Source organism: Rhinoderma darwinii, chromosome 3, assembly GCF_050947455.1.
Source record: "Rhinoderma darwinii isolate aRhiDar2 chromosome 3, aRhiDar2.hap1, whole genome shotgun sequence".
Classification (NCBI taxonomy): domain Eukaryota; kingdom Metazoa; phylum Chordata; class Amphibia; order Anura; family Rhinodermatidae; genus Rhinoderma; species Rhinoderma darwinii.
Window position 1 is genome coordinate 400,187,573 of NC_134689.1, and position 72,089 is coordinate 400,259,661.

At 46.5% G+C, this 72,089-nt stretch overlaps 1 protein-coding gene and 2 non-coding genes across 4 annotated transcripts; all 3 read left to right on the top strand.

The window, feature by feature from the left end:
• The first annotated feature begins 2,508 nt into the window (after positions 1 to 2,508).
• Positions 2,509 to 27,050, top strand: TNPO2 (transportin 2). Of its 2 annotated transcripts, none has more exons than XM_075859105.1 (25): positions 2,509 to 2,587; positions 5,772 to 5,885; positions 6,292 to 6,367; positions 7,958 to 8,107; positions 8,335 to 8,441; positions 15,336 to 15,469; positions 15,552 to 15,633; positions 15,809 to 15,931; positions 16,006 to 16,124; positions 17,112 to 17,172; positions 17,608 to 17,776; positions 17,968 to 18,120; positions 18,199 to 18,424; positions 19,501 to 19,672; positions 19,986 to 20,072; positions 20,248 to 20,355; positions 20,625 to 20,783; positions 20,866 to 20,953; positions 21,813 to 21,911; positions 22,026 to 22,121; positions 23,055 to 23,130; positions 23,217 to 23,316; positions 23,403 to 23,477; positions 24,058 to 24,204; positions 24,289 to 27,050. In XM_075859105.1, the coding sequence occupies exons 1-24, from the start codon at positions 2,516 to 2,518 to the stop codon at positions 24,163 to 24,165; spliced, it is 2,754 nt and encodes a 917-aa protein (XP_075715220.1). In that variant the 5' UTR covers positions 2,509 to 2,515; the 3' UTR covers positions 24,166 to 24,204; positions 24,289 to 27,050. The 2 variants fall into 2 exon arrangements, with proteins under 2 accessions (XP_075715220.1, XP_075715221.1); XM_075859106.1 differs by lacking the exon at positions 2,509 to 2,587 and adding an exon at positions 2,601 to 2,664.
• On the top strand, positions 8,157 to 8,226 carry LOC142751368 (small nucleolar RNA SNORD41). The gene has a single exon (XR_012882914.1). It is a non-coding gene; the product is annotated as a small nucleolar RNA SNORD41 (small nucleolar RNA).
• LOC142751370 (small nucleolar RNA SNORD41) lies at positions 19,810 to 19,881 on the top strand. The gene has a single exon (XR_012882916.1). It is a non-coding gene; the product is annotated as a small nucleolar RNA SNORD41 (small nucleolar RNA).
• Positions 27,051 to 72,089: the final 45,039 nt, after the last annotated feature.

A 72,089-nucleotide genomic window follows, 5' to 3' on the forward strand; every position in this document is an offset into this window, starting at 1 on the left:
CGCCTGAAGTCGTCTACGGCGGACCGGAGCTGAATAATTTTCCACCCTGGAGTTACGCCGTGGCGGGCGCTGTGGTAATGGCGGGAAGAGCGGCCAATCAGAAATAACAATAGCAGGCAAGTCCAGAGCTGCTGTGAACTCGGGGATGTCATCTGGGGAGTACACCGAGTAGGTAGCCGAACCTCGTCGACCTTGCAATTGAAACGGGTATCCCCACGAATACGGAATATCTTTCTCCCGAAGTACCATTAGTAGCGGCCTCAATGCTCTCCGTTTAGCCAGCGTAGAGCGGGAAAGATCTGCCAGCAATTGCACCGGAGCACCGTCAAAGTCCAAAACACCTTTGTTACGCGCTTGACGCATAATGGACTCTTTAATTTGGAAGAAATGTATCCTGCACACTACATCACGTGGTCTCGCCAGATCTGTGCTTTTCGGACCCAGGGTACGATGCGCTCTATCTATTTCCAACCGGGAGTCAACCGGTTTTTCCAATAGCGTGTTAAAAATCCCAATCAGTGTAGGAATGAGATCTTGGGGTCCTGTAGCTTCAGGGATACCTCTAACTCTGATGTTATTCCTTCTATTGCGGTTTTCAGCGTCATCAGCCATATCAAATAATAATTGAATGTGGGCAGAATGCTGATCTAATAAACTTTGTTGGGAAACCTGTTGCTGTTGGAGTGTCTGCGTGGTTACTTCAATGGCCGCCACAGCAGTATTAATATGGTGAATGTCCTCTTTCAGAGAACGTATCTCTGTTTTACACACCGCTTCAAGGCGGGAAATATATCCCTCCATGTCTGTTTTAGTGGGAATGGCCACCATCTGTGATGTGAGTGCCTGCATATCGGGACCCCGCTCAGTGCCCTGTGATTGGACCATGGAAGACTCACCCCGGACCAGAAGAGCTGGAAAGTCCTGTGTCAGCTCCGAGGACGACCTCGCTCCTGAAGGCGCTGCAGATGCGGCCGCACCCCGACCCGCCATGTTGGTTTGCTGAGGCGAGGAAGCAGGCGACCCAGGGTCTGTAAAGTAGTGAGGAATGCCGCTTCTCGTTCTCCCTTGATCTCTTCTTGCCGGTGTGGTAGCTTTACCGCGTGTTCCCCTTCGCAGTAGTGCGATGTAAAGTGCTGTCAGACGCTATTAATCGGGCTGGAAGTCAGTCGGGACGCCGGAGCTCTCACACCACACGTCTCACCAGCGCCATGTCCAGGCCACGCCCCCCGTATAATCCTCACACACCCGCCTCACCTCACACCGGGTCTGTATTTTTTTGGGGGGTCTGTATTAGTTTAGGGAGCTGGTCTGGGGTCTGTATTAGTTTAGGGGGTCTGGGGTCTGTATTTTTTTTGAGTGTCTGCATTTGTTTAGGGGGCTGGTCTGGGGTCTGCATTCTTTTAGGGGGTCTGTATTAGTTTTCGGGGGCTGGTCTTGGGTCTGTAATTTTTTAGAGGGTTTGTATTAGTTTACCGGGCTGGTGTGGGGTCTGTATTAGTTTAGGGGGTCTGTAATTTTTTTAGGGGGTCTGTATTAGTTTAGGGAGCTGGTCTGGGGTCTGTATTAGTTTATGGGGTCTGGTCTGGGGGCTGGGTCTATATTTTGTTAGGGGGTCTGTATTAGTTTAGGGGGCTGGTCTGGGGTCTGTATTAGTTTAGGGGGCTGGTCTTTGGTCTGTATTTTTTTAGGGGGTCTGTATTAGTTTAGGGGGCTGGTCTGGGGTCTGTATTAGGGGGTCTGTATTAGTTCAGGGGGTCTGAAATTAGTGTGTATTGTGGTGTGTGATAAAGGGGTCACATTGCACTACTTGTGATTCAAATGTCTTTGGTTGTGTCCTATATAACAGGGCGTCTTCGCTTAATACAATATTTCTTAGAATTTCCCTAATGTGATGTCACTTTTCAAAAGTTGGAAAGTATGTAAAAAATCAGCACCTGATGTGTGACATTTTGAGCAAGATGTTGAGGTAAGACCCATCGGAACCTGTCGTTTTGAGATTAATACATTGTTGCAAAATAAAATAAATAGCTTTATCACAGCCAAAACAAGTATTTTTCATGTTAATTTGTTTATAAATAATGTTTTCACTGGTGTAAACCGTATATCATGTTTCAAGGACTGGTAAGGCTCCATGAAGGCATAGGAAAAACTGTACACAGGTAGTCTATGGAAAATATGTCTAAAAAAAATAGTGCAAAGGAAAAAGTGTTGTAGTTGCCCATAGCAACCAATCACATTCCAGCTCTCATTAATCTAAGGTGCTTCGTAAAATGAAAGCAGCGTCTATATTGGTTGCTGATAAATCTTTCCTATGTATCCAGATATCAGAATATTTGCAGTTGCCCCAAACAAAGATGGCGCATTTGGTTGCTCAATCTCAAACGATCACGTGGTGTGGCGGAATGAACATGACGGAATTTGAAAATCCCAGGCTAAGACGGCGGTCGGAAGGGGTCATGCAGGAACTGACTCCTCCCACTAAGAGTCGCCTTATTGGTTGGTTGGAGGGGTGCGAATGACGTCATCAGCCCGCGCTCTCTCTCTTTCTGTGTCTCCGCCGCCTGCGAGTCTCCTCCATCCCTGCGAGGTGAGCGGCACCGGACCCCGGAGGAGATAGAGGGGAGGGAACGAGGCGGGGGTGTGGTGGTGAAGAAGGGGGAACAGGTTGGTGACTGGTCCGGGATGAGTGGGAGTCCATGCGCTATCTACAGGTGGGAGCCGGCCGGGCCGGTAGTGGGATATATGGGGAATGTAGCGCCGCATTACTGCTGGGGGCTCAAGAGACGGGAGGGTGACGGAAACCGCGGACTCAATCTCCGGTCTACGCAACACATGAACGGGTCCGCCATCTTCACAGTTTATATGGGGGTCATGTAGGAATCTTCCATTGGAGGAGAGTGGTCTGTGAGGGGAGATCTACTGAGCAAGGAGGGGGTGTGATCACGCGATCTGGCCTGGTTGGTTTGGAGGGCAGGATCTAGTAACCTACCGTGGTCAGTCTGGAGGGTGGGATCTGGGACCTGGTATGAAGGGGGGCAGGATCTGGGATCTCCTGGTCGGCGTGAAGGAGGGCAGGATCTGGGATCTCCTGGTCGGCGTGAAGGGGGGCAGGATCTTGGATCTCCTGGTCGGCGTGAAGGAGGGCAGGATCTGGGCTCTCCTGGTCGGCGTGAAGGGGGGCGGGATCTGGGATCTCCTGGTCGGCGTGAAGGGGGGCGGGATCTGGGATCTCCTGGTCGGCGCGGAGGGGGGTGGGATCCGGGATCTCTCCTGGTCGGCGCGAAGGGGGGCGGGATCCGGGATCTCTCCTGGTCGGCGCGAAGGGGGCGGGATCCGGGATCTCTCCTGGTCGGCGCGAAGGGGGGCGGGATCCGGGATCTCTCCTGGTCGGCGCGAAGGGGGGCAGGATCCGGGATCTCTCCTGGTCGGCGCGAAGGGGGCAGGATCCGGGATCTCTCCTGGTCGGCGCGAAGGGGGCAGGATCCGGGATCTCTCCTGGTCGGCGCGAAGGCGGGCAGGATCCGGGATCTCTCCTGGTCGGCGCGAAGAGGGGCAGGATCTGGGATCTCTCCTGGTCGGTGCGAAGGGGGGCAGGATCTGGGATCTCCTGGTGGGCGCGAAGGGGGATAGGATCTTGGATCTCTCCTGGTCGGCGTGAATGTGGGCAAGATCCGGAATCTCTCCTGGTCGGTGTGAATGTGGGCAGGATCCGGGATATCTCCTGGTCGGCGTGAATGTGGGCAGGATCCGGGATCTCTCCTGGTCGGCGTGAAGGGGGGCAGGATCCGGGATCTCTCCTGGTAGGCGTGAAGGGGGGCAGGATCTGGGATCTCTCCTGGTAGGCGTGAAGGGGGGCAGGATCTGGGATCTCTCCTGGTAGGCGTGAAGGGGGGCAGGATCTGGGATCTCTCCTGGTAGGCGTGAAGGGGGGCAGGATCTGGGATCTCTCCTGGTAGGCGTGAAGGGGGGCAGGATCTGGGATCTCTCCTGGTAGGCGTGAAGGGGGGCAGGATCTGGGATCTCTCCTGGTCGGCGTATAGGGGGGCAGGATCTGGGATCTCTCCTGGTCGGCGTGAAGGAGGCAGGATCTCCCCTGGTCGGCGTAAAGGGGGGCAGGATCTGGGATCTCACCTGGTCGGCGTGAAGGGGGGCAGGATCTGGGATCTCTCATGGTCGGTGTGAAGGGGGGCAGGATCTGGGATCTTCCCCGAATTAGGAAAGGTGGTGTCATGGGATTTCTCTGTGATGGGGGGGGGGGGGGATGATATGAATTTAGATCTTTAAGATGCAAATCGAAACTTCCCAGACAAATTGCAGGAACTGGGATCTTCTCTGTGGGTGCTAGATTTTGGAGACATGATCTGGGATCTTCCTGGTGCGGGAATCTGGGAATATATGAGATGATTGAGGGAGACTGGAATTACGTTCTTCTCAGATAGATAAGATCAGGGATCTTCTCAGACGGATAGTGGAAGGGATAGGGTCCAGGTTCTTCCCAGAGTATGTGGGATATGCAATCCAACCAAATCCACGTGGAGGGATATGATCTAGGATCTAATGTGGTGGGGGGTTGATCAAGATCTACGTGACTAGATAAGATCTTTGATCTGCCCATTCGCCAGGGATAAGATATTATCACATAAGGGGTGGTGGGGTTCTGACATCTACTTGGGTTAATTTGTATGATGGTAGAGTTGATCTACTGGAGGCAGGGCAGTAACTGGGGAGCACGTGGTCTGGGATCTACTGATGTTTGAGGAGCCAGGAATAATGTGATTCGTACACGTGCTGCTGAGGAGCAGGATGTAGTGTCTGCACTCTGTATGGAAGGATCTGGGATCTACATTGGTTATTTGGGGTGACTTCTCAGAATGACTGACACACAGATGTGATCTAGAAAGACAGGACTGCATTACTGACCGGAAAAGATTGTGATCTGGAATCTACACTCCGAGCGACAAGATCAGAGGTGGTGCAGACATGATCTGGGGGCAGCTGTTCTTGGATTGAGGACTAGTTGAGATAAATATCTTCAGTTCGCGTAACATCCAATCAAAGTTCAGCGTTTATTGTCTAAGCTAGAAAGTAAACTGTCATTGGTTGATGCTCTGTTGTATTTTTGTCATATAACAAACAGCTGAGACATGGCGCCATATTTATGTTGGCGGATGTGGAACAGGTGCCATATTAATGCAGAGGACTGTCACGTTCACTGGTCAGCTACAATATACAGAAATAGTGACCGCAAACGCTAATGCCACCTAAACACTATGAATAGATATGCATTGCTGCTGAATCTACTTACAATAGTGAGCCCATTTAGCGCACATTTTGATCAAATTGTGTGAGCCCATCTACTTTCACTGGCCGCTGTGTCACAGGCATATATTTGAAAGCGCAGGGTTTTAAAGCAGCACAGAATATTTAAGCAGAGGTGTAGCAATCTTCCGGAAGTAGTGATTCACTTGAGTGGTTTTGTTAGCAAGTAGTGGGCAACACGTGTCAGGGGCAATGTAATTTGGTGAGGAGGGCAATAAGTAGAGAATTGGTTGACCCTGTTGTCAGTCTGTTCTAGCAGCACAGAGTATTTCAGGAGATTAGAGCAGATGAGCTGTGATAGATATAAAGCTGGCATACATATTTGTATACTTTAGATGAAACAGTACAACAGTGACCTCCGCTGGCAGAAATCAAGTACTGCTGTTCACAAAAGATCCCATTGAAATTGAACATCGTTGTGTGTTTTTTTTTTTTTGCACCTGCGCTTGCAGCTAGCGGTTGTGAACATGGACTGGCGCCCGGATGAGGAAGGATTACAGCAAGTCCTACAGCTCTTAAAGGACTCTCAGTCACCGGACACAGCCACACAGAGAGTTGTCCAGGATGTATCCTTTCCATCTTATGCTGTGGATCTTATAATGGTTGCTCTATTAATAATAAATTATAAAAAATAATGTATTACTTGTGCTACATAGCAGATATTTAGGGGTTTGGGTTCATATTCTCCTCTGACCAGTACTCTAGACAGGATCTGGATTCTCTATGGTTAGTTTTTATATGACCCTCCAGTCCTAGTTTTCTTACATTTGAGAATTGTTCACTTCCAATAGGACACCTTTTTCTGTGTAATGTTGTAGGGTTGAAATGTAGGTGTGAGAACTGTGCTGTTATGTGAACAGTCAGGAAGTAGCAGAATGTAGGTGGAGGGGGCTGTATTGCAGCGCTCAAGTCCTGTGTCGCAGCAGGTGATCAGTCGCTTCTTTCAGTTTTGTCCTGAACTCTCTCTCTCAGAAACTGAAGCAGCTGAACCAATATCCTGACTTCAACAATTATCTTATCTTTGTGCTTACACGGCTCAAGTCTGAAGGTATGCCCGGTATACTGTATACTGTGTATATTCTGTGGGAGCGTGGTGTGCGTCCTGGGTATATTCTGTGGGTGCGTGGTGTGCGTCCTGGGTATATTCTGTGGGTGCGTGGTGTGCGTCCTGGGTATATTCTGTGGGTGCGTGGTGTCCCGTCCTGGGTATATTCTGTGGGTGCGTGGTGTGCGTCCTGGGTATATTCTGCGGGAGCGTGGTGTGCGTCCTGGGTATATTCTGTGGGAGCGTGGTGTGCGTCCTGGGTATATTCTGTGGGTGCGTGGTGTGCGTCCTGGGTATATTCTGTGGGTGCGTGGTGTGCGTCCTGGGTATATTCTGTGGGAGCGTGGTGTGCCGTCCTGGGTATATTCTGTGGGTGCGTGGTGTGCCGTCCTGGGTATATTCTGTGGGTGCGTGGTGTGCTGTCCTGGGTATATTCTGTGGGTGCGTGGTGTGCGTTCTGGGTATATTCTGTGGGTGCGTGGTGTGCGTCCTGGGTATATTCTGTGGGTGCGTGGTGTGCGTCCTGGGTATATTCTGTGGGTGCGTGGTGTGCGTCCTGGGTATATTATGTGGGTGCGTGGTGTGCGTCCTGGGTATATTCTGTGGGAGCGTGGTGTGCCGTCCTGGGTATATTCTGGGGGTGCGTGGTGTGCTGTCCTGGGTATATTCTGTGGGTGCGTGGTGTGCGTTCTGGGTATATTCTGTGGGAGCGTGGTGTGCCGTCCTGGGTATATTCTGTGGGAGCGTGGTGTGCCGTCCTGGGTATATTCTGTGGGTGCGTGGTGTGCTGTCCTGGGTATATTCTGTGGGTGCGTGGTGTGCGTTCTGGGTATATTCTGTGGGAGCGTGGTGTGCTGTCCTGGGTATATTCTGTGGGAGCGTGGTGTGCTGTCCTGGGTATATTCTGTGGGAGCGTGGTGTGCCGTCCTGGGTATATTCTGTGGGAGCGTGGTGTGCCGTCCTGGGTATATTCTGTGGGAGCGTGGTGTGCCGTCCTGGATATATTCTGTGGGAGCGTGGTGTGCGTCCTGGATATATTCTGTGGGAGCGTGGTGTGCGTCCTGGGTATATTCTGTGGGTGCGTGGTGTCCCGTCCTGGGTATATTCTGTGGGTGCGTGGTGTCCCGTCCTGGGTATATTCTGTGGGAGCGTGGTGTGCCGTCCTGGATATATTCTGTGGGAGCGTGGTGTGCGTCCTGGGTATATTCTGTGGGTGCGTGGTGTCCCGTCCTGGGTATATTCTGTGGGTGCGTGGTGTCCCGTCCTGGGTATATTCTGTGGGAGCGTGGTGTGCCGTCCTGGGTATATTCTGTGGGAGCGTGGTGTACCGTCCTGGATATATTCTGTGGGAGCGTGGTGTGCGTCCTGGGTATATTCTGTGGGAGCGTGGTGTGCGTCCTGGGTATATTCTGTGGGTGCGTGGTGTCCCGTCCTGGGAGTATTCTGTGGGTGCGTGGGTTCCCGTCCTGGGTGTATTCTGTGGGCACACGGTATTGGTGGAGCTGTGATGATTTTATTATTTCTTTTCACTACCCATACCTAGCTGTAATGTCATATAACTACCGGAGCATAATCCTCTCCACTGTATTGTAGATGAACCCACACGGTCGTTGAGTGGTTTGATCCTAAAGAACAATGTAAAAGCGCATTACCAAAGCTTCCCCCAGCCAGTGTCTGAATTCATCAAGCAGGAATGTCTGACCAGCATCGGAGACTCGTCGTCCCTTATAAGAGCCACCATCGGTGAGTCCGGATGGTTTCCAGAGATCTGCGGCGCCCTCTGCTGTGGCTCATGGATATGATGCAGATGATGTATACCTGATATCCACTGATGGTCCTTGTATTCATACTGTCTGATCCAGGGACACACACGCCACGGCAGCCGAAATCTGGACCCATTGTCTTTACTTCCATTGTGCGTTCCCATTAGTTGTATGTTTTTTTTAATTTGAAATGTGTTTTCTCTCCAGGGATTCTCATCACCACCATAGCATCAAAGGGAGAGCTGCAGACCTGGCCGGAACTACTACCTCAGCTCTGCAACCTGCTGAACTCGGAGGATTACAACACCTGTGAGGTAACGAACAAGTAAACGTTCTGATTAGGCGCCTCACCCTATTAGTAGGAAAATATAGGACCCCCACCCCCAAAAAAAAAATGTGATGGAGATCTCATCTCTCTCATTAGTAAGGGGGGTGATAACAAAGAAATTTTCCTGTAACCCCCACCCCTGGCGTCACTGGAGGCTGTACAGGGGGAGAGATGATAGAAACAGGCGGTGATCTTTCCTTCTCCTCCCTCCCGTCCACAGACACAGAACCAGGGAATATAATTTTTCATCCTCCGCCCTATTCCCCCCCTGAAAAGGTTAAGGGGACTGGCTCACAATGCCGCTACCCGTAGTTTACCACGTTATACCGTTTTGGGCGGTCCTATAAAATACTGCAGTGATCCAAACACGACACAATGGCCGGGTTCACACGTGGGGCTGTGACGATGCCACAATTTGGACTTCGATACCGATACTTCGTGTGGTATTGCGATTTCGATACTTTGCCAACAGTAATAATGTTTCTCATTCATAATGGGTTAATGTGTGAGGTACATGATGGGGTTAATTACTATTAATGTCAGGCACATGGAGGTTAGTTTCATCGCACCTCGCGCCTCACATTAAGCGATAGAAAGCAGTTTTTTTTTTTTGTTTTTTTTACAGCGTACACATCATAAATGATGCAAAAAAATTGTTCTGGAGATTATTACGGCCGCGCCAATACCCAATATGTGTATGTTTTATGTATTGAGACTTAATGTTTATTGTAAAAAAGGTGTTGGTTTATTTTTTTTAGTTTAACATTACTTTTGTTTTTACTTTTAAACTTTAATGTACTGGCATATATCTATATACTGATAGTACACAGGCATATATCTATATACTGATAGTACACAGGCATATATCTATATACTGATAGCACACAGGCATATATCTATATACTGATAGTACACAGGCATATATCTATATACTGATAGTACACAGGCATATATCTATATACTGATAGCACACAGGCATATATCTATATACTGATAGTACACAGGCATATATCTATATACTGATAGTACACAGGCATATATCTATATACTGATAGCACACAGGCATATATCTATATACTGATAGTACACAGGCATATATCTATATACTGATAGTACACGGGCATATATCTATATACTGATAGCACACAGGCATATATCTATATACTGATAGTACACAGGCATATATCTATATACTGATAGTACACAGGCATATATCTATATACAGATAGCACACAGGCATACATCTATATACTGATAGCACACAGGCATACATCTATATACTGATAGTACACAGGCATATATCTATATACTGATAGCACACAGGCATATATCTATATACTGATAGTACACAGGCATATATCTATATACTGATAGTACACAGGCATATATCTATATACTGATAGTACACGGGCATATATCTATATACTGATAGTACACAGGCATATATCTATATACTGATAGTACACAGGCATATATCTATATACTGATAGTACACAGGCATATATCTATATACTGATAGTACACAGGCATATATCTATATACTGATAGTACACAGGCATATATCTATATACTGATAGTACACGGGCATATATCTATATACTGATAGCACACAGGCATATATCTATATACTGATAGTACACAGGTATATATCTATATACTGATAGCACACAGGCATATATCTATATACTGATAGTACACAGGCATATATCTATATACTGATAGCACACAGGCATATATCTATATACTGATAGTACACAGGCATATATCTATATACTGATAGTACACAGGCATATATCTATATACTGATAGTACACGGGCATATATCTATATACTGATAGCACACAGGCATATATCTATATACTGATAGTACACAGGCATATATCTATATACTGATAGTACACAGGCATATATCTATATACAGATAGCACACAGGCATACATCTATATACTGATAGCACACAGGCATACATCTATATACTGATAGTACACAGGCATATATCTATATACTGATAGCACACAGGCATATATCTATATACTGATAGTACACAGGCATATATCTATATACTGATAGTACACAGGCATATATCTATATACTGATAGTACACGGGCATATATCTATATACTGATAGTACACAGGCATATATCTATATACTGATAGTACACAGGCATATATCTATATACTGATAGTACACAGGCATATATCTATATACTGATAGCACACAGGCATATATCTATATACTGATAGTACACAGGCATATATCTATATACTGATAGTACACAGGCATATATCTATATACTGATAGTACACAGGCATATATCTATATACTGATAGTACACAGGCATATATCTATATACTGATAGTACACAGGCATATATCTATATACTGATAGTACACAGGCATATATCTATATACTGATAGCACACAGGCATATATCTATATACTGATAGTACACAGGCATATATCTATATACTGATAGCACACAGGCATATATCTATATACTGATAGTACACAGGCATATATCTATATACTGATAGTACACAGGCATATATCTATATACTGATAGCACACAGGCATATATCTATATACTGATAGTACACAGGCATATATCTATATACGGATAGTACACAGGCATATATCTATATACTGATAGTACACAGGCATATATCTATACACTGATAGTACACAGGCATATATCTATATACTGATAGTACACAGGCATATATCTATATACTGATAGTACACAGGCATATATCTATATACTGATAGTACACAGGCATATATCTATATACTGATAGCACACAGGCATATATCTATATACTGATAGTACACAGGCATATATCTATATACTGATAGTACACAGGCATATATCTATATACTGATAGTACACAGGCATATATCTATATACTGATAGCACACAGGCATATATCTATATACTGATAGCACACAGCCATATATCTATATACTGATAGTACACAGGCATATATCTATATACTGATAGTACACTGGCATATATCTATATACTGATAGTACACAGGCATATATCTATATACTGATAGCACACAGGCATATATCTATATACTGATAGTACACAGGCATATATCTATATACTGATAGCACACAGGCATATATCTATATACGGATAGTACACAGGCATATATCTATATACTGATAGTACACAGGCATATATCTATATACTGATAGTACACAGGCATATATCTATATACTGATAGTACACAGGCATATATCTATATACTGATAGTACACAGGCATATATCTATATACTGATAGTACACAGGCATATATCTATATACTGATAGTACACAGGCATATATCTATATACTGATAGCACACAGGCATATATCTATATACTGATAGTACACAGGCATATATCTATATACTGATAGCACACAGGCATATATCTATATACTGATAGTACACAGGCATATATCTATATACTGATAGTACACAGGCATATATCTATATACTGATAGTACACAGGCATATATCTATATACTGATAGTACACAGGCATATATCTATATACTGATAGTACACTGGCATATATCTATATACTGATAGTACACAGGCATATATCTATATACTGATAGCACACAGGCATATATCTATATACTGATAGTACACAGGCATATATCTATATACTGATAGTACACAGGCATATATCTATATACTGATAGCACACTGGCATATATCTATATACTGATAGTACACAGGCATATATCTATATACTGATAGCACACAGGCATATATCTATATACTGATAGCACACAGGCATATATCTATATACTGATAGTACACAGGCATATATCTATATACTGATAGTACACAGGCATATATCTATATACTGATAGTACACAGGCATATATCTATATACTGATAGCACACAGGCATATATCTATATACTGATAGTACACAGGCATATATCTATATACTGATAGCACACAGGCATATATCTATATACTGATAGTACACAGGCATATATCTATATACTGATAGTACACAGGCATATATCTATATACTGATAGTACACAGGCATATATCTATATACTGATAGTACACAGGCATATATCTATATACTGATAGTACACTGGCATATATCTATATACTGATAGTACACAGGCATATATCTATATACTGATAGCACACAGGCATATATCTATATACTGATAGTACACAGGCATATATCTATATACTGATAGTACACAGGCATATATCTATATACTGATAGTACACTGGCATATATCTATATACTGATAGTACACAGGCATATATCTATATACTGATAGCACACAGGCATATATCTATATACTGATAGCACACAGGCATATATCTATATACTGATAGCACACAGGCATATATCTATATACTGATAGTACACAGGCATATATCTATATACTGATAGTACACAGGCATATATCTATATACTGATAGTACACAGGCATATATCTATATACTGATAGTACACAGGCATATATCTATATACTGATAGTACACAGGCATATATCTATATACTGATAGTACACAGGCATATATCTATATACTGATAGTACACAGGCATATATCTATACACTGATAGTACACAGGTATATATCTATATACTGATAGTACACAGGTATATATCTATATACTGATAGTACACAGGTATATATCTATATACTGATAGCACACAGGCATATATCTATATACTGATAGTACACAGGCATATATCTATATACTGATAGTACACAGGCATATATCTATATACTGATAGTACACAGGCATATATCTATATACTGATAGTACACAGGCATATATCTATATACTGATAGCACACAGGCATATATCTATATACGGATAGTACACAGGCATATATCTATATACGGATAGTACACAGGCATATATCTATATACTGATAGTACACAGGCATATATCTATATACGGATAGTACACAGGCATATATCTATATACGGATAGTACACAGGCATATATCTATATACTGATAGTACACAGGCATATATCTATATACTGATAGTACACAGGCATATATCTATATACTGATAGTACACAGGCATATATCTATATACTGATAGTACACAGGCATATATCTATATACTGATAGTACACAGGCATATATCTATATACTGATAGTACACAGGCATATATCTATATACTGATAGTACACAGGCATATATCTATATACTGATAGTACACTGGCATATATCTATATACTGATAGTACACAGGCATATATCTATATACTGATAGTACACAGGCATATATCTATATACTGATAGCACACTGGCATATATCTATATACTGATAGTACACAGGCATATATCTATATACGGATAGTACACGGGCATATATCTATATACTGATAGTACACGGGCATATATCTATATACTGATAGTACACGGGCATATATCTATATACTGATAGTACACGGGCATATATCTATATACGGATAGTACACGGGCATATATCTATATACTGATAGTACACTGGCATATATCTATATACTGATAGTACACAGGCATATATCTATATACTGATAGTACACAGGCATATATCTATATACTGATAGCACACTGGCATATATCTATATACTGATAGTACACAGGCATATATCTATATACTGATAGCACACTGGCATATATCTATATACTGATAGCACACAGGCATATATCTATATACTGATAGCACACGGGCATATATCTATATACTGATAGTACACGGGCATATATCTATATACGGATAGTACACGGGCATATATCTATATACTGATAGTACACAGGCATATATCTATATACTGATAGTACACAGGCATATATCTATATACTGATAGCACACAGGCATATATCCATATGCCAGTACATTAGCCTTTGTACGGATATTACACAGGCAGTTGTTAGGACATACCTAAGTATGCCCTAACAGGAAATATGGTAAGACAGCCCTGGGGTCCTTCAATGGACCCTGGGCTGTCTGTCCATATATGGTATGGCCCTCATCCAAGGGGCATCCCCCCCCTTCTCACTTCCTTTTGAATTCTGCGGTGGTGGTCGTCCGCTTTGATCGCAGCATTCAGGAGAATAGCGGCGGAGATGAGCAGTTTCTCTGCTCTCCGCCGTTATATAGCGAGGCTGCGGCTGTGTAATACAGTCATGGCTCCGCACCAGACAAGTGCGCGCGCGGTCAGCATGAGGTGATGCGGCCGGGGCTGCACTAATGAGCGGCAGTTCAGACACTGAGGACAGAACACGGGAGTGTTTTGCAGCGCGCCCGCCATGTTCTGTCTTCAGTGCCGCCGCTCATTAGAGCAGCGCCGGCCGCATCGCATCATCCTGACCACGCGCACATGTCAGGACGCGGCAATGGTTGTATTACACAGCTGCAGCCGCGCTCTCATACATTCATGTGTTACAATACTGAGGTGTGCGGCCGCGCAGCTAATTATCTAAATACATGAAATAACGGTATCGAACCGTTTGGGGACGCACAGTATCGAAACCGTATTGAAGTTTCTATGCATCGTGCATCCCTAGAAGAAAGTACAGTACAATATAGGGGGTGTTACAGGTGATTCTAGACATGCTGTGGATTTTCGAAGTGCAATTCATGGCAATTAATTAAATACACGGCTATATTTGCGAGGAAAGCCACATGTGGATTTTGGTGCGGATTTGTAGGCCGGTTCAGCAGCGTAATATTTACACAATGTGAAATGATACAGCAGCTGCCAAGATGGCACACTCCTACCCTTGTAGGCCATCCTGGTGGTCAAGTGCTCGTGCCCCCCCATTCTAGCGATTCTGGGAGTCTTTGTGGTTAGACCTCCTTTATCTCGTCTTACAGCCATTTTTTTTGTATTTGCTTCTTTTCCAGGGTGCGTTTGGCGCTCTTCAAAAAATCTGTGAGGATTCCTCCGAGCTCCTGGACAGCGACGCTCTGAACAGACCGCTGACCATCATGATCCCCAAATTTCTCCAGTTTTTCAAGCACTGCAGCGCTAAAATCAGGTTTGTCACGTGACTCTACAGTCCCCTTTATAAACCGGCGACTTGTACCCGCGTCTTACGAGCTCGTTTCTCCCGCCTCCAGGTCCCACGCCATCGCCTGCGTTAACCAGTTTATTACGGACCGGGCCCAGGCACTCATGGATAACATAGACACTTTCATTGAGGTATGTAAGCCAGGCAGCGGTGGCTATGTCTGTGTCCTGTGGTCTGTTAAGGCGGGGGGTGGATATAGGAAGTCGAGCTGCCATTTTTTTTCAAGGATGTGAGTGACTGACAAGGGCGTAGGAGTCATGACAGCGTAGACGGTGTGAGCATAATTAACCCCCTCCTTTCCTTCAGCACCTCTTTGCACTTGCGGTGGACGAAGACCCGGAGGTCCGTAAGAATGTGTGTCGGGCTCTGGTCATGTTGCTGGAGGTGCGGATAGACCGGCTACTGCCTCACATGCACAGTATTATCCAGGTAGGTAATGGTCTCTTCCACTTGGTCATGTTGGATTCGGGCAGCCCCCCTCAGTTGTGTCCTCCTCCTTCTAGTACATGCTGCAGAGGACGCAGGACAGCGATGAAAACGTGGCGCTGGAAGCCTGTGAGTTCTGGTTGACGCTGGCTGATCAACCCATCTGTAAAGACGCTCTGTCCAGTCACCTGCTGCAGTAAGTAGCCAACATGTCCCCTCCTTTTTATGTGTCTAGGGAGGAGGATGACTGACCCGCTGAGCTTACAGTTCACAGCAGGTTGATCATTACAGATCCAAGACGAAGGAAACGGTTTAGGAAAGTCATCAGTAAATTGATGGGAGATCCTCACAAAGTGGGACTAACCTTTGAATAAAACTTTCGACATGTCAGAAGTTTTGATTGGCGGGGGTCTGTGTGCCGAAACTTCGACCCATTGCTGAGCGCTGTGCCCCTTCGTTTCTGATCGTCTCTCCTGTGATGTGATGTCCGTAAACAGAAACGAAACGGCACAGCGCTCCTCTGAACGTTTCTTCCCCTATGTCTTAGCGACTGGTGGGAGTCTCGGCTACTGGACCCCCACCAATCAAAACGTCTGACATGTCCAAAGTTTTATTAAATGTTAGTTATACTTGAAAGATTTTGTACCCCTATATGTAATAACTATTCTAGTTTCGAAACTGCATATTCAGGAGAGATAGTTAATGACTGGTAAAGTATGGTTAGGGGTGGTGGTGCTGCCGCCATATAGCTGTGCCTATTAAAGCGACCCCAACTTCCCGGAACATTTTAAATTATGATTGGGTGTATGGAGTAATATTACCTGGTGCCTCTAGTTGTGCCCTTTTACAGTCCCATCTGTATTACTAAGAGTCTGACACTCCCACTGTTCTCGGATTGGCCAAAGCTACTCACGTGGGCAGTTCCATCCAATTGGTGAACAGAGGGCGTGTCTTAGACTCAGTCTGAGAAGCGCTGTGGCCATTTTGAAACCACAAAGCGGGGCAAAACTAGAGGGCACCAGGTAATACAACTTACAGTTATAACTTTTATCCTGAGGCCGGAGGGCCGCTTTAAGTAGCCCCACATAAAGAATCTGAATACCATTCTTGCTGCTTTGTGTGTTGTGCATGGTTGTGTAATTCTACAGGTAGTGGAGCTAGAAATTTGCGGTTTGTCTTGCAGGCTGATTCCCATCTTGGTGAACGGTATGAAATACAACGAGATAGACATCATCCTCTTGAAGGTAAGCGTATATATCTATTCTGAGAATATTTTTTGGAGGGGTTGCACAGGTGACTTCCAAGCTGCTACTCCTACATATGTTTCATAGTTGCTTATAGAATTCTTCTGGTTGTCCGTGGCAACAGACAGCAGTTAATCGCCACCCTGCTGTCAGACATCTGAACTAACCGCTCTGTAACTGTCAGCTGAGCTCCCACAATGCACTGCTCTCGTTGTGCTTTAGACATGAATGAAGAACATCATCATTTTCTGGAAGGGATGACGGTCCCTCCGCTTTTCCGACTCGAGTGAATGAATGGTAGCACCGCTGTGCAGTGGGAAAGCTGAAAGGGACCTCTATTTCTTTGTTCTCAGGATTGATGGGGGTCCCAAGCAACAAGGTGCCAGTTCCTAAAGGCCATTACCCTAAATGTAATAACTTTTTTTTTTTGCTCAGGGGGATGTAGAGGAAGACGAGACTGTCCCAGACAGCGAGCAAGATATTAAGCCGCGGTTTCACAAGTCTCGCACTGTGACCCTGCAACACGAAGAAGAGCGAGCGGAAGGAGAGGACGATGGCGACGACGAAGATGATGACGACGACACGCTGTCTGACTGGAATTTGAGTATGTGTTGCTCCTTTACAATGCTCTGTCCTCACAATAAGGACCTCCAGAAGTGATGCAGCTTCTTCCCCCTGAGTTACGCTGAGGGTCTCTTGTGTTCATACTGTCTGATCAGAGGTCTGGGATTTCACTGTTCGGCTTCTTTGGGGTAAAGTATAAACTAACAGGACGTTGTATTTGTTTCGTCTCAGGGAAGTGTTCGGCTGCCGCCCTGGACGTCCTGGCTAATGTTTTCCGTGACGAGCTTCTTCCTCACCTACTCCCGCTCCTAAAGGGTCTGCTGTTCCATCCTGAATGGGTCATAAAGGAGTCTGGTATCCTGGTGCTGGGGGCCATTGCTGAAGGTAATCCATCTCCAGTATGGTGGTCACAAGGTCGCATTTTAACCCTTTAAAATTCTGAGTTCATGTTGTTGCGTGCAGGCTGTATGCAGGGCATGATCCCCTACCTGCCAGAGCTGATTCCTCACCTCATCCAGTGCCTGTCCGATAAGAAGGCTTTGGTCCGCTCCATCGCTTGCTGGACCCTCAGCCGATACGCACACTGGGTGGTCAGCCAACCCCCCGACCTCTACCTGAAGCCCCTCATGACTGAGCTGCTCAAGCGAATTCTGGACAGCAACAAGCGAGTGCAGGAAGCAGCATGCAGGTATCAATTTGACGGAGCGCCAGCATTAAATATACTGCATACTTTACTTTTGCTTATGATTAGATCAAATGTGTGCAGTTATCCTGCTGCATTGCATTGGGGGGAAGTAGTGTGAAGATTCACATAAAGAACATTGCACCACAGCATGCATGTTATGATCTTGTGTCACTTTTCTGTTTTAAAGGGGTTGTGCAGGTTTAGAAAAACATGGCTGCTTTCTTTTAAAAACCGCCACACTTGTTTACAGGTTGTGTGTGGTATTGCTGTTCAGCCTCATTCACATCAATGGAGTTGAGCTGCAATACCAGACACGACTCGGGGACAGGTGGGGCGCTATTTTGGAAGAAAACAGCCATGTTTATCTAATCCTGGACAAACTCTTTTAAAGGGCCGCTACACCTAAAGCGTTCAGCTTCTAAATCTGCAGCAGCATTATAAGGCTGATGTCCGATATATATATATATTGTGTGTGGATAGATATGTCTGTGTTTCTGGAGGTTCTCTGCAATGGAGATGTGACATAAAATATCCTGTCACTCATCCCATTGAAGGAGCAATACAGTCCGCCTGAAATGACTGATAACTGGAAACAATAGATTGCATTGAACTGCACAGCTCAATGCAATCTTTTTAGACTCCCAGTAATGAACTTATCGTTTGGGGACCCTTCTAATAGTTAAGGCCTTTTTGCGCTGGCCGATATTCGGCCGCTGCAGCGAGCGCCGATCAACAAAACATAGTTGATCGGCGCTCGTTTTCTCCTGTCACACGGAGCTATGGATGGGGACGAGCGGTCATTACTCTGATCGCTCGTCCCCATACATTATCATCATGTCGGCAGCGCGTCTCTGTTTACACCGGGAGATGCGCTGCCGACAGCGATATTTTACTTTTTTTTAAAACTATACGATCAGCAGATGATCCAGCGTTTGGTCGTTCCCCTGATTACACAGGCCAATTATCGGCAACGAGCGTTATATGAATGCTTGTCTGCCCAGTGTAAAACCCCCCTTAAGGGATTCGTGCTATTTCTGTGTGGGATGTTCATACACACGGACCCGTCTTCTATTCCTCAGCGCATTTGCGACCCTGGAGGAAGAAGCCTGCACGGAGCTCGTACCGTATTTAAGTTTTATCCTGGACACTTTGGTTTTTGCCTTTGGAAAATACCAGCACAAAAATCTCCTCATCCTCTACGACGCCATCGGCACCTTGGCGGATTCAGTGGGGCACCATTTAAATCAGCCGGTGAGTAGTGTGGGTCTCTTCAGGAGATGTACCTGATATAGACAGGGCTGCAGTTTGGGGAACTCGGTGGTACTATGTTGGGGAGGTTGGGGTATGGGAGCGCTAAATTCGTGATAAACGCAGCAGTGAGGGGTCGTCTGGAGGTGATGCAGATACGTGTTACGTGAAATCCATCCATGATGTCTCCGTATTCATACTGTCTGATCCAGAGATCACTCCTAGCACTGGTCTACATGATATAAATGCTGGCTATACTATGTCTAATGTCTACATTGTAATCTCTACCGTCTGACTTTGTCCCCTATGTTTCCAGGAGTACATTCAAAAACTGATGCCCCCTCTTATCCAGAAGTGGAATGAGCTGAAGGATGAAGATAAGGACCTCTTCCCACTCTTGGAGGTAAGGATTGTTCCACTAGATGTCGTTGGGGGGGTGTGATGTAGAACCAGAAATCTGAATCCCATTTGATGGTATTTTATTTTCATACTGCCTGACCCCTCACATACCGGTGCTGTGTAAATGGAATAGGCGATGCCGGTCATCCAGCCCTTTTTAACCTAGCGTTTTCCTCTAGTGCTTGTCCTCCATTGCGACCGCCTTGCAGAGTGGATTCCTACCTTATTGTGAGCCGGTGTATCAGCGGTGTGTCACTTTGGTGCAGAAGACCCTTGCTCAAGCCATGGTTAGTAGTCTCCCCCCCCCCCCCTATACCACCGAGCCAGCCAAACATGGCTCACCCTGTCCCTAATCTGACCATCATTGTGACATTTTTCGCTATCAAACGCCAGTTGTTAAAGGGACACATACTGAAAAATGTCTGCATGTAGGAGATTGAGTTTCCCTGTTGCAGCGGTCGGTTTCCGTCTGTAATGTCGGTTTCCATCTGTAATGTAATACGTGGTTACCCATTAAGCTATGCCAGGCTATTGACCTGTTTTATTTGTCTGGCAGATGTACAGTCAACATCCGGACCAGTATGAAGCTCCTGATAAAGATTTCATGATCGTGGCCTTGGATCTGCTCAGCGGGCTGGCTGAGGGGCTGGGCGGCCATGTCGAGCAGTTAGTAGCCAGAAGCAATATTATGACGCTGCTTTTCCAGTGCATGCAGGTGAGAATTTTGTTTTTGGTCTTGGTAAATCCTGAGCGTTGGTGACGTGACCGCCTTCTGAAGGGTCTCCTTTGGCTTGCAGGACATAATGCCGGAGGTTCGGCAGAGCTCCTTCGCTCTCCTTGGCGACCTGACGAAGGCTTGTTTCCTGCACGTGAAACCTTGTATCTGTAAGTGAGCCCTCTACTATCCTGTTCTACAACCCCAGATATTTCTGGTAGTAATTCAATATGGTGTGGTCCTGTCCTGCCTTGTTTTATAACATTTAAATTCTGCATTTTAACACTGGCCACTGGGGGAGCTGTTCTATTACAGTCTATAGTAACTGATCTGCAGACAATTGTGATACAGCACCACACTTCTCAGGTTGTGTCTTGTACTGCAGCTCATCCCTATATTTACTTTAATGTAGTTCAATGGCAATACCAGACACAACCTATGGACAGGTGTGGCACTGTTTTCGGAATAAAGCATCCATGGGCAAACCTGGCATTGTTTTCTGACCCTTTTCGAAGTAGAACCGTGAAGGGATTTTTTTTCATAAAGAAGTTGCGCTAGGCCTTTGCCCACTTTAATCATTAACTATATGCCGCAAAAAGTACTTCAGAAATATGGCCCTCGGTCTGATCAGCTTATTTTTCAATGTATTTAGGGTGTAGAACTGGGGTAAGTATATAGATAGATATGCCAATACAGCTCCAATTCCCCTGCTTTTCTTCACATAACACACCACTAGGGGGAGCTCTGAGCATATACATTTATACAGCTACTATTGAATTCAATGGAAGCTGTAAAAACCTTTATGTAGTGAGTGCCCCCTAGTGGTGGATGTTGGAAGATACTATGACCCTATTTTAGGCCGGAGAAGCATTCAGTGCTGGGCGCCCCTCTCATTACGGACCCCATAGCAGTCGCTTGGTTTGCCTTTATAGAGGGTACGCCGATGTCACACGGGAGGTCAAGCTTACCAGCAGCACAGGTAATGCAGACCGTTATCTCAATCTAATGACGGTCCTGTTCTCTTTACAGCTGAATTTATGCCCATTCTCGGCACCAACTTAAATCCGGAGTTCATCTCTGTCTGTAATAATGCCACCTGGGCCATCGGGGAGATCTGCATGCAGATGGGTGAGTGTCTTCCTACAGTTATGTATATGTCATTCATACAATGCTGAGCGTGGGCTCCGTCCTTCTCTGTGGGATGAAATGTTCTGATAAGCAAACACCACTTCTCTCCGTCAGGGGCCGAGATGCAGCCGTACGTTCCCATGGTCCTCAACAACCTGGTAGAAATTATCAACCGGCCGAATACGCCCAAGACGCTCCTGGAAAACACAGGTGGGTTATATCCTGCCGTTACCTGTTCTGACCTTCATGTTTTATTTTATTGGGGGTTTGCAGATCTTCTCTGAATAAGGTTTGATCATTGTATAATGGAAGGATCTGCAGCTGTGTATTATACCCGGTCTCACTTCCGCACCGTTTTCAAGATATTTAAAGGGGTTGTCCAGGTTGGGGGCTGGATAGATCATCAGTATATGATCGGTGGTGGTCTGACACCCGGACACCAATCGGCTGTATCGGCTGACTTCGGGCGCTGGAAACGTTGCAGGATCGGTGCCGGAAGCAGATGGTCCCAACCACTGTGTGACGGCCATGTTGGGCTACTGCAGCTCTGCTCTTATTCGCTTGTATAGGAGCAGAGCTGCAGTAGCCCAACACGGCCGCAATATTGTGGTCAGAGCCATCTGCTTCCGGCGCCTGGAGGCAGCTAGAACAGCTGACCGGTGCAGAGTCCGGGTGTCGGGCCCCCACAATCCTATTCTGATGACCTATCCTTTGGATAGGCCGTCCGTATAACAAACAGCCCTGGACTTGGACAACCCCTTTAACAATTAGACTCAATTTAGATTACATTCAAAGACTTCAACTCCTTTCTGTCCTCTAACAGTTGAGGGTTTGTTGCATTGTATCAGTCTAGGCAATACTCTGGGGGGAAAACTGATGTTCACTGATACATTGTAACAAACCCTCAGCTGTGTAAGCAGGACAAGGTGAAGACAGATTTTATTTTAAATTGACTTGGCATCTTACAAGTAAACTGAGCACAATGTTATAATACACACTGATGCAGCTGATGGGTTTGCTACAATGTAGAGCGGGACATCCCCACCGATCTGGATCCGTGACCCGTCATTCATATTCTGTGTGGTCTAACATGGTCACCTGATGGCTGGATAAATGTAAATCCCTTTTTAACCCCTTTCCTAGCTATAACGATTGGGCGCCTGGGCTGTGTATGTCCCCAAGAAGTGGCTCCCATGCTGCAGCAGTTTATAAGGCCGTGGTAAGTCGCTGTCACTTGCATTACATCCTGATGTGTATTTCTATCTGATTTCGGGGTTTTCAGTATAATCCTTTGTTCTACGACAGGTGTACGTCCCTGCGTAATATCCGGGACAACGAGGAGAAGGACTCGGCCTTCAGAGGGATCTGCATAATGATCGGAGTCAATCCTGGAGGAGTGGTACAGGTAGTTAGAGCATGGAGGCTCAGATCTCTTTCCTCTATGGGACTGGTCTCACCAGAGTCCTAACACGTTCATCTCTTATCTCTTAGGATTTCATCTTTTTCTGCGACGCTGTGGCCTCCTGGGTGAGCCCCAAAGATGATCTGAGGGACATGTTCTATAAGGTCAGTCCCGCTTTAATTGGTTATAGGTTTTTGGTCTGTTATAAGTCCCGAGACTTACATATAACCTGTATATACGGTCCATGTACTGGGTGCTATAGTGGGAATACTGGTCCCCCTCAATCTGCCTCAGCGCATTGGAGTGTGATGTGCTGGAATGATGAGGGTTATAGTTGCGTATTATTATGTTAGGAGTAGAAGGTCACATCCGCCATGTTTGATTTTCATTGGTGATCTTATAAATCCAGCTACAAAGACTGGCCTATCCAGAGGTGTATGGCAGCTGAAGTGCATGTCCAGCCAACGTGTGTTTTTAAAGGGGTTCTCCAGGACATTGGTGACCTCCACCCCCTCTTATTGTTACATAGGCGCAGTGACTCATCTGTTCGAGTGGCTGTCCCTGGTACTGCAGCTCGTCCCATTCATTGAAGTCAGACCCCTGCCGATTAAACATTCATAGGCTTGCTAACAATAGACCTGGAGAGCCCCTTTAAGAAAGCCATTTAGTTGTCCCCTGTATGGACCGTGTATGTGGTCCTATACGTCCTTATTACTGACCTATGCTGTTGTCTTTGTTTTTCAGATTTTGCATGGTTTTAAGGAACAGGTCGGGGAGGAAAATTGGAACCAGTTTTCTGAGCAGTTTCCTCCTCTGCTGAAGGAGCGTCTGGCTGCGTTCTATGGGGTGTAATGTGAGCATGGGCAAGTCTACACATACCCAGCGTGGGAGGTAAGAATGAGGGAAGAGGTCCGCTTGGCGGGGCCATTGCTGGAAGAAGCTGCTGTTATATCGTCTCTTAATTTCCCCTTACAGGTTCCTGTTAGGTCCATGAGGTCATTGGGGAGATTGGTGTCCTACACCCCACACATCCAGTCTTTAGCGGGGTTTCAGGGAACTGCGTCCTGGGTCAGCGACATCCCTCCATTCCAGACCCCTTCCACCCGTCTCCCAAGACACCTCAGCGGAGAACAGGAGGATGCAAACACTACGCCACCCTCCCGCCCTCGGAGACCACCTTCTTTTTTTATTTTATAGTAACTGAGCATGTGGGGGGGGGGGGAAGTTGTTTTAGGATTGAGATGTTAACCCTTGTAGGGTGGGGGGGTAGGGCTGTACTGGAGGAGCTGGTCCCACATCCGGATCTGTTACTGGGCAGGGAAGGCGGGTTAGAAAATAGAGCGGGAGGGTTGAGGGGGGAATCTACAGCTATAGAGACATTTGTCTGTTCCCCTACAGTTCGGAGCAGGTTAGGGTCAAAATAAAAAAAGAAATCGCAGCAGGATCAGAAAGAAAGGTCGGCCATATTTAAAAGGCCCAGGATGAGCCAGAGGAAGAGATTGTAAAGTCATGACTTATGTCGGGCAGGAGAGAGAGAGGATTTTTTTTTTGCGTCTTACTACTTTTGCTCCCTTGCTTATTTGCACAAGAGGTAAATTGTTCACTCCGCGTGATCAGTTTTCAAGTTCTAACCTTTATCGCGACTGCAGAGTCTTGGATAGGTCGAGATTTCTTACTTTTAAATTTTAGTATCTACACGTGTAGAATCGCTTCCGGGGGTGCAAGATTATCGTGAAAGACTTTGCTATGGAGTTCAGACCGGGAACAGGTGATTTTGTGAAGGATGAGCAGGGGGCCCCCTAGTGGGTAAAGGTGCAAATGCAAAGTCAAATCCATAATTAGGTAATTGTTAATAAATGAATTTTTCAGTGGAAATCTCTTTTTATAACTGTATATTATGCCAGGCATTCAGACATGAAGGAATCACAGCTCTGCCAGCTGTAGGAAATGGCATCCAGGCTTCAGTTTTTAATGGGCATTACCAATAGGGAGGAGGAGTGCGGACGTAGTCTTTACAGGCGTTCACGTCAAAGGGATTCTATAGTTTATTTTGTATGTGGGACTGGGCGGCTATTGCTCAAACTTTGATCCCTTATCGCTGACATTGGGGACGGTCTGGAGGTAGGTACACAGTGCCCCCACAATAATGGCACTCGGGACCAAATTTTAATGCAATGTAGTGTAGTTTTTGGCAATTTTATTTTACCCCTATTTATATAAAAGTATAGAACCCCTTTTAGCAATTTACTAGACAGGGGGATATCCTGGACTCTTGAGCCTTTAAAACATAGCAGTCCATTTACGTCATGGGCAAGGAGGCGGATGCCACCACTGTGGACTGTCTGCCCTTCATAATTTGACCAATTCATTCACATTTTGCAAAATTCTCAGTTTGCAAACTGACGGATAAAATTGAATACATGGCACGTCTGGTCCTCAGCTGGTGGTGCGCCGGGTACACTTGTTTTTGAGCAGTAGTTATGGCAATGAATTCTTGATGTAGCGTGGCAAAGCGTAAGAGTGTATAACCGGGCACTGCCCAGTCAGTGGATGCCATGAGCAATCTATTGTATATCAAGTCATTCCAGGTAGGATACAAGAGTGAATATAGGCAGCTTCAGATCTTGGCCTATTTGGCAGATACAAAGCTATGGGTCCCAAATAAACAAAAAGTGGAGGGTTGCCCATTGCAGCCAATCCGATTCCAGCGCAGGGTCGAAAAACACCATTGTAAAATTTTTTTTTTTTCTTCGGCATTTGGAGTGGTGTTATCTAACCCGTATCTGCGTGGAGTCCGGAGGTCTGTGACCAACATTCCAGTTTCCTTACCCGAATAGAAAACATATATTTTTTATTTTTCCTGAAGATTTGTAGCCGTTTTCAGCAGGCGGAGGTAGAGGAAAGGTCTGAGACTTGACTGACACTGTGAAAAGGGAGATTCTAGAGTGTGATATGGCTTTAGGCTTAGCGGGGGTATAGGAAAGGGTTAAACCGGCCATGCCCACCCAGTGGGCGGGTTTAGGGAGGCTGTTTTAATAGGTAGAGCAGGGTTTCTGCAGTTAGATGGCGGTACAGGTAGGTGTGGTGAAGCGTGAGCTCCTGGGCCGAGGTTTCATTAGCATCCTCCCTTCCTGTTTTGTATAGTAGGGCACACCACTAGGCTCCAGTTGAATTCTGGGACTGTATATTGGTATTTGTGATGTAATGTTTCCTATGGTAAAACTGCAGTGTATTTAGTGTAAAGCCGTCTGCTTGCACCTTTGCTCAGATGAGAATTATATTCTCATTTTATGTATATTTTTTTTTTCTTTTTTTTTTTGTTAACTAAAATGCAGTTTTTTTTGTGATTCTACTTGTCTACTGTCCTGTTTGTATTGGGGAAAATGGAGTTAGGGTGTTCTAAACAAAACGGTTTCACTTTGGATTGCCTGTAATCTGTAGGGAAACCTAGCATTGAGTGTTCGGTTCTCCTGCAGCACTCCTACAGGAGAATTAAAGTATTACATAGTTATCATTAAAATCAATGCACTTCACTTGTACTGCATGGGTGTGCCAGGTCCTCTTTAGAGAAAAAAAAAAAAAGGCCTTATGTGGCTGTTCTCTGCTCTGGATAGTAGAGGAGGACCTTGAACGTCAAAATGTCCTTCTTTTAACTCAGAATTCCCTAGTTGGATTTTAGAAATGGGTTTTTCTAAACTGGACAACCCCTTTTTCATTAAAAGTCTCCTCTCTGATTACGTCGGTCCCTTTAACTTTGTAAGATTCATCAAAGGTTAATACTTTATAGAGCAAATCCAGACATGTTGTCCCACATTTACTAGTAATGGTGTATTGGGGTTGTTGTGAGGTTTGCACTGAACTTAAAAGGTGCATGCCTAATAATAAATTTGCTGCATATGAACTGCAATGCAAGTGTTTTTACGCCTGCTATGAGTAGACTTGGATTGGCTACTATTCTCCTGCATCCACCACTAGGGGGAGCTTACTGGATATAGATTTACCCTGCTCTATAATGAATAATATACAGTCAGCTCCCTCTAGTGGTGACAGGATGGACAGAATTTTACCATGTAACATGGCTGTGTGAAATGAAGCTTTATAGTTTATACACACACAATTTTAGACCTTCAAAATTGGAGGTAATTCACATGGCAATATAACTCGAGCGATATAACTAAGAGGAAAATAGTGTTGCATGCATGCCAATTTTTGCCATCAAAAACCTCTTAACGGCATCCCACGTAATAGTAAGTCATAGTCGTTAAGGACTCAACACAACGTACTGATATGCTGTGTTGCTGATGTGGGCACAGAAGCTGAGCCCGTACCATCGCGTGTCCGGTGTATATTACAGCTGACACGCTGCCGCGTGGCCAGGACCGGAACTAGCCTCTGATCTGGCTGATTAACCCCTTAGATGCAGCGCTCAAAATCGAGCGCTGCATCTACAGTGTTTCCTAGCAGATCAGCACCCCACGATGCAAATCGCGTGGTTCCGATGGCGGCTCTGGCAGATCGGAGGCCTAACAATGGCCTCCTGTCTGTCAAGTACGGAAGCCTGCTGGTCCCGCCTGGAGGCAGGGCCTAAAAGGCTTCCGGCCGCAGAAGAAAGATGGTGCAGACTCAAGCTCAGCCTGTAACATCAGCTGCCGGGGTCAGCTGTATGTTACAGATGACACTGTGCTGTAACGTCAGGGAACGGAGCTAGCTCTGATCCCTGCCATTAACCCCTAAGATGCCGCGATCAATAGCGATCGCGGCATCTTAGTGGTTTGTAGCGATCGCCATCGACACTGTTTGATTGTAAAGCTGCCGATCTTTACTATGCCAACTGGAGGGTATGTTCACACGACTTAGAAAAATATGGCGCTGTTTTCAGGTGAAAACTGCTCCTGATTTTCAGACGTTTTTGTTTCAACTCACGTTTTTCGTGGCGTATTTTATGGCCGTTATTGGAGCTGTTTCTCAATGGAGTCAATGAAAACGGCTCCAAAAACGTCCCAAGAAGTGACATGCACTTCCTTTTTGGGGGTGTCTTTTTACGTGCCGTATTTTGACAGCGACGTGTAAAATAACACCTCGTGGGAACAGAACATCGTAAAACCCATTGAAAGCAATAGGCAGATTTTTGTAGGTGTAATGGAGCCGTTTTTTCAGGCTTAATTCGAGGCGTAAAACGCCCGAATTACGTCTGAAAACACTGCGTGTGAACATACCCTAACAATGGCCTCCTGGTCTGCCACGTACGATAGCCTAATAGGCTTGCTGTCAGTGAATGACTGACCGTTCTAATGCATTGGACTATGTGGATAGTGCAATGCATTAGCGTAAAGATCAGAAGTGCAGGCCCTCACGTCCCCTACTGGGACAAAAAAAAACAACTACATATTGTACCAAAATGGTGGAGAAAAAATAGAGTTCTGGCTCTCCTGATATAGTGACACAAAAGGTGCATAGCGTTGGCCACCATTTATCAGTGCGACACTATACCCTCTTATTATGCCCTGATGTACTCCGCCCAGCTTACATATAGCCCCACATTATAAACTGAAATATCAGCAATACCCCAAACAGAACTACCAAGCAAAATCCACGCTTCAAAAGCCAAATGGCGCTCCCTCCCTTCTGAACCCTACAGCGTGCCCAAACAGCAATTTACGTCCACATATATGGCATCGCCATACCTGGTAGAACCCGCTTAAGAATTTGAGGTATTTGCATTCTGTGGCACAAACTGGGCACACCATACTGTGCACTAAAATGGCATATCAGCAGAAAATTGCAATTTTCACTTAGCACCATCTGCTGTGCATTCATTTCTCATGAAAAAACACCTGTGGGGTCAAAATGCTCACTACACCCCTTAAAATGCCATAAGGGGTGTAGTGAGCCAAAATAGGGGTCACTACTTGGGTTTGTTTTACGATTTGACCTCAAAGCCCTGCAATTGTGTGCCAATGCTGTGAAAATCACCAATATAGGCCTCAAATGCCTATGGTGCTCTTCAATTCTGAGCCCTGTCATACGTCCATGCAAATGATAAATGCCTTGAGGGATGTAGTTTCTAAAATGGGGTCACATCTTGGGGGCTTCCACTGTACTCTGGTACCTTTTATGGTTTTGCAAATACAACGTAGTGCCCAAAAACCAAGCCAGCTCAATCTGCATGCCAAATAGCGCTCTTGCTTTTTGAGCTCTGCCGTGTGTCCAAACAGCAGTTTATTTCCACACATGGGGTATTGCCGTAATCGGGAGAAATTGCTTTTTAAATGTTGGGGTGATTTTTCTCCTTTATTCCTTGTAAAAATGACAAATTTCCAAGTTTTAGCAGAAGAAAAATTATTTTCCATTTCACAGCATAATTCCACTAAGTTCAGTAAAAAGCCTGTGGGGTCAAAATGCTCACTATGCTGCTGGATAAATTCCTTCAGGGGTGTCGTTTCCCAAATGGGGTCACTTTTGGGTGGTTTCCACTGATTTGGTCCCTGAGGGGCTTTGTAAATGCGACACGGCACCGAAAACCATTGCAGCAAAATTTGAGCTCCAAAAGCCAAATACCGCTCCTTTCCTTCTGAGCCCTACCGTGTATCCAAACAGCAGTTTATTACCACATATGGCGTATTTCCGTTATCTGGAGAAATTGCTTTTCAAATGTTGGTGTTGTTTGTCCTTTATGCCTTGTAAATATTGAAGATTTCTACATTTTATTGGAAAAAATTTAGATTTTCATTCCATCCTAATTCCACAAAATTCAGCAAAAAACCTGCTGGGTTAAAATGCTCACTATGATGAATTCATGAGGGGTTTAGATTGCCAAATGGTGTCTTTTTGGGGTATTTCCACTGTTTTGGCACCACAAGACCTCTTCTAACCTGAAATGGTGCCAAAAATATATTCTAATAAAATAGAGGCCCCAAAAGCCACTAGGACCACATGTGGGATATTTCTAAAAACTGCAGCATCTGGGCAATAAATATGGAGTTGCGTTTCCCTGGTAAAAACCTGTTACAGAAAAAAAATCATTAAAACAGATTTTCTGAAAAAATAAATAAAATTTTTACATTTCACCTTCACTTTGCATTAATTCCTGTGAAACACTAAAAGGGTTAAGAAACTTTCGAAATGCTGTTTTGAATACTTTGAGGGGTGCAGTCTTCAAAATGGGGTGTTTTATAGGGGGTTTCTGATATATAAGGCCCTCAAAGCCACTTCAGAACTGAACTGGCCCCTGTAAAAATAGCCTTTCGAAATTTTCTTGAAAATGTTGAGAAATTGCTGCTAAAGTTCTAAGCCTTGTAACGTCCTAGAAAAATAAAAGGGTGTTCAAAAAAAACTATGCAAACATAAAGTAGACATATGGGGGATGTGAACTAGTAACTATTTTGTGTGGTCTGACTATGTCTTACAAGTAGATACATTTAAATCTAGAAAGTGCTAGTATTTGGAAATTTTGGTATTTTACACAAATAAACACAATGTATCAACTAAATTTTACCACTAACTTAAAGTATGACATGTCACAAGAAAACAATCTTAGAATCGCTTGAAAAAATAAAAGCATTCCAAAGTTATTACCACATAAGGTGACATGTCAGAAAAAAAAAAATGGCCTGGTCCATTAGGTGAAAACAGGCTCAGTACTGAAGGGGTTAAATGGCAACTGAAACCAGGACAGGGGCTCTGAATGCAGATGTGAGCAGAACCTGATATATTCTGTACATGAATGTGGGTGATAGTAGGTCCTAGGACACGGTGTGGAGGGACCAGTGGTTCCTGGCTATGAAGATCTGCACCGAGCAGCCATAACCTTAAAACCACTGACAGGGGAAGTGAAGGGCATTGATGATCTGTTTACAATGGAAGAAGACGGCCTGGCCTGTTGAATCACGTTTTCTTTTACATCATATGGACAGCTGCGTGAGTCGCTTACCTGGGGAAGAGATGGCACCAGGATGCATTATGGGAAGAAGGCAAGCTGGCGGGGGCAGTGTGATGTTCTTCTGGGTAATCTTGTGTCCTGGCGTTCATGTGGATGTGACACATACCACCTACCTAAACATTGCTGCAGACAAGTACCCCCCTTCATGGCAGCGGTATTCCTCTGTATCCTGGATGGGCTCTAGTTAGGGTTGCCACCTGGCCTGTAGTCCACCTGCCCGGCCAGTATCCACATGAAGAAGTCTATGCCGGTAAAAGTTTCTCATCAGCAATAAGAATTACCAGTGAAAAACTTAAGTAACTGCAGTCAATGATTTAAAGAAAAAAAAAAAGTTTACTCACCTTTTAAATTCTGGTGGTCCCCGCTTATCCTGCGGCCATGACGCCATGTTCATAATTTATTTGACCGCTCTAGCGTTCTCATGAATGATGTACGTGATGTCATCGCTGCAGGGCTGGCGCAGATCGCTGGAGCGATGGAAATTTTAAAGGGAAGTCATTTTTTTTCCTTCATATTGCAACATTTGTTTTTCTTTTCAGTCTGGTCTGAGGTCAGGTCATGGGGCCTTGTGTGTGTGTGTGGCACTCTCCACAATGGCTGTGTGTGTGTGTGTGTGTGTGTGTGTGTGTGTGTGTGTGTGTGTGTGTGTGGCGCTGTCTATGGTGGCACTGTATGTATGTCACTCTTGAGGGGCACTGTGGCAACATAACTTGTATTGGGCACAGCCTGTGATACTATTATCAGGGAGCACTACGTGTGTGTGTGTGTAACACAATTGTATTCAGAGGGCACAGTGTGTGGGGGTTTCGGCCAACATTCATGTGATATGTATTGCCACCTTTACCAAAAAGGCTTTGAAACTCCATATGTAAAATATCACTGTGCAGTCATGCCTCCAAAACCACACCCTTTTTTTTTTTACGCGCGTGAACCTGGTCAATATTTTTGGGTGGGAAAGGGGGCAACCTTATGTGTACACCAGTGAGATAAGTCCAAGCCGGGAAGGAGGTAATCGCATGTTAAAGGTGGCCTAGTGGGAGGGAAAAAAAAACACGAAGAGGTCCTGTATTCTGCAGAGCATCATCGCCATCTAGCAGAGAAAACCAAAGATAACTCGTACACTAGAATGATTTGAATTCGCCATTATATAAAAGAGGTTGTATGAGGTTAAAAAAACATGGCTGCTTTCTTCCAGCAACAGCGCCATTCTTGTCCATAGGCTCTGTTTGGTATTGCAGCTCGATTTTGCGGAGCTGTAGCCCATAGCCAAGAGTGATGCTATTATTGAAAAGAAATCAGCCGTGTTTTTTCAATCTCATACAAATAATGGTTGCCAACAGCACAAGGGAATAGTGCAATGTTAAAGGGAATGTGTTGCCAGCAAAACATGTTTTTTTTTTTTAATTAAACATTTAGTGTGTAGGTGATTAAACATTGTTCAAATTTTTTTTATTTTTTTCACGAGTCAGGAAATATTATAAATTAGATTCTAATTTATAATATTTCCCATTGCTGGTCACTAGATGGAGCTATTCCCCAAAATTGCAGCATTGCATGTGGTAAAGCAACCACATTGCTTTTTGCTGCAAAATTGGGAAAAAAGCACTCGCTCTAGTGAGCTCTGAGAATCCCCCCCCTCCTTTATCCTGGCTAGTGCCGGGATAAACGAGGGGATTGAACGGTCTAACCTCCTACACTGTGTGTCGCCATTTTTTGAGCTAACACACAGTGTAGTAGGTTAACATACAGTAGTAAACACACACAAACACGAACATACATAGAAATCTCTTACCTGCTCCTGCCGCCGCGGCTCCCTCCGGCCCGTCCGCTCCGTCTGCTGCCGCTGGTCCAAGTGCACAAGTCCGGAAGCCGCGACCGGAAGTAGTAATCTTACTGTCCGGCCGCGACTTCCGGTCCACAGGAAAATGGCGCCGGACGGCGGGCATTTCAAATTGGACTGTGTGGGAGCGGCGCATGCGCAGTTCCCACACAGACGGCGTACACAGAAGTGGATGGGACGGGACCCGTTCGCAGTCCCTATGGGACTGTGGCTGCCGTATTCCATGTCTGTATGTGTCGTTAATCGACACATACAGAAATGGAAAAAAAAATGGCAGCCCCCCATAGGGAAGAAAAAGTGTAAAAATAAGAAGTAAAACATAAATATAAACGTTTTTAATAAAGCACTAACATCTTTAACATATTAAAAAAAAAATTGTGATGACACTGTTCCTTTAAAGGTGTTCTCCAAGATGAGAAGAAAAGGTCTGCCTTTTTTTTCCTCTCCAGAAACAGTGCCTCTCTTGTCCATAGGATGTGTCTGGTATTGCAAGTCATCCACATTTACTTGGTTGGGCAGATAACCTCAAATGTGCTTACCTGAAATTTTTGTTTGCAGCACCCGAGGGTCTTCTGACCTCATTCCCTAGGACAGAACTTTAACAGCATACAAATGGTTAAGCAGACAATCACTGGAAGAGGACTCCATAAATACACACTAAGGCCCTGTTCACACTGAGTTTTTTTGCAGGCAGAAAATCCTGCCTGGGCAAATCAGCTCTGGTTTTTTTCAAGTGGTTTTGCACCACACGCGATTTTTGTGGATTTTTTTTTACCTCTTTCTTCAACAGGCAAAGGAAAGAACCACGAGAGCTTTTTCCAAAAAATGCGGCCAATACCGCCTTTTTTTTTTTCCGTCTCCCATTGATTTCAATGGGGTTTTTGTGGCGGAAAACGCCTCAAGATAGGTCATGTCACTTTTTTTTCCGTTTGTGGGGAAAAAACGCCTCCGCATCAAAGAACTCTGAACAGGACCTAACCCTAAGGCTGGGTTCACACGAGCACATTAACGTCCGTAACGGACGGACGTATTTCGGCCAGAAGCCCCGGACCGAACTCAGTGCAGGGAGCCAGGCTCCTAGCATCATAGTTCTGTACGACGCTAGGTGTCCCTGCCTCTCCGTGGAACTACTGTCCCATACTGAAAATATGCTTACAGTACGGGACAGTTGTCCTGCAGCGAGGCAGGGACTCCTAGCATCGTACATAACTACGATGCTAGGAGCCCGGCTCCCTGCACTGAGTTCAGTCCGGGACTTCCGGCCGAAATACGTCCGTCCATTACGGACGTTAATGTGCTCGTGTGAACCCAGCCTAACACTACATGTGGAATAAACCAGCCACTTTGCAAGTAAAAATATATTTATTAGGGGGGAAAAAGGTGCTGCCTTCAGACTCAAGGAACCGAAAAATACAGGTAAGAAAATATGAGGTTTCCTAATCGTTCTTGGCAGCATCGGAGGGATTTAACCCCTTCACGCATGTAGACGTTCTATTATGTCCGGGTGCGGGAGGTGATGTTTGGAGCGCGCTCCATATGCTGCGGGTGTCGGATGTATTTTACAGCGTACACCTAGGACTAACAGCCGGGAGCAGCGATTGCGCTGTTCCTGGCTGTTTAACCCATCAAATGCAGTCAATTGCAACCACAGCATCTGAGACGTTTAAAAGAGGGGGGCGGCCCCCCTCAGACAGCTCACCCGCCCCCCCCCCCCCCACCGCAGTGAGATGGGGGGGGTGACATTTGTTATGGCAGCCCAGGGGCCTGATGAAGGCCCCCAGGACTGCCTTCACTCTACCTCTGTCAAATGACAATATACTGCAATACGTATCGCTGGTTCAAGTCCACCAGGGTGGCTAATAAAGTGTGTAAAGAAAAAGGAAAAAAAAGTTTTTAGTACTGAAAAAATATTGAAAGTTAAAAAAAACAAACAAACAAACCTTGTGCCATTTTCCCCCTAAAGTAATGTAAACAAAATTGGTATCGCTGCGTCCGTAAAAGTCTGAACTATTACAATATAGCATTATTGAATACGCACGGTGCACGCCGTAAAAAATTAAAATTTAAAATGCCAAAATCGCTGTTTTTTGGGCACCTTAGCGCTCAACATTTTTTTTTAGAAAGAGTGATCAAAAAGTTCTACATACCAAAAATGGTACCGCAAAACATAAGCCCTCACATGGCTCAATCGGTGAAAAAAATAAAAAAGTTATGGCTCTTGGAGTGAAAAACGAAAAGCAAAAATCAAAAAATGGCTTCGTCCCGAAGGGGTTAAGTAGTTAGAAGGTTATCAGCAGCTGCAAGACTTCGAACTCAAGTGCCAAAGGCAGAACGCTCCGACAACAGGGAGTCTAGCCTGTAATAACTGACTAAGGGGTCTCCAGAGGACCCTCCGCTGCTTCTGCCCACGAGGCCGCTGTACCACGGCTTGAATCTGCCCGAATCGGAAAAGGCGGATAAAGATCCCTGGGACTGTAGCACTTAATAATTAGGGATTTTATCCAACAAGCTAAGGAAGCTTTAGGCCTCATTCACACGACAGGGTCCGAGTGTCGGCCGGGAAAATCGGCCGCTTTTGCCCGATTTTCCCGGCCGGTTTGCATCCGTTCCGATTCCGTTCCGGGCCGAGTTGCCGTTTTTACCGGCCGATTTGCATCTGCTTTTTTCCCTGTCCGTTTTAAAATCGGATGAATTTCATTTAAATTTGTTGCCACACACAGCCCTTTGTAGATAATGCCACAGCCCCCCTGGTAGGTAATGCCACCCAGCCCCCTGTAGGTGATGCTGTGAAGTTTTAGATCCTTGTTCCCAGTTAGTCAGCCTGGTTTTCACCGAGTAGCGCGGGAAGAATTACACCAAAAGCAGAGCTCAGGTAGAATATCCTCTCTCGATGAGATACGAGCACAACAACTTTATTTAAAACAATGCTAAACTTATATAGCAAAAATGGCGTCAATTATCAGTATATGATCTTGTTCAAACATGCCCTTTTCTTATTTGTTCAGTAAGTTTATAGAAGTTTGTGGGTTAAAACTTCATGTTGCTTTTTTCACATTCCAGGGCGTTGTCTCATGGTCCGGCGCCATCTTGTGCCATCTTATCATACTACTAGCATTATAGCAGAATATGATATACTGAGAAGCTTTATGTAAGGATAATAATAATTTTTGCAAGCACACAAATATACATAGTGGTGATCCTTCACAGACCCCCCTAAAAATTATTATTATTATCATCTCTTGCTGCCCCTGAATTAGTTTAGCAACCTACTGATCACTCGAACCAGGCGGGTAGGGGTTTTGGATTTCTTCACCAGTTTGAGACGAGCCACTCCTTATGAGTGACCCCCCTTTGTACCTGGACTATCCTGGTTCCTGAATGATCCTAACTTTCCCTACCTTTGGATTAATTGTTCTGATAATACACAACTGTTTTAAGGGGAATAGCGGATTCTGCGTCGGTGTAGAGATCTTTTTCCTCTAGGCAGGTTAAAGCAACATCGGGAATCGCCTGGTCAACAGTTTTTGTGATAAGTTTTCTTACACAGGGAACTACACAACCTGCAATTACCAAAAGAATAACGATTATTATTAAAATAATGACCTCTAATTGTGCAAGGGCACTCTTCCAGTCGGAAAACCATTTGAAATACTGGTCCCAAGGATTATTTATTCCAGAATTCTGCTTAAGTTTAGCTGACAAGTTCTCCAGTTTTTTTTAATTGCCATAGTAGTTTTACTGTTAGGGCCGGTGTTATCGGGAATGTATGTACAGTAAACTCTTTTTACCATAGCGCATACACCTCCTTTCTCGGCTAGAACCATATCTAACACTGTACATCAGGAGCTTTTCGCTCCAGCTAGGGAGTTAGGGACTCGCAAGTCTGGGGATCCTTGTCGTGGATTGCGAGCTTGCGTCCTTTTGGCCAAAATGATCACTAATACCCCAGGTATTTTTCATTATTACTTATATTCGCTTCTTTTGGACACAGCCGGGTCTTTGATGCTGGGAGAGCATGGTGTGTTGTTGTTTGGCCTAGCAAGCAGGGTAGCCCGCTCTATGAATTATCAAGGCGTCACAAATAGGCTTCTACCTGGCTACACACGTTGCGCCTCATGACTTACACACTATCCCTCCATGTTTCACACACTTGCATCCCATTATTCATTTATTTTTTAGGCACTTTACTCATTACTGCCCCCTATATTTCACTTACATTATTACACTTGCACATACACTATTCATTTATTATTTCTTACTACACATCCCATGCACCACATACCACTCCCCTCAAGACTAGTGGGAGTGGCTATTATTATTTAAAGCACCTGCTCACTCGCCTTCATCAGCGTTTCTGACCTGGCTGTGTCCATTTGTAAGTATAAAACGAAAAGATTCCACAGCACTGGACTGCAGGTGGGTGCACGCCTCAAATAGACCTGGTCCACGGTCCTGGATATCAAGCAGACAAAAAATGGACAGAGGCAGCACTTCCAAAAAGAGCAAGAGCTATTTATTCACCCATGCGACGTTTCAGTCCAACTGGACTTTGAAAAAAGTCCAGTTGGACTGAAACGTCGCATGGGTGAATAAATAGCTCTTGCTCTTTTTGGAAGTGCTGCCTCTGTCCATTTTTTGTCCATTTGTAAGTATGGCCTTTTTCGGTGTTTTTGTATAAATGTCCTTGTTTTTATCTGTCATATCTAACACTAACCTATTTTGGAAAGCCACAATTGTAGTGGGCCCTAACTGGTCTGCCAATCCCTGTAATGCGTCACGAGTGTAATTGGCATAGCGTTGTTCGTTGTAACAAAGATAATTTATCCAATCTACATTCTTGTTCACTGTAATTATTGGGAGTATGGATTCAAACCCTGCTGCCACTAGATCACGTGCTTTGAACTCATCTGGGACCCCCCCCCCTTTCCTCATATTAAATTACAGAAATTATATATTATGATTATAAAACTTAAACAATATATCAATAGGGCCACAACTAATATGATACCATCACCAATGTCCGGTTTGGGTATGGGGTCCCACCAGTGTATTGACAAGTCATGTACATCATCGTCCTCTTCTTCTCCTGTCTTCTGATTAAAACACTTGATACTGCTGACTGATTCACTCAGGTCTTTGGTCTTTACTTTGATCTTTGCTGATGTCATCAGGACTTGGTTTGGTCCTCCTCATCTGTCAGACATCGTCTCTTTTAGTTTACCTCACCGGGCTGTACATAACACCTCGTGCTATGAGCCTGGGGTGAGTTCCCACGTAGACGGATTAGTGGAGTTTTATTGTGACCACCACAAACCCTCCGTATCTGTTCTTTTCCGCCGGTAAGTTACTTGTCTGGGCGGCTGCTTGGAATTGTGACACTGCCGTCAGTTCATGATAAACGTGTTGTACTGGCTCCGGCTGCACCTGCCGCACCTCAGTGATGGAGTTCATCGTGTTAAAAGTCTTTTAGTTCATATTTACTGGCACTTGCCAGGGACCCCCAACCCTTGTCAATTGTTAAAATAAATACTAATTTGGTGATATCATCTACGTAATATAAAAGTTGTTCCAAGTACATACAATAATAATGACAGGCCCTTAAACTAAATCAAACAAAGTAATTTGGCATCCTACTTAATAATTTATAATGTAACTTCATACAGAGAATATAAGCAAATAAACCGGTAAATGTTGGGTTTTATTGAAGCTTATCTTTATGTCTTTTATGGGGATCTCACCTAGTGTCAGTGTTTTAGTGACATTTTTTAGGGACCCATGTTCCATTTTCCTTTTGTGTGAGAATCAGTGCCTTACCAGGTATCAGGGTTAGATTTACCTGCCAGCAGGGATCCTCCATCCATCCTGCTATGGGTAAGGGACACTGCTATTAGACCATGTATACCTTTTTATGTTATCCTTTACCTTTTGAGGGATCCCAACATGTAGTGTTAAGAAGTTCTTTCTCACTAAGGGGCACAGCCATGTATGGCATGGATTTTGAACTTATAGGACTGTGTGTGCATATCCAACAATCAGATAAGTTTGTTAATGCTGTTATAATTTGATGATGTTTTATGAATTTATTGTCCACTTCCTCCTTGAGAACTTGAGTCATCGTCCCCACGAGGGGCAACATCAACACCAACCCTGCCAAGGGCAACATCATCGATCGAGACGATGTCATCTGGGCTGATAACCTTTTTTACAATGGCTTGCATGTATCCGATTGGCTGGTCCTTGGAGCTTCACTGATGTGGCGGTGACCAGCTGTACTTCTACTGGTTGGCTGTACCTTGGTTCCAGACTGCTCCTGTTGTGTATCTTTGTTACCACCCAGTCTCCAGGTTGTAGTGAGTGGGTACCTGAAAAAAAAAGTTTGGATCTGGGATAGAAGAAAGGATTAGTTTGTGTGTCCTCTCCAGTTGTTTGTGTAGGGCAGCCAAGTATGTGGTCATATTGTCATAATGCTTTTGTAACTGCTGAGGAAAATACAGTCCTGTCTTTGGCATATTTCCAAACAATATTTCATAGGGAGAAAGTTTATCCTTCCCTATTGGTGCGGTTCTTACAGAGTATAAAGCCAGGGGTAGACATTGTGTCCACGGTAAAGAAGTTTCATTCATGGCCTTCTGGATTTTTTAATTTCAAAGTTCCATTTAGTCTTTTTTTTTACCTTACCAGTGTTTTGTGGGTGATCGGGAGTATGAAATGCTTGTTCTATCCCAAGGCTTTTTAATATGTTCCTCAATAGTTCTTGGGTAAAGTAAGTACCTCTGTCACTTGTCTCCGGTACTCCATAGCGGCACACTACCTCAGCTATCAGTGTCTTTGCTGTGGTATCTGCATTTGCTTTAGCCACTGGAAAAACTTCTTGCCATCCTGAAAATAAATCAGTGCAAACAAGTACAAGTACATTCCCACCTGTAATTGCTGAAAAGGGTAATAGGACTTAGGTGTGTGTTTAGCTGGTGTTTTGGTGGTTTTACCAGGCTTGTGTTGTGCCCATGTCATGCAGCCCTCTGTATATTTGGCTGCTGCATTTGAAAACTTGGAGCACGCCATGTCTGTAACACTAGCTGGCTCATAGCTCCCTTTGCACAGTGGGCTAGGGCACACATCATCAGAGGGAGAGCAGCAGCGTCCTTTGCCGCTGCATCCGCAGCCTCATTCCCTTTTGATAGGAGATCACTGTTATTAGTGTGTGCCTGTACTTTGACTATAGCTGCTTGGTCTGGCATGTGCAGTGATTCTAAAAGTTCTTCTACTGCTTTTGCATTCTTTATAGGTTTACCTGCCGAGGTCATGGAGCTTCTGGCGCTCCCTAAGTCATGTGCAACTCCAAAGGCATATCTGGAGTCAGTGTATATGTTGACACGATGTCCCTAACCCAATTTACACGCCTCAGCGAGTGCTTGTAGTTCTGCCTCCTGAGCTGCTGGAGGGGGGACTGTTGTATGACGGCCTTACCATTGTGGACCACGGCATACCCGGTGAGGAAATGTCCTTTATCTTCGCTCCAATATCGAGATCCATCTACAAAATACTCAGCATCAGGGTTAATCAGAGCAACATCAAATATACTGTTTATGCCGTTTGATTCCATATCCACTAGGCTTTGACATGACTGGCCTAAGTAGAGTCCTGTGCTGATTGATCCTGTTAACCTTTTATTCCCCTTTCCCTTCCCATAAAGACACGTGACAACCGAGGTTGGATGTGAAATGGCCACAGCAGCCGTTTATTAATTGTCATTATTTTTAATGCAATTTAATCCGAAACATTCGGATAACTCCCTTAGGAATTCGACCAGAGAATTCCTCCTATAATTCCATGACCCAACATGGGTCAGAATCATAAATAACAATCAACATTATTAACACTTAACAGAGCAGGGGAAGTCCTTGAAGCCCTTTTAACACCGGATTTCCTTTAAATTAGCCATCTGCAAACCACCACCAACTCTTTACCTCCAGCCGTAAACCAGCTCGGAGGCACCGCTCACCTCTGTAGATGGCTCCAACCACCAGAAGACCACTTCAAAGGGATAACACCCGATGAAGTCTTCAAATGATATACCTTCCACCAGAAGACCACTTCAAAGGGATAACACCCAATGAAGCCTTCAAGTGATATACCTTCCACCAGAAGACCACTTCAAAGGGATAACACCCCATGAAGTCTTCAAATGATCTACCGTTTTGGGGGACGCATACCCCCGATGCGACCCCCCCACCATTTTGTACTGACCAACCTCAAGGACTCCCCCCGCCACAGCGAAACAGGCCTTGACCACCTTAAGCCTGTGAGTCCCTCCAACCACCACCGCCCTCTCAATTCCGTCTGCTAAAGCCAGGATCAATTCCAACCTCGGTCAAATGTACCCCCTCACCCCTCCAATAATTCCCGACTCCTGACTCCAGGTCCATGTGACAAACACAAATGCCCCCGTTCTTGGCAACAAAAACGTGACACCGCCCGGTTTACCTAACTGCGGGCTTTGTTCACCTTCTCGGCTGATCTCGCTAAACGCCAAATCTTCCTTGGAACTATGTCCTACCACACCATCACTAGGTGAGGATCAGATGCCCATAACACAATAAATTGCACTTAATTTCCCGCACCAACTCCCGAAACGGGCGCACCCCCAGACATCCCCCAGTGCCCAAAGATTATCCCAAAAGCCCCCCCCCTTAAACAAGGGCGATGATCTGAAAAGAAAACAAGCACCTCATCTGAAAACAATCAAAACACCATTACCCACACCCAACAAATGAGGGCGCACGTAAGCATTTTTAACATCTAGCACCAACTTGATACTCGGACAAAATCGAGCCATTCTCATGACGGAGTAATGGCGCCTCCGGCACCCCACCGCATGGCTGAAACCAACCATAAAAGCAACCGGACACATCGCCGACCCCGGAAGGGCAGAACCCTACCGACCCACTCGATCAGTCTTGGACCACCTCAAACAACTCTAGTCTATCCCCCCACAGACCCACATCTGGGTCACATCTTGGACACCTCCTGGAAACATCCTGGAAACCCCATGATTTAAATCGAAACGCCCCACCCGCAACAAACTACTCCCTTTTGCCAGGGAAAAACTTTTTAGATACGCTTTACCTCGAGTTAGCCATCTGCAACCACCACCAACACCTTACCTCCAGCCGTGAACCAGCTCGGAGGCCCCGCTCACCTCCGCAGATGGCTACAACCACCAGAAGACCACTTCAAAGGGATAACCCCTATGAAGTCTTCAAACCATGTACCTTTTTTGGGGGACGCATACCCCCGATGCGACCCCCCCCCCCACCACCTCCCCAACATCCCCCAGTACAACCATGCTACCAACCGGTCCTTTTCCGTACTGATGTTACCCCAACTCTTGCCCGCTCCTCCCGCTGCTGCCAGCAAGCCAAAGAAGTGCTACAAGTCACCCTAGCCAGCGACCGCCCCATCAACCGTTCCCCGGTATCGAAAACCCGATCCCAGACATGCTCCGGGCAAACCGAACAGCTCCACTGCCGGTGCCAATTAGCGAAATCGATCCCCCTGCGAGCGAGAAAGAGCATCAGCAATACAATTGGAAACCCCTGGTACCTGCAGCGCAACAACCCGCGTGTTTAAGACAAGCCACCAAAACTAGATGACACAAAACTGCAACCACAGGTGGAGACGAAGCTGATAAGTTGTTAATTGCTAACCCACCCCCATATCATTGCAGTGGGACCGAACCTTTTATCCCTGGGCCTGTCCCCCCCCAAATGGTCACCACAACCACCCTGGGGAGAGCTCAAGACGGGCCATATTCCGCGTAAGACCCCGGTCACCCAGCTATCCGGCCAGTTCCCCGCACACCATTGACCTCCTGCCTATGCGCCAAAGCCACCGGCCCCGCCGCATCAGTCAACAGCTCCAACTTGCCCATATCATTTACCGGTGACATCCACAGCGATCTATCGTTATATTGTCCTAGGAACGCATCCCCGGCCTGCAGATCAGCCTTGTGATCCAAACCAATCCTCCCAAAAATTAGCGGGATGCCAGGATACCCGCCGTTGCTGCCGCCAATCGCCTACTAAAATTCTACCCCTTGGCATAATCTGACAGGCAAATCTCAACTTCCCCAGCAGCTACTGGAGATCGCGCAAAATGATCTTCTTCAATCGTCAAGCCCGCCTCACCTCCTGCCGCCAAGGCAGTAATTTCTTTCCTTCAGGAAGTCTGCCCTAAATTGCGACTGAATGCATTTCGATCCCTTAAAACAAATGGTAGAAACCGGGCCCCCGGTTGTACCAGGCGCCAGAGGGATTCCAAAATCCGTCACAACCTTCTGCGATGAATATAATGCGTTACCGCAAACAGGGGAACCGCTAGGGCCGACGCACGAACTCATCAAGCTAATGTATTAATAAATCCACCCCAGCTACGCCCTTCGTCACCCATTCCACGAAACTACTAACTGCTTCAAAGCATGCGCCAGACCGAGAGCATCCCATTGGAAGCCACCTATCGACATAAAACCCCCCGTTCCGGAAGCCAACCCAACGACCGTTGGCTCTCTGGATGTACAGGCAGCAACCGGAACGCTGCCTAACGGTCAGTTTTTGCCACCGACCCAGGCCCCGCCTACCGCACTAATGCACCGCCGTGTCGAATGACCCGTAAACAACCGAGCATAAGTCGTTATCTATCCCCTCATTCACGTACTATCCCCTGGGAAAGCGAATGCTGAATCAGCCGGAATCTATGAGGCCCCGCTTTTGCCCAAAACCCAAAGGGGAATACCCCTAGATTCTCTATCGGAAACCGGCCCGGACCGCGACCCAACAACACTTCCTTCCAAAGTTTACCCGAGCTGACCGCCGAGTGCAAATAAGCCAATTCAAGGTTGTAACGGGTAACCGGAACCCCGTGTGGAGGAGGAGGGATAACAAAAACCACACAAAACTCTTCGTAAATTATCCTAGCTGCACCCCTATTCGGACACTCACTTAGATACCGGGCAATCCTTTTCACCCTCACCGGCGCCGCCCCTGGACCAACGGCAGAAGACTGAGAGCCCGGCTGCCTACCTTTCGCATGCCTTTTCCGGCCCACTGCAAGGACCCGTTGCGCTCCGCCCAGACACGCTCAAATCTACACGTGGCACCAAACTTACATCGGCCATCGTGAAATTGCCATCAGAACCCCAACTTTGACCCAAAGCCCTGTCCGGACTGACTAGACTGACCACCTTGCCCACGCTCCCGGGAAAGGACTGCTTAACCGGGCCGCAACTCGTAACCACCGCGCAATATCCTTTTTGATCCCCTGATCGCCGACCGGACCGCAACCAAGCCTAACAAAAGAGGATAGAGGCCAGTCAACCTCTAGGACAAAAAGACAACACCGAGAAGTGGAGACTGCCATGTTTTTTGGTAGCGACGTACACCGTACAATGCCCCTGAACAATCTACTTTCCCCCCGTACGCCCGATAGGCCAACCCGATGGCATACCAATAATAAAACAACGCCGAGCAATTTTTTGGCACCTTTCCTCCGATCACTCTTGCCAAATAGCAAAACTTGGGACCAATTGACGAACGTCTGCGGGATAAGCCTATACCGCCGACGTTCCTCTTCCCCCTTCTTACTCTCATCCCGCTTCCAAAATGACTTTAGCAAGTGGCAGAAAAGAAAATTACCACGTACATTGTCCTCCAAATCCGGTCACGGACCTCCCCCCAGGGACCCCGCTGGAACTACAGGCGCCGCTGCCCTATCCAATCGCCCGACCAACTCGCGCAATCACCCCACTAAAACTGTTATGCATCGCGCGCCGATACTTCCGCGCTCGCTGCCCCCACCCCCAACACCCGACATGAAAATTGCTGAATACGGTAGAGTAAGAGTTATACACTCACCAGGCTGCCCAGGCGCTGTGTTCCCGCCAGCCGGAAAATTCTGACCATGTTGCGACTCATCCAGCTCCCCCATCTCCCAGATCATCTCTTGCTGCCGATTGGTACTCGCACCGACATCTCCGCACAGGGATCCAGGCACGCTGGCAGATGAGTCGACAACCTGCCGCCCGACCTCAGGGACCCAGAGTCCCGACCGAACCTGTTGCCGCGTCGTCGTCGCCGATCTTGACGTCCTCACCGATGCTCTTGAGGAAGCCTGCCCCCTGGCCGGAACATCACCATGCGGGGCGGCCGTGGACTGCATGCCGAAAAACTGCCTCTGATTGTGGAAGTGTGACAGGGAGCCCGGCCTGCGACTCCCTGTTAACCGCCGAGCTCCGTCGCGGCTGGGGATTCCTGCCAGGACGCAGGCCCTGGGAGGAGGCACCCGTCCCAGCAGCCTGGCCTGCAGCGTCCCTAAGGGCTCCCATCGCGACGCGGGCCCGCGGGGGCCACATCCGGACTCCCCCGATCAGGTGGCGGGACCTCCGGGAGCGGCGGGGTGACCTAGCCTGAGCTACCGCCGCTCCCCTGACACCCCCTGCTTTATCGGAGCAGGGGCAGTGATCCTCACCTCTCCCCCCACCGCCCTGTGACCAGCGTCTGAGACAGGGGTGGGGGAGGGGAGCGCATCCCTGCGGGACACAGAGCGCCGGGCTCGGCGCGAAGACAGGCCCGCCTGAAAGATCCGGGCCAGCGATCAGGTAAGCCGGAGCAGGGGAGCTGATTATTTTACTTGCTGCTCCTCCCGGCTCAATGCCGAAAACAGCGGGAAGAACAGAAACACCCCCGGCTCCTCCCCACTCCATCTCCTCCCTCTCCCTGCCTCAACTAACCCTCTCTTCCCCTATTGGCTGTCCCTCCTATGGCAGTCATGGAGGCTTCCCGTTAAGCCCTCCGTGCTGCCGTCCAGCCTCTTCTGTCATGTTCATGTTCAAAATTAAATAGTTCATCATCAGTGGATAGTTGAAAAATAAGGGGGTGTCCATGTCCCTGTCCCCCCACTCCAATAAGGGGGTGTCCATGTCCCTTTCCCCCCACTCCCCCCCCCTTTTGTTCAGAATCTAGGGGCAGGAGTGTAACTGGATTCAGAACATCACAACGTTTGATAGTCACATTAGGGGACAGAAGAGTAAGTTCAGTTTTAGTAAGTCTTGCAACTGATAAGTGTTTTGTCGTGACTGTTCATCATTTCTTGCACTGCGTGTGGGACTTGCACAATAATGTCATGTTTGTAACCCAGCAAAAGGATTGTATGGCATTGAGAAATGGGAGGTTGTGGCCGGCCACTAGAGGGCGCTGTGAGGTTAGTACATTGACAGTGTTTAGTGTGTGGTGTGATATACAAGAGAGGTCTAGTGAGGAAGTGTCTGGAGAGAGGTCCGAGAAGCGCTGGACAGGAAGAGACAGAGACTGGACTGGGAGAGCTGTAGCAAGTAAGGAAGACATTGTGAATCAGATCACTGTAAAAGATAAAGAGCATTCTGGCCAGCAGCAGAGCATAAGTAATGTGAAGTATCAGACGCGCATTTACTGGAGTTCCAAGTTAAAGAGATCCGGCCGAGTTAAGAAGAGAGTGTTTAGAGCAAGAAGCTGAAGACGCCATTTTGAGCATAAGGTAACATAGAGCCATTAAGTGCCGGATCATCAGAGAGTGCATTGTATTACATTGCCGGACCTCAAAGATCACATTACACTAAACCTGGAAGCTAAGAGACTTTATTATCCTAAGGCACCGGATAAAGAGAACATATTTTAATCATTACGGATTATAAGAGACTGTGTTATATTGAAGTGCCGGATAAAAGCAGAGACTGTATTGTTTACCGAGCACCAGTTATATTTTGCCTAGAGCTCAAGTTTTTGACTGTTGTCATATTTTCTGCATGTTCAGTAAACACAAAACGAATATAATTCCGGTGTCAGTAATTATTGTCCTTAAAGTCATATTACAACTTGGCGTAGTCGGCAGGATGGATGCAGATACAATGGACGAGACAACATTATCATCCAGTGTGACCCATCCAATGATACCGGTGGGAGCCCTCTTAAATCATTTGCCAAAGTTTAATGGATCTGATCTATTGTTGGAAGATTGGAGTGAACGGTTGGAAGGAGCGGCACGGCTCTGTAATGTCGCTCCACATTTAAAAGTAGAATTGGCGCTAAGTACCTTAGAAGGAGAAGCTAGGAAAACCGTTTTGTTACAGCCAGCACGACACCGACAAACCTTCGAACAAATTCGGCAGCTATTAGATGGTGTATGGGGATACGTCCTCTGAGGGCATGATAAGGAAGCGATTCTTTGCCCGCCAGCAGAAAGAAGAAGAGACACTGGCGCAGTTTGCAAATGGATTACAGGAAATAATGGCAATGTTGCAACGTAAAGAAGAACAATCAGCCGGGTCCTTTACCAATGTACACGTAGTATTGCGGGATCAGTTTGTAATAGGTCTCAAGAATCCACCGTTAAGGAGAACTCTGAAGGAAAAGTTAAAGAAAGAACCAGATATGACGATTCATCAATTATTGACGGAAGCTATCGCATTGGAAAAAGAGGAATCGGCCAGCACTGATACGGTGGTCAGGCAAGCAGAAATTGTAACCAAGAAGAACCCCGACATGGAGGCAAGGATGGAGTCATTAGAAGGTGCCATGAGAGAGATGAAAGCCGCTATTACTAATAAGCCTGACCCTGGAACTCCAGTTCGATACTCACAAGAGAGACAGTCGTTTGCAGATAGGAGGAATCAAGGTAGGAATGCTCCAGACCCTACCATCTGCTATAATTGTGGCCGAGCAGGACACATTGCTAGAAATTGCATGTGTTCTCACTATCAGAGCAATCGCAGGAATTTAAACTAGAACGACCTGTAGTTGAGGGGCAAACTACAGGGGAGTCCACGGATACATGCCCTGCGTTAGATGCTACAGATATAGTGGGGGAATGTCCCGTCGTCGTAGCAAAATTCAATGGCGTTGAGTTGTCATGTTTAATCGATACTGGATCTCAAGTGACCACTATGGATAAAGTTGTGTTTGAAACTTATTTCCCTTCCTTGTTATGTGAGAAGAGTGACACTTGGATAAGACTCAAGGCAGCTAATAGTTTACCTATCCCTATCCTGGGAGTTATACAAATGGACATTTCAATATGGAATCGTGATTTGAACAAAAAGGGGGTTATCATAGTAGAAAAAGCTATGGACTCTGAAGTCCCCGTGATTCTAGGAATGAATATATTGCGGGACTTAGATGGAGTAATGTCACAAGAGCTGGGCCCAAAATACTGGAAACAAATACCCACTCAACGACCTTCTCAAATGGCTTTACAGCGCACTTTAAAACATTGTCGCATTAATGGAGAACTGTTAAATTGGCCTGGAAGGGTAGGACTGGTTAAGATACCAGCCTCTCGAAGTATACAAGTACCAGCAGGCCATGAAATGTTGTTACCCTTGCCAGTGGGTACTAATAAAGTGTTAAAGGGCACCACTGTGTTAATTGAATCAGCTCTGCAGAAAGAAGGAGTAGCCGTGGCCCGGTCGATATGCAAGGTACAGGCTGGACAAGTATTATTACGAGTGGTTAATATCACGAAACAAAATGTAACCTTATTTCCCCGGGAACTAGTAGCTGAAGTGTTTCCGGTGAGGGAGGAACAAGTGGAAAGCCGTTCAGATTGGCAAGTGAGTTATCCATGTGAAAGTGTAGCTGTGGTTACAGTGTGTCGAGCCACCACTCAAGCTAATGACACCATTGGGAGGCGATTACTGGAGCAAATACCTTTAGAAGGAACGGATTTGACTACCAGACAAATAAATGAAGTGGCGGGAGTGTTAGGAGAGCACTCCAAGGCTTTTTCCAAGAATGAAGCAGACTTTGGGTTGACAACAACTTTAGAACATGAAATACATACGGGAAATGCTCACCCGGTACGAGAACGATACCGTACCATTCCGCCCGCTTTTTATCAAGAAGCCAAAGTGTTGCTAAAACGCATGCTAGACAGTCATGTTATCCGACCCAGTAAAAGTCCATGGGCTTCTCCCATAGTATTAGTAAAGAAGAAAGATGGAAGCTTGCGGTTCTGTGTAGATTACCGGCGATTGAATGCCTGCACCGTCAGAGATGCATACCCTTTACCACGAATAGAAGACTCTTTGCTGGCTTTGGGTAAGGCCAAATACTTCTCTACCCTGGATTTGGCCAGTGGGTACTGGCAAGTACCAGTTGCAGAAGAAGATCGAGAAAAGACTGCATTCATCACCCCTATGGGGTTATACGAATTTTTGAGAATGCCGTTCGGTCTAACCAATGCACCAGCTACATTTCAGCGCTTGATGGAAGTTTGTTTGGGAGATTTAAACTTTGAATGTTTGCTCATCTACCTAGATGACATCATTATCTTCTCAGCCACTTTCACAGAACATTTGGAAAGATTGAAAGTGGTACTTACGCGTATCGAAGAACATGGTCTAAAACTAAAACCGGGCAAATGTCACTTGTTTAAAGAAAGAATTGAGTACCTGGGACACGTGGTTACTAGAGACGGTGTACAACCAATGGATGCCAAAGTACGAGCCGTGCAACAATGGCCGGTACCAAAGACAGTAACAGAGCTTAGAAGTTTCCTAGGACTGATTGGATATTACAGACGGTTCATACAGAATTTTGCTAAGGTGGCTGCTCCCCTATATGTGTTACTGAATGGAACCAAACCAGGAGTCGATCATAAGAGAAGTATCACTTGGGGAATAGAGGCTGAACAAGCCTTCCAAGAGTTAAAAAGACGACTAACTGGTGCTCCTGTCTTGGCGTATGCAGATTACTCTCTACCATTTGTTTTGTGTACCGATGGAAGTTTAAAAGGATTAGGAGCTGTTCTTTCTCAAGTGCAGAATGGACGGGAACGTGTCATTGCTTATGCCAGTCGGACGCTGAGAGATGGGGAAAAGAATCCGGACAACTATAGCTCATTCCGGTTGGAACTTTTGGCAGTCGTATGGGCGGTTACCGAGCGATTTGCAGATATCTTGCTGGGCGCAGAGTGTGTGTTATGGACTGACAATAATCCATTGGTTCATTTAGACTCGGCCAAATTGGGTGCTATGGAGCAACGTTGGCGAGCACGACTTAGCAAATTTAAATTTACTGTGAAGTACCGCCCAGGACGAGCTAATGGGAATGCAGATGCCCTGTCCCGTAATCCAGTAGATTTGCCTGAAGGACTGACTGAAGAGGAGTTAGAGGAAACAGAGACTCCTAATTTCCTTGCCAATGAAGTACATGATCAGATGCCAGGTGAGAATATTCAAAGTGCTCCGGTGCATACTGTGGAGCCCATAAGAGAAACTATCGATCAATGGACTGCTGAAGAATGGAAGAAACAGCAGTTGCAAGATATTCAAATTCGGACTGTAAGAAGATGGGTGCTAGAGAGATACCGACCCAATCAACGAGAGCGATTGCGATTGTCTGGAGTGGGACAGAGAATATATCGCCAACGAGATAGATTGGCAGTAAAACAAGGGATATTGTACCGCCGAGTATTCCTACCGACCATGGAAGGACCCGTCTGGCAAGCTGTGTTGCCGGAGCGAGAGTTAGAAAGTACGGTTAAGTGGATGCATGAGAAAAAGGGGCATTATGGTCCTGAAAAGACTTTCCGTTGGTTGCAACAATTCTACTATCATCCTTTGCTGTTTGCAGTGGCACAGAAAGTGTGTCAGAACTGTAGAAATTGCACCCTGGCCAGAGCGGCTGAACAACAAGCTCCGGTGGGGCATATACAGACGCATTATCCATTACAGTTGGTCATGATGGACTATTTGACAGTAGATGAGTCTTTACAAGGGTACAGATATTTATTGGTTGTGATAGACCACTTCACCAAATTCACAGTGGCCGTACCTACCAGAGATCAAACGGCTGAATCTGCGGCACAGGGATTGTGGACTCATTTCATCTTACCCTATGGATGTCCTTCACAGCTTCACTCTGATCAAGGAGCTTGTTTTGAGGGGCGAGTAATAGAAGAATTATGCAGATTATACCAGATTAAAAAGACCCGCACGACCCCGTATCACCCTCAAGGGAACGGGGCCTGTGAAAGGATGAATCGGACCATATTGCAGTTGTTGCGAACACTGGAAAAACAAAAAAAAGAGAGATGGCCTGACTACATTGCAGAATTAATCTGGATCTATAATAACACTGTACATGCCACTACTGGATATTCTCCTTTTCTGTTAATGTTCGGAAGAAATGGACGATGTCCCCTAAATTTAATGATGCCTATCCCGGAAGAACAAGAAGAGTGGATTCCGCAGACCTGGATGTGGGGTCATCGACGCAAGGTACAAGAAATGTATAATTTAGTGGCGCAGAGACTGGGGCCTCATGATCTTACAGTAAATCAGAAATTGAAGGAACTACCTTTGCAAGTGGGTGATAGAGTAATCGTGCGAAACCAGGGTGCAAGAAGAGCAGGAAAGCTGCAATGGAAGTGGGAAACCTTGGCGTATGAGGTGGTGCGTCAGCCCAATCCATATATTCCTGTATTTGTGATCAAGCCGGAGGGTAGTAGTGGCCCTTTGAAAACCGTACACAGAAATATGCTGAGACCCTGCACATTTATAAGTCGTGAACCAGAAGCAAACACTAGAGATCCTCCTGTTGCAACACCCGTTCCCATAGATGAAGGTTGGTGGAGTCCGCCGGTTCAAGTACCAGAGAGACAAGAAAGTACCAGTGAAGTACAAGAAGAGAATGTTACTCCTGTGGAAGAAGAGTTGTCACAGGTACGTCATTCTCAGCGATCCAATTTTGGAAGACTTCCTTCTAGGTTTGAAGGATTTGTGACGCCACAGCAAGTTGCCGGGACGGCAACTGATAAACCTGGGGGAAAAGATGTAACCCAGCAAAAGGATTGTATGGCATTGAGAAATGGGAGGTTGTGGCCGGCCACTAGAGGGCGCTGTGAGGTTAGTACATCGACAGTGTTTAGTGTGTGGTGTGATATACAAGAGAGGTCTAGTGAGGAAGTGTCTGGAGAGAGGTCCGAGAAGCGCTGGACAGGAAGAGACAGAGACTGGACTGAGAGAGCTGTAGCAAGTAAGGAAGACATTGTGACTCAGATAACTGTAAAAGATAAAGAGCATTCTGGCCAGCAGCAGAGCATAAGTAATGTGAAGTATCAGACACGCATTTACTGGAGTTCCAAGTTAAGGAGATCCGGCTGAGTTAAGAGGAGAGTGTTTAGAGCAAGAAGCTGAAGACGCCATTTTGAGCATAAGGTAACATAGAGCCATTAACTGCCGGATCATCAGAGAGTGCATTGTATTACATTGCCGGACCTCAAAGATCACATTACACTAAACCTGGAAGCTAAGAGACTTTATTATCCTAAGGCACCGGATAAAGAGAACATATTTTAATCATTACGGATTATAAGAGACTGTGTTATATTGAAGTGCCGGATAAAAAGCAGAGACTGTATTGTTTACCGAGCACCAGTTATATTTTGCCTAGAGCTCAAGTTTTTGACTGTTGTCATATTTTCTGCATGTTCAGTAAACACAAAACGAATATAATTCCGGTGTCAGTAATTATTGTCCTTAAAGTCATATTACATGTTGGAGAACAATATCTGTTGCTTTATCCAGTAAAGCTGCTGCTGCTGAGACAGCGCGTATACAGGTCGGGGATCCTAGTACAATGGGATCCAGAGCAAGGGAGTAATAAGCAAGAGGTCGCATCTTGCCTCCATGATCTTGGGCCAATACTCCAGAGGCATCGCCTGCCTGTTCATGGCAGAACAGAGTCAATGGCTTATTGTAGTCAGGAAGTCCCAGTGCTGGCCTTGTAGTCAGGAAGTCCCAGTGCTGGCCTTGTAATGAGGGACAGCTTCAGGGAGTGAAAATTGTCAATTGCCTCAGTTGACAGTACAAATGGGTCAGCGGTGAGGCCGTCATATAATGGTTGCATCATAGCAGAGGCCTCCCTGATCCAGGCTCTGCAGGACTTTATTAACCCCAGGAAGGTTCTCAATTGTTTAGGGTTTCTAGGGACTGGGTGTTTCTGTATGATTTCCAGCCCGTCAGGGGTTAAGTGTTTCATACCTTGGGAAATACAGTGACCAAGGAAAACCACTGTTTTGGCACATAATTGCAGCTTGTGCTTGCTCGCTTTACAGCCTACTTCTTCTATGAACATTAATAGTGATTTACAATCTGTTTCACTGTTCTCCAGACTCTCACTACAAAGTAACAAATCATCTACATATTGTAGTAGAACTGAGGACTGATTGGGGGGCTGCCAGGTGTCCAGAATATCTTTCATGGCACGTGAGAAGATATCAGGGGAGTTTGCGGCACCCTGTGGCAGCACTACCCAAGCATACTGTCTTCCCCTATGTGTAAATGCAAAATACTGCTGGCACTCTTTATCCAGCGGGATGGAGAAGAAAGCATTGGCTAAGTCTATAACTGTGAGATAGGTTATACCTGTGAGATAGACTGCAGTGCCGGGACCTGGTTGAGCCGGGGATGTGGGTTATGCACTTGTCACAGCATTCACAGCCCGTAGGTCATGTACCATCCGGTACTGTACAGGTTGACCGGGCAGTGTCTTTTTCTTTACTGGGTAGAGAGGAGTGTTGAAAGGCGAGATTATGGGCACTATGAGATTGTTTTCCAGTAAGGAGTTAATATATTTTCTATAGCAGCGTCTTGCTGTGGACTCAGAGGATATTCCTTTATACAGACAGGACGGTTCTGCATGTCTGGTTTTAGATTTACTTGTACAGGCGGCACATTTAACACTCCTACATCCATCTTATCTTGTGCCCATAGTTTTTCTGGGATCTCTGCCAACCACAGGGGAGGGGTACTGGGGGCTTTTTCAGTGTCTGGCATATTTGCCATACTAAGGAGTTTGCATAGCAGGGACTCTGGAATGGCAGGAGTTAATGTAGCTGGGCCAGAAGAAAAGTCCAATGCTGCTCCCAGGGCACTGACTACATCTGTCCCCAATAAATTGTAGGGAGTGTGTGGTGACACTAACACACGGGAGACAATGGATTGTGTGTCATGTATATTCAGTCGCATTGGTGCATATGGAGACAAAATGGGCAGGTTGGGTGTCTCCGTTGACCTTTGACATTGATGACTTTGGAATGCGGCACTATTGAGTAGTGCGGATTGTAGGGTGGTGGGCGCCGTCTCCATCGCTGGAAACAGGGGTGTTACGGGCTTCAGAGGTACATAGTAAGTACCTTTCGGTGTCAGGAGAGGGTATATGGGCATATAGGGCCTGGAAGGAGTAGCAAAATGGCCGTTGGGGGCGGAAGGGGATGGCTTCTGGGTGGGAGTTTCCTGTGGGGTAGCAAGATGGCCGCTGGGGGGAGTGTCCTGGTGCGTTCCACCGGTATGGGGGGGGGGGGCTTCCAGTGTTTTGGGCTGCAGTGGAGGGGCCTGAGTTGCATCACGTGGTGGAACACAAGGAGGGACTGGGTATGGGCGGGCCAATCCACATACTGCACAAATTTCTGCCACTAGGGGGTTCTGTTGTCCACATTGTGGACATAACTAACATTGACAGCCGTTTTAAGGCGGTGGCTGTTCATTCTTTCCATACAAATAATGATTTACTTGTCCTTTCTTGTCTTTACATTCTTTCACAATTCCCGGCCATTTTTCAGGGTGCAATCTACCTTCAGCGGGCAATCCGCATATTCCCATCAGTTTCTTTATCTTACCAACATACTTTTTTCCTTCTTTTTTTTCTTAACTAACTCGCGCGCACTGAACTTAAAGTTGGGAGGCGTCCCTTCTTTTGTTTTAAACACACTTTTTAGGACTTTCATCGTCCCTACACGTCCCTACCACTATAGGTTTTTTACCTTCTACCACTAATGCTACCACTAAATCTGGGTTTTCAACCCCCTACCACTGATCCTACCACTAAATTTGGGTTTTCAACCCCCTACCACTGATGCTACCACTAAATTTGGGTTTTCAACCCCCTACCACTGATCTTACCCCTAAATTTGGGTTTTCAACCCCCTACCACTGATGCTACCACTAAATTGATTCAGGTTATACCTCCTACCACTAAATGCTACCACTAATCCTACCACTAATGCTATCTATAGGTTTTACCTCCTACCTCTAAAAGCTATCTCTCGTGTGTTATTTTCACAAATATTACCAGTCTCTTCTTTATCTTGAATTTATACTATACCTACAGGCTGACTTAAAGGCAATGTGTTGCCAGAAAAACATGTTTTGTTTTTTTTAAATTAAACATTTAGTGTGTGGGTGATTAAACATTGTTAAAAATTTTTTTATTTTTTTCACGAGTCAGGAAATATTATAAATTAATTCTAATTTATAAAATTTCCCATTTCTGGTCACTAGATGGAGCTATTCCCAAAATTGCAGCATTGCAAAATTGGGTAAAAAGCCCTCGCTCTAGTGAGCTCTCAGCATCCCCCCCTCCTTTATCCTGGCTAGTGCCGGGATAAACGAGGGGTTTGAACGGTGTAACCTCCTACACTGTGTGTCGCCATTTTTTGAGCTAACACACAGTGTAGTAGGTTTACATACAGTAGTAAACGTACACAAACACGAACATACATTGAAATCTCTTACCTGCTCCTGCCGCCGCGGCTCCCTCCGGCCCGTCCGCTCCGTCTGCTGCCGCTGGTCCAAGTGCACAAGTCCGGAAGCCGCGACCGGAAGTAGTAATATTACTGTCCGGCCGCGACTTCCGGTCCACAGGAAAATGGCGCCGGACGGCGCCAATTTCAAATTGGACTGTGTGGGAGCGGCGCATGCGCAGTTCCAACACAGACGCCGTACACACAAGTGAATGGGACGGGAGCCGTTCGCAGTCCCTATGGGACTGTGGCTGCCGTATTCCATGTCTGTATGTGTCGTTAATCGACACATACAGAAATGGAACAAAAAATGGCAGCCCCCATAAGGAAGAAAAAGTGTAAAAATAAGAAAAAGTAAAACACAAACACACAAATAAATATAAACGTTTTTAATAAAGCACTAACATCTTTAACATATAAAAAAATAATTTGTGATGACACTGTTCCTTTAAAGGGAAACAACAGTTCTTTACACTAGGTTCTTGGGACTGTATGCCAACTAACACAGTCTCTGTTGTTCAGACTCTCCCCCCCAGACTGACTAACACAATCCGTCACAATCTGCAGAAACACTCACGAACAACAAGTAAGATGCCGATATTATCAGCAACTTACCGTGTCCTAGAGGTGATCAAGCTCGGTGAGTGTCCCCGGATTGATCAGGACGATGTAAACGTCAGGTCATGGGATGGACCGGTCAGTGGCTAATACAGCCCCACGGGTTGTGCGCCAAATGTGAAGCTTTAGATCCTCGTTCCCAGTTAGTCAGCCTGGTTTTCACCGAGTAGCGCGGGAAGAATTACACCAGAAGCAGAGCTCAGGTAGAATATCCTCTCTCGATGAGATAGAACAACAACTTTATTTAAAACAATGCAAAACTTATATAGCAAAAATGGCGTCAATTATCAGTATATGATCTTGTGACACCTCCAAGGTGCTAATTGGTTCTGTTCAAACATGCCTTTTTCTTATTTGTTCAGTAAGTTTATAGAAGTTTGTGGGTTAAAACTTCATGTTGCTTTTTTCACATTCCAGGGCGTTGTCTCATGCTCTGGCGCCATCTTGTGCCATCTTATCATACTACATAGCATTATAGCAGAATATGATATACTGAGAAGCTTTATGTAAGGATAATAATAATTTTTGCAAGCACACAAATATACATAGTGGTGATCCTTCACAATGCCACCCAGCCCCCTGTAGGTGATGCCACCCTGCCCCCTGCAGGGGATGCCACCCTGCCCCCTGTAGGCGATGCCACCCTACCCCCTGTAGGCGATGCCACCCTGTCCCCTGTAGGTAATGACACCCAGCTCCCTGTAGGTGATGCCACCAAGTCCCCTGTAGGTGATGCCACCAAGTCCCCTGTAGGTGATGCAACCAAGTCCCCTGTAGGTGATGCCACCAAGTCCCCTGTAGGTGATGCCACCAAGTCCCCTGTAGGTGATGCCACCCAGCCCCCTGTAGGTGATGCCACCCAACCCCCTGTAGGTGATGCCACCCAACCCCCTGTAGGTGATGCCACCCAGCCCCCTGTAGGTGATGCCACCCAGCCCCCTGTAGGTGATGCCACCCAGCCCCCTGTAGGTGATGCCACCCAGTCCCCTGTAGGTGATGCCACCAAGTCCCCTGTAGGTTGCACCCATCCCCCCCCCCCTTCCAGGAGAAGTCACTGACTTCAATGTCCATATATGGACAGTGTAGTCACTGACTTCTCCTGGAGAGGAATTCCCTGCCACAGGTCGGGAATTCCGCTTCAGAAGTGAGTGACGTCACTGTGTCCATATATGGACAGTGTAGTCATGCACTTCTCCTGTAGCGGAATCCCCAATCCCCGGCCGGGGATTGGGGATTCCGACTCCTACAGGGAGCAAAAAAAGACCCTCCTCCTCCTCCTCACATGCACTCTGCACTGTGAGGAGGAGAAGGAGAGAGAGCGTGCAAGCGACGGTAGACACGGCCATCACTCGGGACACATTCCGGTGATGGCCGTGTATTACCCGGCCCCATAGACTTCTATGGCAGCCGGGCACCCGGCCGAATATAGGGCATGTCCCATTTTTTGACGGCCGGTTTTCCCAGCCGTCAAAAAATCGGTCGTGTGAATAGCCCCATTAGGGGTCTATTATTCCTAATGCAGCCGGGTGCTGGCCGATGTATGAACGGCCGGCACCCGGCCGGGAAACCCTGTCGTGTGAATCCCGCCTTAGGGTATGTGCACACGGGAACTGTCTTTTACGTCTGAAAAGACAGACTGTTTTCAGGAGAAAACAGCTGCCTCGTTTCAGACGTAAAAGCTCCTCCTCGTATTATGCGAGGCGTCTTTGACGCTCGTAAATCTTGAGCTGCTCTTCATTGACCTCAATGAAGAACGGCTCAAATTACGTTGCAAAGAAGTGTCCTGCACTTCTTTGCCGAGGCAGTCAATTTACGCGTCGTCTGACAGCTGTCAAACGACGACGCGTAAATGACAGGACGTCTGCACAATACGTCGGCAAACCCATTCAAATGAATGGGCAGATGTTTGCCGACATATTGTAGCCCTATTTTCAGACGTAAAACGAGGCATAATACGCCTCGTTTACGCCTGAAAATAGGTCGTGTGAACCCAGCCTTAGACACTTGAGCCCCTTTTCTGGAGCCAAAGTATTGTAAGAATAGGGAGCTGGATTTTCCTAAACCCCTTGGAACGGGAAAGGTAAACTTCATCCGCTCTTTTCACATCCAGGAGACGCAACTTAGATTCTTCATCATTCGCTGGATTAAGGTAGAAAACAGGCAAATAAATTATTTATATTCTCCTCTGATGCAACTTTGGGAAGAATAGATGGCACAGTCCTCAGGACTACACAGTCCGGACAAAATCTTAAATACGGAGGGTCAGATGACAAAGCCTGGACCTTAGAAACTCTCTTCGCAGACGAAAATAAGGGACAGGGTCTTCCACGATAGAATCTGGAGAGAAGACCCAGACAGGGGTTCAACAAATAATACAAGCCAGGGGCGTAACTAGGAAAGACTGGGCCCCATAGCAAACTTTTGACTGGGGCCCCCCCTCTGCTGGGTATCACACAACCCCCCCCCCTTGTAGATAGTGCCTCCCTATAGATTCCACCACACAGCGCCCCCCCTATAGATAGCACCATACACAGCCCCCTGTAGATAACGCCATACAGACCCCCTCTGTAGATAACGCCATACAGACCCCCCCAAGAAAAAAACTTCCTATAGTTTGTCCAACAAAAGACATGCATCCCCTATCCACAGGATAGGGGATACATGTGTGATCGCTGGCAGCGATAAGGAGAACGGGGGACCGAAAGTCCCCCGAAGTTCTCCATTGCAAACCTCGGACTTCTGGCGTCTGCGCAGTTCAATAAAAATGAAAGGAGCGCTGGTCACGCATGCACACAAGCGCGACCGGCGCTCCATTCATTTCTTTTTTTTTTTTATTCTTTTTTTTTGTTGACCTATGAGGTCCATTTTATAACATAAAGGGAACATACAACAAGGTAATGTACATTTAGAATACATAATCCAAAGGCAAATGTACAGAAAAAACAATAAGTACATTGTTATATAATGGCATACTGAATGAAAAAGAGGGAATAACGACAAGGGAACACGAATCACAAAAGTGTAGATGGAGCTAAGCTCCCAGACAAGGGAATGAAGAAAGAAGGGGAGAGCGGAAAGAAGAAGGAGAGGGGGGGGGGACCCTCCACAGCATCCCATAGACCAGGGTGTTATTGCGGCCGATTAAAAGGATGCGGTTCTCAGATGATGTCTTTATAGGAGTTCGAATCCTGAAAAACCATCCATTGGGCCCAAGTTTGGCAGAACCTGGAGCTTGAGTCGTGGATAACGGATGTCAAGTCCTCCATATGCATGATGTCGTTAACCTGTGAAACCCAGAGGGATAGTGTTGGGGGAGATGGATCCTTCCATCTTAGTGGGATGCAATGACGAGCTGCCATCACTAGAAAGTGAAGCAGGGAACGCTTATACTTGTTCGCTGGAATGTCGCAATGATGAAGAAAGAAAAGGGCCGCATCCATAGTTACATTTGTATTTGGAACTTCCATTATCACCCTCTTTACACCTTCCCAAAATGGGGTAAGGAGAGGACATGACCAGAAGGTGCGGAGGAGGGTACCACTGTCTTGCCCACATCTCCAGCACATAGGGGACACTGTGGGGAAGATGTTATGTAGGCGGGCTGGGGTCCTATACCAACGTGAGAGTAGTTTGAAGCTTGCCTCTTGGTATCTTGAGCAGATGGAGGTTTTTTGAGCCATAAGGAATATACGCTGCCCTTGTGCGGGGGAGAAGGATATCCCCAGGTCCTCTTCCCATTTTGACATGTATATAGGATTGGGGATATCTGGGGGGTCCATGAGAATTCTGTAAATAGCGGACAATGTATGTCTAATCAGGTCAGAGCCTGTGCAGAGGGTCTCTAGTGGAGTTTTTCCCTCCTGGTAGGACCTAGGGCCTGGGATAGACGTCAAAAAGTGTCGCAGCTGCAGCGAACGCCATTGCCCCAACGGAGGGAGATCCTCAATCTGGGCCAGGTCTGCAACAGAAAGCCATTCACCATCCTTTAAGAACCGATCTGCACGACACCATCCCGAGGATTGCCATATACGGAAAACTGGGTCCGTCAAGCCAGTGGGAAAGGATGGATTGCCCAGTATCGGAAACATAGAGGAAGGGACAGGCAAACAAGATGCCCTTACCGAGGGGAGAGAACAACATACTAGTGTTGGGCCTATAGTAGGGTGATGATGGAGATGTCTGAGTTGGCTACGGTGCAGCCATGGAAGGGCCGATATTGGAATAGAGTAAAAACTCTGCTCCAAAGACACCCAAGACTTAACGGTCGCATGTCTGCACCAATCAACTACCCGAGCAAGATGAGATGCAATGTAGTAAGTGCGGACATCAGGTAATGATAGACCTCCCGATGCCCTAGATCGGCATAATAAGGTGCGGGACAGACGTGGAGTCTTACCATTCCATACAAACTTAATCTGAAGAGAATTGACCGTTTTAAAGAACTGTGTTGGGATGGCTATGGGAAGGGTTTGAAATAAATATAGTAGCCTAGGGAGAGCATTCATTTTGAAGATGTTACAACGGCCCAACCAAGTAAAGGTACTTTGGCCCATCTGGCACAATCTGCCTTAAGCTCAGCAGGGAGTGGAGGAAAATTTAGTTGGAAGAGATCTCTCAGGTCTGCTGTCAAGCGAACCCCAAGATATTTCAACGCTGTTGGGTTCCATTTAAAACTGAAAGATTGTTTTAAGGTTGTGGAAAGATGAGGTGAAAGAGAGATGTTCAGGGCCTCGGACTTAGAGAAATTAATTTTAAAGTTGGATAAACTTGAAAACCGTTGGAATTCCCGCATGAGATTAGGAAGGGAGACAGTTGGATTGGTCAGGAAAAATAGCAGATCGTCTGCATAGGCCGCCACCTTGTTAGTTGAGGTATTCGTTTCTAGTCCCTTCACATCCGTGTTTGCACGTATATGGCGTAAAAGGGGTTCTAGTGTCAATATAAATATCAAGGGTGAGAGGGGGCAACCCTGTCTGGTGCCGTTGTGTATAGCAAATTCGTCTGAGAGAAGGCCATTTACTCGAACTCGGGCGGATGGGCATGAATATAGCGACATTATCCATCCCAACATATGTGATCCAAGGCCCAGACGTGAGAGGGTTTCTTCCATAAAGGTCCAGTTAACTCTATCAAACGCTTTTTCCGCATCTGTAGATAGAAGCATAAGAGGTATATTGGAGATTTTGGCCTTGTGGATCAAATTGATGGCTCTAGTTGTGTTGTCTCGTGCCTCTCTACCTGCCATGAACCCTGCTTGGTCAGTATGTACGATTCCTCCAATCAGTGGAGCGAGACGATCCGCTAGAATTTTAGCAAACAATTTGATATCTGTATTGAGGAGGGATATGGGTCTGTAGCTGGCACATTGTGTAGGGTCTTTACCAGGTTTGGGGATCACCGCGATATGCGCCCTGAGGGCGTCAGGAGGGATGGGGGAGGAGGCCGAATATGAATTAAAGGAGGCTAGAAAATGTGGGCCTAGGGACGTCATAAACTTTTTATAATATTGAATTGTAAATCCGTCTGGGCCAGGTGCCTTTCCTGTTCTGGAATGTTTTAAAGCGTATGAGAGTTCTTGTGTGGTAAGTGGTTCTTCCAGGCTAATAATGTGGTCTTCCGATAGGGCAGGTAGACCAGAATCCGCGATATATTTAGAAATTTTAGACCTGAATTCACTGGACGTCACAGACGGATTGGTAGAGTCAGTATTATATAGGGCAGCGTAGAAATCCCGGAATGCGGAAGCTATGTCCAACGGCAAACGATGCCGTGTTTGTGAGGGGGATACTATAGAGGGTATATAATTCTGGGTTTGTTGGGTCTGCAATGCTCTAGCCAGAGACCTACTACTTTTGTTGCCATATTCGTAGTAATGACGTTTACATCTAGAAAGTGTCGCCTTGGCTCGAGCCATCAATAAGGTTCGCAGTTCCTCTCTTTTACGGAGGAGGGCAATCCTACACTCCGGGTCATGGGAACGTTTATGTGAGATCTCAAGTACTTCAATTTCAGACAGCAAGCGGACCGTGGCCACCGCCCTTTCTTTTTTCCGACGTGCACCATGCTTAATAAATATACCCCTGATTACGCATTTATGCGCCTCCCAGATAATGCGAGGGTTAATGGTCTCTGGCATTAGTTGCGAAGTAGTCAGCTATATTACGTTGGATATCAGCAGTAACCACTGAATCCGAGAGAAGCGTTGGGTTCAGTTTCCACTGAGATTGGCGGTATAGAGGGGAATGCAAAGAGAGGGTCAAGGTGACTAATGCATGGTCTGAAAAGGAAATCGAGCCAATGTCGGCCGCGCGTATAGAATGTAGCGAGTGATGTTTGACGAAAAAAAGATCAATTCTGGAATATTTGTCGTGTACTGCGGAGTAAAAGGAAAAGTCCCTATCTGCGGGGTGTAGGAGACGCCATGTGTCCACTAATTGGTGTTCGTGAAATGATTTCATAATGCGGCGCAGATGTGCCCTCGAGAATGAAGAAGCACCTACGGACGTGTCTAGTGCGGGATCCAACGCAACATTGAAATCCCCTCCCAGGACAATGGTACCCTCCCCAAACTCCTCCAGGGCATTCAGAAAGCCAACAAGGGCTGTGCATTGACCAGAGTTGGGTAGGTAAAAAGAGGCAAAAGTGTATACTTGAGAGTCAATAACTCCTTTGATCAAGAGCATTCGTCCCACTTCATCACTGCGAGACCCCCTGAACTCCCAAGGAAGAGATCTAGAGATCAAAATGCTTGTCCCCCTGGATCTCGTGTCCGGAGAAAGACTATGATATGCATTGGGGAACCATGCGCTAGAGAGTTTAAAAGGTTTTTGCTGACATAGGTGCGTCTCTTGGAGGAACGCCACCTGTATATTTTTGCCTTTCAGCAAATTGAAAAGTATGGATCGTTTTCCAGGGCTGTGTAACCCCTTGACATTTAATGAGCCAATAGTCAGGTCCGTTTGTGTACGCTGCGACATATCTGTCCTGGGCTGCGGTGGAGGGGGAGGGGAAAGCAAAGTAAAGGGCAAGAGGAGGACAGATAAAGATAGGAGAGAAAGAGAATAAGACGATACACAAGGAAGAGGCCCGAAGGCCGACTCCTATACGGTGTAAAAACCTGTAAAGGAAGGTTGTTAAATTTGTGGGGACCTGGAAAACCACGGGGGGGTTGTTCTTCACGACAACATGGAACGGGTGTCCCCATCTATAAGTGGCGCCTGCGGACTTGATTTTTTCAAGCAGAGGATGTAGGAGCCGTCTCATATAGAGTGTCCGTGGGGAGACATCAGGGTATATGGTAACCGTACTTCCTTCAACTGAGACCGGACCATGTGACCATGCCCCCCGGATAATTGCATCTTTATCGGTATAATAGTGAAGGCGGCATAACACTTCGCGAGGAGAGGACAAATCGAGCGGGCCTGGGCGCGAAACTCTATGAATTCGATCTAGGAGAAAAGTCGCTTCTGAAGGTCGGTTAGTGAGCTTGTTGTATATAATAGATACTCTAGACATCAGCTCATCTCGTGGGCCGAGGTCTGGAAGGCCCTTCAGACGTACATTGTTTATGCGTCCTCTGTTCTCCTGATCATCTAATTGAAGCGCCAAGGATTGTAAATGTGTTCTAGTATCCGTGGCAGCTCTTTCCAACGCAGTTACTCTAGAGTCAATGGCCGACACAGTATTCTCAGATGTAAGCGCCCTAGAGTCTAGTCTGACCACATCCTGACGCAGGTCAGCTATGTCTTGCTGATGTGCCTGCTCAACCCTGGACACCAAAGAGTCAAGATCCTGTCGGGTGGGGAGGGCTTGTATCATCTCCCTCAGTAGTTGTAGGTCAGCATGTAAGCCCGATGGCCCAGCCTGAACTTCAGGGGCATATGTGTGTGGTATAATGGCGGGCAAATCTCTCACTGATGGCATGTTGAGGGGAGAGACAAGGCTTACCGCATCCTGAGAGCTGCAGCAGGGAGGACTCGTATCAGCAGACGTGGCCGCTTGTGCTGACTGCAACAGGGGAGCAGGAGGAGAAGGAGCCAGAGTGTCTGAGGCCGGATGTGGCGGCAATGCGTCCGCCATTGCTGCTCGTTCGTCCGCGGCCGACTGTGAGGAGGAAAGAAAGCGCTCCATGCTCTTGCAACGGCCAGAGGAGCGAGGTAAGGACCGGGAAGTTCCAGGGCAGGTTCCCCTTCGTTTTCCTGGCATCGCCTGCCGGTTTTACCCGGGAAAGATGGCTGTTATTCAGCTGCTAGTGCGGAGCTCCCCCAAAACGCGTGCTCACAGCTCCATAGCTAAGCCACGCCCCCGCTCCATTCATTTCTACGGAGCTGCCGACACAGACCCCGGAAGTCCGAGGTTTGTCATGGAGAACTTAGGGGGGACTTTCGGTCCCCCGTTCTCCTCATCGCTGGGCGTCCCAGCGATCCCACATGTATCCCCTATCCTGTGGATAGGGGATGCATGTCTTTTGTAAGAACAACCCCATCAGTGGCGTCGCGCTGTAGCAGCCATTGCGGCTGCTAGCGGAGCCTGCGGCCATGGGAGGGGGCCGTGCCGGCGGGTGCCACGGGCCCCCTCATGCTGCAGGCCCCGTAGAAGTCGCTACGGCTGCTATAGCGGTAGTTACGCCACTGCGTATAGGTTTGTACGGTGTAAAACTACAGCTCCCAGCATGGCCGGAACAATGGTAAGGATATGCTGGGAGATGCGGTTTCACAAAAAAAAAATCATACCACCCATCATCGCGCTGCAGATCATACAGTGACTACAATACTGATTAGAGGCAGAATAAACATTTACATTAAGTGACTCACCGGTGACGTCTCAGATTCTAGTTCTTTTCTTCTCCCTCCGGTTCAGACATCTATGATGGATTTCTCCCGGCCATGACCCATTTCTGCAGTTTTCCGTTTAGATGTCTTCAGCTTCTCACTTTTAAAACATTTCTGCACCTGTAAACAAAGTTAAAATTCTCAACACATCTAAATATAACTGTCACACAGAAGCCCCTGTAGATAGTGGCCTACATAGAAGCCCCTGTAGAAAGTGTCCCACATACAGCCCTCTGTAGATAGTGCCCACATATGGACTCCAGAGCTGCAAGGCAATAGTGCTAACCACTGAGCCACCGTGCTGCCCTACATATAGCTTCCCCTATAGTTAGTGCTCCACGTATAGCCCACCTCTGTAGATAGTGTCTAACATATAGCTCCCCCTGTATATAGTGTCCCACATATAGCCCACCCCTGTAGACTGTGCACTACATATAGCCACCCTGTTGCTAGTGCCCCACAGGTAACCCACCCCTGTATATAGTGTCCCACACATAGCCCACCCCTATAGAAAGTACCCTAAAAAATAGCTCCCCTATAGATAGTGCTCTACATATAGCCCACCCTTGTATAGTGTCTCACATATACTGCCCCACATATAGACCCCCCTGTAGATAGTGGCCCACATCCCCACATACAGACCTCCCCTGTAGCTAGTGCCCCACATATAGACCCCCCCTGTATATAGTGGCCCACATATAGAGCCCCCTGTATATAATGGCCCACATATAGAGCCCCCTGTATATAATGGCCCACATATAGAGCCCGCCCCCTGTATATAGTGGCCCACACCCCCACATATAGACCCCCCTGTAGCTACTGCCCCACATATAGACCCCCCTGTAGCTACTGCCCAACATATAGACCCCCCTGTAGCTACTGCCCCACATATAAACCCCCTATATATAATAGCCCACATAAAGACGACCCCCCCCCCATTATAGATAATGCCATTCACATTTTTGAGGGAAAAAATAAATAAACTTGACATACTCACATGATCCCGTTCCCACACTGTTCACTGGCGATGCAGACATGCTCTCTTCTGAGCATGTCTGCAGGAGCTGAACGAGCGTCCTCCAATGACGCTGATTGGCGGGGCAGAATGACTTGCCCCGCCAATCAGCACCTTCCAAGCATGGAAGCGGCACGATGATGTCATCGCGCCGCTAGCCAATCAGTGTCATTGTAAGGCACTGGATGGTCAGGCACGGAACATGCCCGGCCATTCAGTGCTAATACATGTATTTGGCTGCCGCTAGCACTGGGGCCCCCTCCGGTGCTAGCGACACCTACAGGCATGATGAGAGGGCCTGTGTAAGGCTCGGCGGCGCGGGCCCCACAGTAGCGGCGCTACCGCTGTAGCAGCCATAATGGCTGCTAGCGGCGCCACCGGGCATTTGGGTGGGCGTGTCGGCTGGCGGCACGGGCCCCCTCAAGCCCCGGGCCCTGTAGCAGCCGCTACTGCTGCTACCGCGGTAGTTACGCCACTGATACAAGCACTTGTTAGCTACCAAACAGCCACTTAGTAAGGCCCTGTTCACACAGTTTTTTGGTGCGGTTTTTGATGCGGATACTGCACCAAAAAAGGCCAAAAACGCCTCCCATTGATTTTAATGGGAGGCAGAGGAGGTTTTTTTCGGCAAGTGGAAAAAAAACGCTCGCTGGAAAAATAAGCGACATGACCTATCTTGAGGCGTTTCCCACCTCAAAAACCCCATTGAAATCAATGGGAGACGGAAAAAAACATGGCGAACGACCGGGGCGGTTTTTGGCGCATATTTTTTTTTAAACTGCTCACGGTTTTTTCCTTTACCTCTTTCTTCAGCAGGCAAAGAAAAGCCTCAAAAACCGCCGCAAAAAAAGTGGCGAAAAACACGTGTGGTGCAAAAAGGGTATATTGACACGGAGTGTTTTCAGACGTTTTTCAGGCCATAAACATCCAGAAAAATGGCTGAAAAATCGGAAGCAGAACGCCTCCAAACATCTGCCTATTAATTTCAATGGGGAAAAACAGCGTTTTTTTTACACGCCCGTTTTTCAAAATGGCCGCGTAAAAAAATGGCCGCGAAAAAGAAGTGCATGTCACTTCTTCAGTCGTTTTTGGAGCCGTTTTTCATAGACTCTAGAAAAACAGCCGTTAAAAACTCTGCAAAAAACACGACTTTGATTAAAAAACGGCTAAAAATCAGGAGCTGCTTTCCCTTGAAAACAGCTCCGTATTTTGAGACGTTTTTTATTTTTGTGTGTGCACATACCCTCACAATTAAAAAAAACAAAAAACGAGCTGATTTTTCCAGGCAGAATTTTCTGACTGCAAAAAACTCTGTGTGAACTAGGAGACATGCAAATATAAGGCGAGTACTTGCTGGCCAGAGCAATATCAAACACGACCACTAGAGGGAGTGAAAGTATCAGAAACTGAGAAGCAGGGAGCTCAACAGAACAAACTGCTGCTGCCAGCTTCTGGCCACTAGAGGGAGTACAACTCGATCCCAACACGACAGCATAGAGAAGTGGGGTGTTCGGCTGCCAGGCACAAATGAGCTGCTCCTACCAGGGTCTTAAAGAGGCTCTGTCACCAGATTTTCAAACCCCTATCTCGTATTGCAGTAGATCGGCGCTGCAATGTAGATAACAGTAATGTGTTTTTTTTTTTAAAAACGAGCATTTTTGGCCAAGTTATAAGCATTTTTATATTTATGCAAATGAGCCTTTCTTAAAGAGGCTCTGTCACCAGATTTTCAAACCCCTATCTCCTATTGCAGCAGATCGGCGCTGCAATGGAGATAAGAGTAACGTTTTGTTTTTTTTCAAAAACGAGCATTTTTGGCCAAGTTATGACCGTTTTTATATTTATGCAAATGAGGCTTTCTTAAGTACAACTGGGCGTGTTTAAAGTTAAGTCCAACTGGGCGTGTCTTGTGTTTGTTACATCTGGGCGTTTTTACTGGTTTTACTAGCTGGGCGTTGTGAATAGAAGTGTATGATGCTGACGAATCAGCATCATCCACTTCTCTTCGTTACCACCCAGCTTCTGGCAGTGCAGACACACAGCGTGTTCTCCAGAGATCACGCTGTGACGTCACTTCCTGCCCCAGGTCCTGCATCGTGTCGGACGAGCGAGGACACATCGGCACCAGGCGACAGAGGCTACAGTTGATTCTGCAGCAGCAACGGCGTTTGCAGGTAAGTCGATAGGGGTTTGAAAATCTGGTGACAGAGCCTCTTTAAAGGGAATGTGTCACTAGAAAGTTTTTTTATTTTTTTTCCATTTAAACAGTTAGTATATAAGTGATTACACATTGTTTTAATTTTTTTTCACAAGTCAGGAAATATTATAAATTAGATTCTAATTTATAACATTTCCATGTGCTGGTCACTAGAGGGAGCAATTCCCAAAATTGCAGCATTGGCATGTGGTAAAGCAACCTCATTGCTTTATGCTGCAAATTTGGGGTAGACACACTCGCTCTAGTGTGCTCACACAATCCCCCCTCCCTTATTCTGGCTAGTGCCAGGAGAAGGAGGGGGTTGAATCTTCAAACCTCCTACACTGTGTGCCGCCATTTTCTGAGCGAATGCACAGTGTAGGAGGATTAGATACAGTGGTAATCAGACAGTATCACACAAACATACATGAACATAATACACACTTCACATACACAAACATAACTTACCTGCTCCTGCCGCCGCTGCCACATCCGCTCCTATACCTTGCGTCTTTGCTGCCTTGACCAGAAAGAAAAAAAAACACATCTAGTGTTCGGGATAGAGTGTATTTATCTGCTTAACCATTTGTATGCTGTTCAAGTTCTGTTCTCGGGAATAGGGTCAGAAGAAGACCCTCGGGTGCTGCCAAGGACGATTATATTGTAATTTTATCTCAATTATAGCACACGGTAAACTCCGTATAAACAAAATCAAAAGAAAAAATTGTTGAATTGCTGCTTTTTTCCTACCTCCCCCAAAAGAAAGTTAGAGTATGTTCACACGCAGAGTCAAAAACGCCTGAGACTACGGAGCTGTTTTCAAGGGAAAACAGCTCCTGATTTTCAGACGTTTTTGTAGCCACTCGCGTTTTTGGGCGGCGTTTTTTACGGACGTTTTTGGAGCTTTTTTCAATAGTCTATGAAAAACAGCTCCAAAAACGTCCCAAGAAGTGTCCTGCAATTCTTATTCGCCCATCGGAACAGAAGGCCGTTTTTCCCATTGAAATCAATGGGCAGATGTTTGGAGGCGTTCTGCTTCCGATTTTTTTGGGCCCAAAAAACAGCCGAAAATAGGCCATGTGAACATACCCTTAATAAATCTTTTACAATAACTTGTGTAGCACCTGCAGAGAAAGCATTGTGTATGGAGGATGCTGCAGTTAATGCCAAGCAGGGACTCACATCAACAGACATTAGCACTTCTTCTTCTGAAGTGCAGTGGACTACATGTCCCAGAACCACTTGCTTCTCTATACCCCTGCAGCCTAGGAGAGGAGCAGGAGAGGGGAGCACTGATTGGCTGAGCAGGGGATTGTGGGACAAGGCTGAGCAGGGAGGAGAGACGGTGGCCATCTTTGGGAGAGACACATGGTCAGGAGATAGGGAGACTGAGTGCATTGCAGAGAGAAGAGAGTCCTGCACTGGGGCACACAGCACAGAGACCCAGAGACAGTCCTGACAGCCCAGCAGCTCACTGTACGAGAGAAAGAAATGCGGCAGCAGCATCCCCTCTGCAAAACAGCCTGATTCCAGGGAGGTTCCCTGCTCTGCAGCACTGGAGGATTTTGCCTGCCACTCCATTGTCGTCCACGCGTCTGAACGCTGCGGCCCGAGCTGAATCCCTGGGGAATATCATCTTTGCTGCAAGAAGTAGTGAGTACACATTGCTGGAACTTATTGTGCTGATATTGAGACTTAGTGAGAGAACTGTTCTGGAGAGGAAGTTCAGTATCTAAGTGCACCAACGGTTCCTGAAAAGCGCGCCAACGTCCACGGCAACAGGGCCCCAACGTTTGGACTGTGTTTATTGCCTTACTGCAGCCATTAGTAACAGTATAAATGTGTGCCGGCTGTCGCCAGCCGTATAAGCGTGTGCCGGCTGTCGCCAGCCGTATAAGCGTGTGGCGGCTGTCGCCAGCCGTATAAGCGTGTGCCGGCTGTCGCCAGCCGTATAAGCGTGTGGCGGCTGTCGCCAGCCGTATAAGCGTGTGGCGGCTGTCAGCAGCAGTATAAGCGTGTGCCGGCTGTCAGCAGCAGTATAAGCGTGTGCCGGCTGTTACCAGCAGTATAAGGCCTCATGCACACTTCAGTTTTTTTCCTTCAGGGTGCTATCCATTTTTGTCACTGATAGCACCCTGAACCCATTCATTTCAATGGGGCCATGCACACTACAGTTTTTTTGACGGTCCGTTGCTCCTTTCCGATCCAAAGTAGAGCATGTCCTACTTTGGTCCGGGATTCCGTGACCGTGAGGCCCATGCAAGTCAATGGGGCCGTCAAAAAAACTGAGGGCACACGGAAGGCATCCGTGTGCCGTCCGTGTGTGACGGAGCCGTTGCCTAGCAACCGCTGGGCGGGCAGAAAAACATTAGAAAAATATTACACTAATCGGCAGCCACTTGTCTCTATCAATAACGGATAGAGAAAAGAGGCTGCTGATTAAAAATAAAATAAAAAGCACTTCATACGTACCCGGTCGTTGTCTTGGTGACGAGTCCCTCTCCTTCCTCCAGTCCGACCTTCTTTTGTGACACAGCAGCCTGTGATTGGCTGCAGAGGCCGCGGCTGCCTGTGATTGGCTCCAGAGGCCGCGGCTGCCTGTGATTGGCTCCAGAGGCCGCGGCTGCCTGTGATTGGCTGCAGCGGCAACATGGATTGAACGCCATCGCTGGAGGCCGGACAGGAGGAATGTAAGTATGAACTTATTATTATTATTTTTTATTACATTAAAATTGTATTTTCCGCGCACCGAGCATGGTACTGTCCAGGGTGCTGAAAGAGTTACTGCCGATCAGTGAAGCCCATTAACTCTTTCAGCACCCTGGACAGTACCATGCTCGGCGCACGGAAACATGGAGTGCACACGGAAAACACACGGCAGCTAAAACGGGTTCACGGACCCGTCAAAAGCGGCCGTGAAAACGGCGATGTAAGTGTGCACGAGGCCTTACTGTGTGGCGGCTGTTACCATAAGTATAAGGCTGGGTTCACATGGCCTATTTTCAGACGTAAATGAGGCGTATTATGCCTAGTTTTACATCTGAAAATACGGCTCCAATACGTCGGCAAACATCTGCCCATTCATTTGAATGGCTTTGCCGACGTACTGTGCCGACGACCTGTAATTTACAGCTGTCAAACGACGACGCGTAAAAGGACTGCCTCGTCAAAGAAGTGCAGGACACTTCTTTGAAACGTAATTTGAGCCGTTCATTGAATTCAATGAAGAACAGCTCAAATGTTCGGCCGTCAAAGACGCCTTGCGAAATGCGAGGAGGAGCTTTTACGTCTGAAACGACGCAGCTGTTTTCTCCTGAAAACAGTCTGTAATTTCAGACGTAAAAGCCTGCTGCCGTGTGCACATACCCTTAGTGTGTGCCGGCTGTTACCGGCAGTATAAGCGCGTGCCGGCTGTTACCGGCAGTATAAGCGCGTGCCGGCTGTTACCGGCAGTATAAGCGCGTGCCGGCTGTTACCGGCAGTATAAGCGCGTGCCGGCTGTTACCGGCAGTATAAGCGCGTGCCGGCTGTTACCGGCAGTATAAGCGCGTGCCGGCTGTTACCGGCAGTATAAGCGCGTGCCGCCTGTTACCGGCAGTATAAGCGCGTGCCGCCTGTTACCGGCAGTATAAGCGCGTGCCGGCTGTTACCGGCAGTATAAGCGCGTGCCGGCTGTTACCGGCAGTATAAGCGTGGGTGAGTGATCATTATCCTGTGTGGGTCAT

Bases quoted from the DNA above. Each gene is read 5' to 3' on its own strand.
- TNPO2 (XM_075859105.1), top strand. From the start codon at position 2,516: ATGACGTCATCAGCCCGCGCTCTCTCTCTTTCTGTGTCTCCGCCGCCT. The intron at 6,368-7,957 runs GTATGCCCGGTA...ACTGTATTGTAG, and splicing joins TACACGGCTCAAGTCTGAAG to ATGAACCCACACGGTCGTTG. The intron at 23,478-24,057 runs GTCAGTCCCGCT...TTTGTTTTTCAG, and splicing joins TGAGGGACATGTTCTATAAG to ATTTTGCATGGTTTTAAGGA.